General features: G+C 45.6%; 1 long non-coding RNA gene across 1 annotated transcript; it reads left to right on the plus strand.

Moving 5' to 3' along the window:
- Positions 1 to 548: 548 nt before the first annotated feature.
- On the plus strand, positions 549 to 56,171 carry LOC134947833 (uncharacterized). Its single transcript, XR_010182806.1, has 3 exons — positions 549 to 653; positions 52,458 to 52,528; positions 56,001 to 56,171. It is a non-coding gene; the product is annotated as an uncharacterized LOC134947833 (long non-coding RNA).
- Positions 56,172 to 72,089: the final 15,918 nt, after the last annotated feature.

The following is a 72,089-nucleotide window of genomic DNA, read 5'->3' on the forward strand; positions in this document are numbered from 1 at the left end:
TCCCTTCTCTGTAACAGAACCCTCACCATTATCTTTAGTAGAAGCCCTTGATATCAGCATACCTCCCAGCATGATCACCTCCAGGAGGGACAGAATGCTCTGCTCCTGGACTTCCCTCTTAATTTATGATTGCCATCACCTGTGCTAAAACACCTTTCTTATTCATTTACCTGTTCAAAACAGGTGATGGCAATCATAAATTAAAAGCAAGTTCTGGAGCAGAGCATTTTGTCCCTCCTGGAGAGGGTCATGTTGGGAGGTATGTATCATTTAGGTGACCTGCGCGTGTGCACTGGCCCGAAAATCAGGAAAATGCGATTGCATGGCAAGTGCAATCAATACTGAATAAAGTCCAAAGTCCAATGTCACATAAGTGCCTAGTTGTAGCGGTGGGATATGCATATGACAGTTTAGCCATGGTTAACAATGGAGTTTAATTGACAGTATACTGTGTGGGGGCTTAGCCTATGAGATGTGGGTGGGTGGGATCAAGGATTGATTGTAGAAGGCTGATCCCTCTTTCCGTTTTGATGTTCCTGCAGGTTTACATCATTCTGCTGCGACTGTCTTTCCCTCCTTGCCAGCTTCTCCATATGACGTATCTTATACTGAGGAGAAGGTGGAACAGTCTTGAGATTGGACATTGTTACACAGTAAGTATGACCCTGCTATGCCTCATTATTGTGGTTCAGGCTCACCGCATAGCGCCAGTAGCAGCTTGTTGGGTTCTCCAGCTCACTGGCGCAAGCTGAATCATTACTTTGCCCAGCATTGGAATGGATAAGGTGGGGTCTCCCAATTACAACGCCTGGCTTGGCAGCATGTTGGTATTTGCAGCTCACTAATTATAGACCTGATAGCAAAGTCTGTGGCGCTGTAACTGGGGATTCAGGATAGGCATATGTGGTCATATCTGTAGCTGGCCCAGGCTCTCTAGTACAGGGACTGCATATAGACTATGTACTGCCATGCTGTTTTTTTAATTATCCTTACTAATACTAGCAATGCTTCTCATGGTAAGGGCGCAGCTCTATGTTCTATTAATGTTTTAAATAATGAATTCATAAGTGTAACATGCAGAGCCGGCCCTAGCTATAGGCAGTCTAGGCAATTGCCTAGGGCATCTGCCTTCACCTAGGGGCTGGCTCAGGTACATTGGGGTTCCATGGGGGGCACCCATTGTTCGGCGGTGGCTCTGCTCTTGCATATCTGAGCAGAGCCATTTGCGGTAGTGCCGGAGTGGGTATAGAGAGTGGACGGGTATGGCTTTGTGGTGCCGTCGCTGCCGAGGGGCAGTCTGGGACTTCCAGCAACATCGGCTGTCCCTAACAAAAATGGCTGCCGCTCTGGGAGGAGGGCAGCTGCACATGCCCGGCAGCAGCAGCTCCTCCTCCCATGGTCCTTTGCGAAGTCAGTTAGACTCCGGGCACTGCGCCACCACTGTCGGAGCTCTGAGCCACCTTCTACCCTGCACCGCAAAGCAGCAGCAGCATTACTGGGGCGGACAAGGTTAGTTCCAAAACCAAGTTGGAGAAGGGATCTCTGACGTCACCAGGGGGAGGAGCCATGTCACCAGGGGGAGGAGCCATTCCCAAACAGGGTACCCAAAATGTACCCTCGCGGGCTCGCTTCGCTTGCCACGCTTCTGACTCGGCTTCGCTCGCTACCGGGTTACTAAAGGTAGCAGTTGGTGGCATGGATAGTAGAACTATCCCGCTGGCCTAGCTCCTCCCTCTTGTGTCATGGCTCCTCCCCCTGACATGAGAGGTCCTTTCTCCAACTTGATTCTAGCATCTACTGGGCGGACAAGGCCAGCACTATTTTTATTTAAAACCAGTAAGGCACTTATTCATTAATTTTTCTGCTGCGGGGTACACTGGGCTCCACAAGGATAGACATTGGGGTGTAGAGTAGGATCTTGATCCGAGGCACCTACAGGCTCAAAGCTTTGACTGTTCCCAGAATGCACAGCGCCGCCTCCTCTATAACCCCGCCTCCCTGCACAGGAGCTCAGTTTTGTAGTTGATGTTGCAGTAAGCAGGCACATAACAGAGGGGTTGCTCCAGGCAGCCCTAAGAAGAGCTTTTTTTGAAGAAAAAAGTGAAGACTATAAGGGCAGCAGCGGTGGTAAATGTCAGAAGACATTCACTGCTGCAGCTCCAGCTCTCCCCAGCGGCGCTGTACACTCCCGAGCCCTGGTTGCTGGGTAACTACAGCAGGAGGCTCCGGTTTTCTTCACAGTCAGGCACACACGACGGGGGCTCTCCGGGATCGCGTGGCCGCGCTTCGGGAGGTGGTGAGTGGGTCCCGCTTGCGGGACCCGGTCTTTATCGTGATCCGGCGCGGTCAGTGGGAGGCGGGCCGCGCGCGCTGGTGGTGGACACTGTGGCAGTACAGGCGATCCCACTAGATCACCAGGGCATGGGTGCAGATCAGGTTTTCTCTCTAAACCATTTTCAGTAGCCCACAGTACCCGGTGGTTTTGCCAGCAGGGTATAAGGCTTAGACCTGAAGCCCCTCCCCCAGCCCCAGGGCGCCATTTCCCGCAAATGTTCCCGCCCTGGAGCTGCATATCTGTCTCTCCCTCACTCCCTGTCAGTGTCTGGGCGCCATTATCTCTCAGCTTCACTGTTCCTGGGACTGCTTGGGCAAATCCTCCTGTGTAAAGCCGCCTGGTTGTCAGTGCTGTGACTTTACATGACACTTAAGTATTCTACCTTCCTTTTTAGACAGTGCTAGTTAAGAAAGAGTGCATTTAGTCAGGGTTTTCTAGTACAATTACCCTGTGATATACATCCAGTTCTTACTGTGCAGTGTTATATCTATTGACTACATAGCTGTATATATAAGCTAGTCCAGTGCAGTATTATTGTTAGTAATAATCTCTGCATTGTACAAACTGTGATTATCTGTGTGTGCAATAGATAGCTGAGTGGTGTCCATTTCGTGTCTTTCACTCAACTTGCTATCCCTGTATTCTATAACCTGAGGGGGCTTGGTGCGTCAGGTTTTATATTGATATAGGATTTACACAAAGATATACTTTAATACGTATTTTTCTCTGTGATTTAGTCACCATATCTCTCCTTTATCTCTGCTAGTGCTGACTACACTGCGCAGGGGTTTGGGTAAGAGGTATTGTGCTGCTGCCAATTGTACTGTGTTACCTGATACTGCAAGTTATATCATGTCTGCTTCTGAGGGTAACGGTTCTGGGGCTGAACACACTACAGGTGTTGCTGAAGCCACAGACCCCTATGAGTAAAATATAGCAGCTGGGGGCTCTGGTTCTGGGGGCTCCTTGCCCCCCAGTGGGACTGTGGCAATGGGGGTACATAATGACCCACCATGGGCCGCTTTTTCCACGCTTCTACATACGCTAGTTAATAAACTAACACCCCCTATGGGACCCCCTATGCCGGTACAGCCGTATGTGGTCCCTGCAGCTAACCCGCCGTGGGCGGACGATTTATCTGCTCAATTGAGGAAGTTGAACCAGTCCCTGACTACTAAAAAGTCTGACCATCGCTCGCCTAAGCCCAAGGGGTCCTCTAAGCAAGCTCTTTTCTTCTCACAATCCACTGCTGTCACTGACACCTCGTCTGATGAAGACGGCACTTACACTGACCCCACAGGTTCTGACTCGGATACGGCTGATGGGGAGGGTAGTTCACATGTGGATGTTCCTGATCTTTTGGAGGCTATTAAGTTGATTCTGCAGATTACGGATGATCCCGAGCCATCCGTCCCTCCTAAGAAACCAGATAGGTTCAAGCGTCAGAAGGTGGTTAAACAAGTTTTACCTCACTCTGACCACCTAGTGGATATACGTCAGGAACCCTGGGAAAACCCGGGTACGAAGTTTGTGCCTGAAAAGAAGATGCTGGCTCGCTATCCCCTCGCACCAGAGCTGTCTAAGAACTGGGAAACGCCTCCTCCAGTAGACTCACATGTGGCTAGGATGGTGGTTTCCTCAGCTCTACCTGTCACTACCGTCACATGTCTAAAAGAGCCTACGGATAAATGTGTGGAGGGTTGACTGAAAGCGATTTACACCCTCACGGGTGCTGCACAAAGGGCCACTATTGCAGCAACATGGGCTGCAGAGGTTATTGAAGCATGGGCCTTGGAGTGAGAAGCTGAAATCTCTTCTGACCATGCTAGACAATGCTTGTCATATATTGTCACAGCTTCTCGCTATATTAAACAGGCGGCTTCTGATGCCGGTATCCTAGCAACCAAGGCCTCTACTACGTCAGTCCTGGCTCCCCGGATATTGTGGCTGAGATCCTGGTCTGTGGATCTGCACTCTAGAAAAACCCTGGAGGTACTCCCTTTCAAGGGAGATATTCTGTTTGGGGAGGACTTAAATAAGATTGTGGCTGACTTGGCTACTGCCAAAACTGCCTGTCTGCCAAGTACCGCTCCTTCTGTGTCGAAGGCTAAAGGTACTTCCTTTCGCCCCTTTCATCCTTCAGGTAAAGCAAAAGGTCAGGCGTACAACAAGCAGGCCCGCACTTCCAAAGCCCAAAAGAGCCTGGGCGGCCCGTCAGCCAGCTTCCAAGACCGATAAGCCTGCCACATGATGGGGCGGGCCTCCCCCTGGGGGATCCCAGGGTGCGGGGCCGGCTTCTAGGGTATTCCCAGGAATGGTTGAAGACCACTTCAGATGCCTGGGTACGGGAAGTCGTCACTCGAGGTTACGCCATAGCCTTCAAAAACCGACCCCCTCATCGATTTTGTCGAACAGACGTCCCATTGGACCAGACAAAGGCAAACACTCTACATTCAGTGGTACAGACCCTCCTGGATACAGGACAGGTGCCTGTACAGGTGCCTCTTGCGCAGAGGGGCCGGGGGTACTATTCTCCGCTGTTTCTAGTCCCGAAACCGAATGGGTCCTCCCGGCCCATTCTCAACCTCAAGGCATTGAACAAATTTGTGAAGGTTTCCAAGTTCCGTATGGAAACCCTTCGCTCTATAGTTCTGGCCTTGGAACCTGGGGACTACATGGTCTCTCTGGACATACAGGATGCTTACCTGCATATTCCTATAGCAGAGTCGCATCAGCAATACCTCAGGTTTGGCAACCTCCATTACCAGTTTTGGGCGTTACCTTTTGGTTTAACTACGGCTCCGCGAGTCTTCACCAAAGTCATGGCGGTGATGACGGTGGTACTCCGCCGTCAAGGGGTCAGGATACTGCCGTATCTGGACGACTTGTTAATCCTGGCAAATTCCCCAGAAATTCTCCTGCATCATCTGGATATGACTGTCCGGTTTCTACAAGCCCTACGGGTGGCTCATCAACTGGAAGAAATCCTCCCTGGTAACTGCTCAGAGCATGGTGCACCTGGGAGCGCTATTGGACACTCACAACCAGCGGTTGTTCTTGTCTCAGGAGAAAGTCCTGAAGCTTCAGGACAGGATTCGTTGCTTCCTTTCTCGTCCGCAAGTGTCGATACATTCGGCGATGCAGGTGCTGGGCCGCATGGTATCAGCATTCGACATGGTGGAGTATGCTCAATTCCATTCTCGCCCCCTCCAGAAACTGATTCTAGCCAAGTGGGACGGCCTGCCTCACCGGATCAGGTCTCACATGATCTCATTGACTCCGGAGGTCCGTCTGTCGCTGCTCTGGTGGCTCCAGGACCGACAATAGTGCAGGGGCCGTCCATTCTGGATATCCAACTGGGTCCTGTTGACGACAGATGCCAGTCTAAGAGGTTGGGGTGCGGTGCTGGAGCAACACTCCCCTCAGGGTCGGTGGACCAAGGAGGAATCCCTCCTCTCGATCAACATTCTGGAATTGCAGGCAGTCTTCAATGCGTTGAACCTGGCCCAGCATTTAATTCAGAACCATCCTGTTCAAGTACAGTCGGACAATGCCGCCACAGTGGCTTACATAAATCATCAAGGCGGTACTCGAAGCCGTTTGGCAATGAAGGAAGTCTCACGGATTCTACATTGGGCGGAACGCCATCTACCGGCCATATCGGCAATATTCATTCCAACTATGTTGCGGGCCCGGAAACCGGCTTCGGCTCGGATTTACTATAGGGTCTGGCATTCTTACTTTGTTTGGTGCGCATCTAACGATTATGACGCTTCCAAGTTTAGTATAGCCAAGTTGTTGGCTTTTCTTCAGCAGCGCCTGGACTTAGGCCTGCGTCTGGCCTCCCTCGAGGTTCAAATATCTGCCTTGTCGGTGTGGTTTCAGAGAAAAATTGCGACCTTACCTGATGTGCATACCTTTACTCAGGGTGTGTTGCGTATCCAACCTTCATATGTCCCGCCTGTGGGTCCTTGGGACTTGGCAGTTTTGGAGGCGTTACAAGAGTCTCCGTTTGAACCTCTTGGTTCAGCTGATCTTAAGTGGCTTTCCCTTAAGGTGGTGTTTCTGCTGGCTATTGCCTCAGCTAGAAGAGTGTCGGATTTGGGTGCCTTGTCCTGTAGTTCCCCATATCTGATATTTCACCGTGATCGGGCGGTTCTTAGGACTCGTCCCGGATACTTACCTAAGGTGGTTTCTTCGTTCCACCTTAACCAGGAGATTGTAGTTCCGGCACTTGTTTCTCCTGATCTGTCTTCCAAAGAGAGGTCTTTGGATATGGTACGGGCTCTCCGTATCTATGTGAAGAGAACAGTTTCTGTTAGGAAATCTGATTCTCTCTTTGTGCTGTTTGGATTTCACAAACGGGGCTGGCCTTCTCACAAGCAAACTTTGGCCAGATGGATTAGAATGGTGATTGCACATGCTTATGTGAGGGCTGGCCTCTCGGCTCCTTCTCACATTACGCGCCATTCTACTCAGTCTATGGGACCTTCTTGGGCGGCCCGCCGTGGTGCGACCCTTGAACAATTGTGCAAGGCGACTACGTGGTCATCTGTGAACACGTTCATAAGGTTCTATGCCTTCGATACTGCCGCTTCCCAGGATGCTTCCTTTGGACGTAGGGTTCTTGTGCCCGCTGCAGTGCCCCCTATGGGACCTTCTTGGGCGGCCCGCCGTGGTGCGACCCTTGAACAATTGTGCAAGGCGACTACGTGGTCATCTGTGAACACGTTCATAAGGTTCTATGCCTTCGATACTGCCGCTTCCCAGGATGCTTCCTTTGGACGTAGGGTTCTTGTGCCCGCTGCAGTGCCCCCTTGATGAAGTTTGACGGACGAAACGCGTTGGATGTACCTCTAACTGACCCTCCATTTTTAAGATAAGCACCATTCTCTTATTTTATTAGATTATTGCTCTGTATTTACATGTTTTGTACTTTTTATACTTTTTAGCCTTATCTTGATATTTTATTATTATAATATATTATTATTTTAATAATATCCCATGCTTTTGAGATCTTAACCCCCTTTTTTATAAATAAATGTAATTTTATCTTTTTATCTGAACGTATCTTGCCACTTCTTCATACTTATTTTAAATCCATTTGACACTGTTGGTCGCTGGCGCCCCCACCCCCCCTGTTTTTATATATATACATATACATATACATATATATATATATATATATATATATGTAATGTGTATTCGGCACTCCTCAGGGATATTGCGATCTGCTTGGTTTCTTCTTAGGCTGACAGTTGCTGTATATACATATGCCTGCAGGGGCGGATGCACTGACTGCTAACAAGCAAAAGTATGTTTTATAAAAAAAAGCAACTAGCATTACTAATGTGAGGCATATGTGTAAGGTGCATTACTGTGTGGAATTATGTGTATTATGGGCATTACTAGTGAGGGGCATATGTGTAAGGTGCATTACTGTGTGGAATTATGTGTATTATGGGCATTACTAGTGAGGAGCATATGTGTAAGGTGCATTACTGTGTGGCATTATGTGTATTCTGTGCATTATTAATGTGGGGCATATGTGTAAGGTGCATTATGTCAGGCTCTGGAGCCTTACCTCCGGTGGGTGCTTCCGCGGGATACCGTCCCGCTGGTTGGTGCGGCTACGGCGGCAGGGAACTGCTGGCGGCGGGTCCTCCTGGACGGATGTGCGGCTGCCAAGGGCCGAGGGTCTGGAGAGCCGGGTGCTGCGGCGGAGATCGCTGCGGTAAGGTACTCTGGTGGTGACACAGTATAGTGTGTCAGAGACAGAAGCTGGCTAAAGCTGTGTGCTAACAGCTAAGTATTTCTCCTGTGCTGGGGGCAGCCATGTTGGAGACCAGAGCATTACCAATGAAGTTCCCAATCTGTGTCCAGCCAATCCTGCGTGTTCTCCCCTTACAAAAGGGGGCTGGCTCAGAGGGAGAGTGCCAGTGCTTCAGGTTACCTCCTTGTGAAAGGTTCTCCAGCTCTGTGCTCCCAGGTTACTTCTGGTTCCCTGATCCTGGTTGCTCTCATCCATCGGTTACCTAAACGTTGCTGCAGTCCTGCTGTCTAAGTCCGTTGTCACTCTTGGAAGCGCTCACGGGGTCCCCCGTCGTAGAGGAGCTCCAGGTGCTAACGGCGGTTCCCGCAGACGTCTTCATTTCTTCAAAGTCCAAGTTCTTCAGCCTCGTCTTTCAATCACAAACCACAGTCTTCATTTCTTCAAAGTCCAAGTTCTTCAGCCTCGACTTTCAATCACAAACAACAGTCTTTATTTCTTCAAAGTCCAAGTTCTTCAGCCTCGACTTTCAATCACAAACCACGTCTTCATTTCTTCAAAGTCCAAGTACTTCAGCCTCGTCTTTTAATCATAAAACACAGTCTTCAGTCCTTCTTTACCGGAGTTCTTCAGCTTCACTCTTCAAGTCATATAAGCATAGACTCTAATTCTTCCAGTTTCTTCAATTTCTCCAATATTCGTGTACAGCCTGATTATTCATTAAAACTGCAGTTATCTTCCTACGAAGTCCTCCTTTTCTTTACATCCTCCGGCCAACGTTAACACTTAGTTTAGCTTCCACCCCATGAGGAGGAATTACATTCAGCCACCTGGTTTACTCTCCTCACAGGTAGCTGTCTCTTCAGCCAAAACTCGGTTGTCGGAACCCCAACCTACGCCGAGCGTGACACATTACTGTGTGGCATTATGTGTATTATGGGCATTACTAATGTGGGGCATATGTGTAAGGTGCATTACTGTGTGGAATTATGTGTATTATGGGCATTACTAGTGAGGGGCATATGTGTAAGGTGCATTACTATGTGGAATTATGTGTATTATGGGCATTACTAATGAGGGCCATATGTGTAAGGTGCATTACTGTGTGGCATTATGCAGGGTTGGACTGGCTCACAGGGGCACAAACCATTGTCTGAGGTTTGCTGGGTTAGATGCAGAACTAGCAGCGGTGCTAGGGGGATCCAGTCAAAATCTTGCCTAGGGTATCAAATGGGCTGGGGCCGGCTCTGGTAACATGGCTGTAAATATAATGCTGTTATTGACCAAATGTCTGTCTTTCTTGCACAGATATGAGAATTTGGAACGGAGCGCTGTCAGTTTTCATCATATCGACAGCATTGCTTGCCGTAGTTGTTGTTTACAGGAGGTTGTTACTAACAACCTACATATGGTGTAACTGATTACTATTACATTATTAATAGTAACAGATGTTCTGGGTGGCAGATACGTGTATATTTGTATATATGTACAGCCTTCTCCATGGGCAGATTTAGCCTTACATATAGACCTGTGCCCTATTGCCAGCTGAGGAGGACAGCGTCACCACAACCCTGTGATTACAGTAAAACCTGAATCACTATGGAACAGTTTGAGTGATGTCAATTATTCCATGGAGAAGTCGTATACATGATAGTAATAGTAGGAGATGTACGTCTATAGTATACCTCCCAACTGTCCTGATTTTAGCGGGATTTTCCCATTTTTTGGGACTGTCCCACTGGCCTACCTGTGGGCCGCAGTGTCCAGCGGTGGTGGTGGGGGGGCATTTAGGCCCCCTGTCACTCAGCAGTGAATAGATACTGTGCACACTGCGTCTAATTAAGGGAGAAAGAGAGCCTGTGGGCATTGCCACAGAGGCGTGGCTCGTGATTGCAGCATTCCAGTGAAGCCATGCCCCCTTTTATATAGGCCATGCCCCCTTTTTGGGCACACACGCTGCTTCTGCTCTTTATAATGTTGGGAGGTATGCTGTAGTACTGTATATAAGAATCAATACATGCAGCACCAGTCCAGTTGCTTTAATACAATCTCCTTTTATTAAGTGCAGACAGTCTTACAAAGATAAAGAGAAAAGCAGTTAAAGAGAAACATAATATCATCACAGAGAGAAAAGACAATATATTACACTGCTCCTCACCTCTATAGGGGGAATACAAGTGTTTTGCACACCGGCAGCCACTAGATGGCGCCCGACAGAGCATATCCCATTCGGGAGTGCACAGCTGCCGCTGCTGACATTACTGTTATGTTGTTCCATCATTCTGATGAGCTGGTAATTAGTATATGATATATTGGAATCAGTACGAGATCCCGCCGGACGGGATCCCGGTGGTCAGAATACCGACACCGGGATCCCGAGCGCCACAATCCCGACAGGGGGGGCGAGCGCAACCCAGCCCCTTGCAGGCACGGTGCCTCGCTATGCTTGGCACACTAATTTATTCTCCCTCTATGGGTGTCGTGGACACCCACAGAGGGAGAATATGTCGTGATTCTGCTGGTTGGGATCCCGGTGTCGGTATTTCAACCGCCGGGATCCCACCCGGCTGGATCTTGACTGCATCCTGATATATTAGGTGGGCTAAATAAGTGACAGGTGCACAAATAAAACCCTGCTTGAAGCCACGCCCCTTGGGGGCGGGAGGCAATCAAGCAAACATGATGGTAGGCTTCATGGGAGCCGAAATAGCCAAAGTAGGGGCGTCCAGTAATGTGTGTGTGAGGCTCTGTGCCCACTCCCAGCAGTATTAACACACTGATACACTGCCTATCTCCAGTACAAAGGCTGGCTGGGACTTGTAGTTCAGTGGCATCTGAGAATCCTAGTTTCCCTGTGTAACATCTGACTCCACATTGGGGAAATAAGCCATAATGCCCTTCTTAACATAGTTGCCTGTCACCTGCTGTCGTGTGCTGGTTCGGTGTGACCGGTCACTGGGTGAGGGCTGTGAGATTATACTGGGACCTATGGTGCAGAGGCATAGCATACTTGGGGAGACAAGCAGGAGAGCACAAATTCAAGTAAGCTAAAGAACCTTGCCCTGCCCCTCCCCTTACCCTAACCATTACCCCCCCACACACACACAGCCTAACCCTAACTGTTCCACCACTTGCAGCATAACCCTACTCTTCCACTGCTCTCGCGGAGCGATGGGGGGGCCCTTTCAAAATCTGGCTATGGGGCCTACAAATGTCTAGTTACACCCCTGGCTTAGGATATAATTAATGAGGGACAGTATTGTTTAAACTTAGCCCCGCAGTGATGGAATATCTCAACAACAAGGCCAGTTGGGGGCTAATGTATGTCAACAATATTTGCTGCTCTGCAATGCAGTAAAGCATGAGTATCAATCCACAGGCAGTAAAAAAGTTGATGAAAGAGAATAGTATGGGCTAGAGTTGGTCCAAGGCTTATTATTATGTGCTCGCCACACACACAGAATTGGCTGGCCATGCCTCATTCAAACATTCAGAAACCCCCTTCTAGAATGCTTGTGTTAGCCTTTGCTGTTAGGACATACTTGTAGTGTACCTTGTAATTCATTTCTCCACCAAAGAACAACATGGACGTTGGAGGAAATGTTTGGTCATAGGAGTCTCGCAAGAGATAATATCAGGGTTGGGGCCGTTATAAGTATTATTATTATTATTATTATAATTATTATTAAATTTTTAGGTTTTCATGCACCAAAGGGTTCATGACTGACTGGCAATGCTGTAAGTTGCTAGTTACTACTCCCAGTCAGTATCACAGAGAAACTGAACATGGTGTCCCACAGACTGTGGGGATATAGAAACATCCTTCTCAAAGATCAAGGCTAAGCAGGAGAACCCCAGGAATTATTTTCACCAGAGTTCCAAAAAAGGGTTTAACTAAAACTTTTTGGGCCTCAAATGTTTATAGAAAAAAAAAATCTGTATGTGGCACTGAACACAGTCTTGTCACTGTTTGTCCATGCTACTATTGATCATCAGCCACTAATCTCAGTTAGGGGGAAAAGGCACAGGCCCTCATTCCGAGTTGTTCGCTCGTTGCCGAGTTTTGCTATATTGCGATTAGTCGCTTACTGCGCATGCGCAAGGTTCGCAGAGCGCATGCGGTTAGTTATTTTACTCAAAAGTTAGGTATTTTACTCACGGCATAACGAGGATTTTTCATCATTCTGGTGATCGGAGTGTGATTGACAGGAAGTGGGTGTTTCTGGGCGGAAACTGGCCGTTTTATGGGTGTGTTCGGAAAAACGCTGCCGTTTCTGGGAAAAACGCGGGAGTGGCTGGAGAAACGGGGGAGTGTCTGGGCGAACGCTGGGTGTGTTTGTGACGTCAAACCAGGAACGAAACTGACTGAACTGATCGCAGTGGCAGAGTAAGTCCCGAGCTACTCAGAGACTGCAAATAAATTTCTATTCGCAATTATGCAAATCTTTCGTTCGCAAATTCTGCAAAACTAAGATTCACTCCAAGTAGGCGGCGGCTTAGCGTGTGCAATGCTGCTAAAAGCAGCTAGCGAGCGAACAACTCGGAATGAGGGCCACTGTTGGCAGAGCCGTAACTGGGTATGTGCGCTGTGTTTGTTTTTTTTTTTTCCATGTCTGAGCCGGCCCGGCCCCAGTAGGCTGTCAGCGTGCTATCAGCGCACGCTGATTGGACAGCTGCCGCTGGTACCCGTGCCAGCTCACGCCCACAGGTCAGCCCCTTCCTCCTCTCCTTCATGTGACCCGCCGCCGACGAGCACCGCAGCGGCAACACAGATACCGGGAGAGACCAGAGAGGAGAGGTCACCGTGCACCGTGGCTGAATGGAGGGAGAAGAGTGTGACTCACTGGCACTGGCAGAAGCTGCTCGGTGAGTATCGCGGCTGCGGCCGTGCTGCCTTTAAAGTTTTTGCGGCAGGGGGGCACGGAGGAGCTCTGGGGGAAGCTAAGGGGGCGATGATCGATCCTCAGTTACTCACCCTTCCTGGTTGATGGGAGCCGGGGGTGTGCCTGCCAGTGGGGGGCGCAATCGGCCAGGAGGTGAGACAGTGTGCATAATGTGTAAAAAGGGGACGCTGTCTGCTGTAATGTGTAATAAGGGGACGCTGTCTGCTGTAATGTTTAAAAAGGGGACGCTGTCTGCCGTAATGTGTAAAAAGGAGGCGCTGTCTGCCGTAATGTGTAAAAAGGGGACGCTGTCTGCTGTAATGTGTAAAAAGGGGGACGCTGTCTGCCGTAATGTGTAAAAAGGGGACGCTGTCTGCCGTAATGTGTAAAAAGGGGACGCTGTCTGCCGTAATTTGTAAAAAGGGGATGCTGTCTGCCGTAATGTGTAAAAAGGAGGCGCTGTCTGCCATAATCTGTAAAAAGGAGACGCTGTCTGCCGTAATGTGTAAAAAGGAGACGCTGTCTGCCGTAATGTGTAAAAAGGGGACGCTGTCTGCCGTAATGTGTAAAAAGGAGGCGCTGTCTGCCGTAATGTGTAAAAAGGGGATGCTGTCTGCCGTAATTTGTAAAAAGGGGATGCTGTCTGCCGTAATGTGCAAAAAGGAGGACGCTGTCTGCCGTAATGTGTATAAAGCAGGCGCTGTCTGCCGTAATCTGTAAAAAGGGGACGCTGTCTGCCGTAATGTGTAAAAAGGGGACGCTGTCTGCCGTAATGTGTAAAATGGAGGCGCTGTCTGCCGTAATGTGTAAAAAGGAGGCGCTGTCTGCCGTAATCTATAAAAAGGGGACTCTGTCTGCCGTAATCTGTAGAAAGGGGACTCTGTCTGCCCTAATGTGTAAAAAGGGGGACGCTGTCTGCCATAATGTGTAAAAAGGGACACTACTGAGGAGGAAAAGGATTTAGGAGTCACTATTTCAAGTGACTTAAAGGCAGGAAAGCAATACAACAAAGCAACGAGAAAGGCAAGTCAGATGCTTGGTTGCATAGGGAGAGGAATCAGTAGCAGGAAAAGAGAAGTAATAATGCCACTGTATAGGTCATTGGTGCGGCCTCATCTGGAATACTGTGTCCAGTTCTGGAGACCATATCTCCAGAAGGATATAAATACATTAGAGAGTGTACAAAGAAGGGCAACTAAAATGGTGCATGGCCTACATCACAAAACTTACCCGGAAAGGCTAAAAGATCTTAACATGTATAGTATGGAGGAGAGAAGTGAAAGGGGAGACATGATAGAAACTTTCAAATATACCAAAGGTTTTAACAAAGTTCAGGAGGGAAACATTCTTCAAAGGAAGAGAAGTATTAGATCTCGAGGACATACACTGAAACTGGAGGGAGGCAGGTTCAGGGGAAATTTAAGGAAAAATTATTTCACAGAAAGGGTAGTGGATAAGTGGAATAGCCTCCCATCAGAGGTGGTAGAGGCTAAGACTGTAGAGCAATTTAAACATGCTTGGGATAGGCATATGAATATCCTTGCAAAGAATTAAGGTTCAAAAAGGGTTGCGATTACCTAAAGGATAAAAAAATGGGCAGACTAGATGGGCCAAGTGGTTCTTATCTGCCGTCAAATTCTATGTTTCTATGTTTTTAAAGGGGACTCTGTCTGCCGTAATGTGTAAAAAGGGGGACTGGCTGCTGTAATGTAGAAAAAGGGGGACTGTCTGCCGTAATGTGTAAAAGGGGCTCTACCTGGTGTAATGGCGCTACTGTGCAGCGTAATTTGAATAATGGAGACTACTGTGCACCGTAGTATGAATTGGTATTATTTTGTGGTCACGCCCCTCCCCATGAAGCCACGCCCCTATATAATTTTCACGCGCCTACGGTGCGCACTGCCCCTATCTTGCATGGGGGGGCGCCAATGCCGTTTCTTGCACACAGATCTAAAATGCCTAGTTACGGCACTGACTGTTGGGATGGCGGTGAGGAAGAAAAGATGAGGAGGGGGTTAGAGGCACACTAGGGGAGGGTTGTTCAGAGCAACACATGGGGAGGTAAGTCAGTGGCACACATGCAGACATAGGTCAGTGGCACATATGGAAAGGGGGGTCAGCGGCACACATGGGGAGTGGGGTTAACAACACACATGGCTAGGGAGGTCAGTGGCACATATGGTAATAGGATATACTATGAAAGGGGAAAAGGAATTGGATTCAATTGGGTGCACTCCGTCCCTTAAATTTAATTGCTGTTAAAATTAATTTTATTAATTTAAAAACAGGTATCAACAAGATAATCAGTTCAACAGCCTGTATGGCCTATGATTTATATCTGTTCTGTATTTATTATATCTTTAGCCTATAGTAAGCTGATTGAGCGAAGTAAAAAATATTAGAAAAGAAAAAAGTGAAAGAAATATATAGAAATGTGAATAAAGATTTTAAAATTATACCACGTGTCATGTCTCTTATTTAACTTTTTATATATAACATTCCTGTGTGTATGCTACCAGTGAGTTGTATATAGAAGACCAGTATTTGTAATATATTATATACTTGAAACTTCTGGTGTTTAATCCACAAACATGTTAATATAGTATCTCATTTGTAGTATTATAACCCTGAGTGGTTACACTCTATGTGATACTTAGGGGTATATTCAATTAGGGTCGAAAACTGCCGTCTGTTGAAAAGACGGCAGTTTTCGACTTTTTAAGGTCGAATTGTGATTCGACCTATTCAATCCCAGCTGTTTTTTTTCCGACAAGTCTGGGAATTCGACTTGTCGAATAGTATGTGAATCGGCGGTATAGCTGCCGATTCACGTACTTTTGAGTGAAACGGGGCCAAATTAGACAGGATTTGGCCCCGTTTCCGACCATCTCAGTCCGACATAAAAAAATGTCAGACTGTGATGTGGGACCCAGAGGAGGAGACGGGGGACAGCCGCGGGCATAAATGGGAGATCAGCGCTACAGCAGAGCGCTGCAGCAGGATGTCACACAGCCGCGCCGCTCACGGCAGCTTCCACCTGGCTCCAGCAAGTGAGGTCACGCTTCCTGGAGCCGGGTGGACACTGCCGTGAGGTCGGGCGGCTGTGTGACATCCTCCTGCAGCGCTACTGTAGCGCTGCTCTCCTCCGTCTGCCCATGGCTGTCCCCGCTGGTCTCCTCACGGCTCCCTCCACCCCCTCCTCCTCTTGGTCCCTCATCTCATGCTAAATACCGGGATGCTGTCAGGATTCCACCTGTTGGGATGCCGGCAGTCAGATTACCGACGCCAGAATCCCAACAATATTCAGAATGCTGACACCGGCATCCCTAATAGGTAGACATCCCGGCGTCGGGATATGGAATGTCCTGACACCGCACTTCTGAAGAGCCAAGCCACACGGGGGGGGGGGGGGGACTATTAGGTTTAGGCTGTAGAGGAAGGGTTAGGGTTAGGCTGTACCATGGGAGGGTTAGGGTGTGGGGAGGGGGGTTAGGGTTAGGCACCCCCTCCGATGGTTAGGGCTAGGCTGCGTGCCAGGATGGTTAGGTTTAGGCAGCGGGGACGGGAGGTTAGGCACTTAGGTTAGGATTAGGCAGCGGGTAGGGAGGGTTAGGGGATAGGGGAGAGAGTAGTGATGAGCGCCTGAAATTTTTCGGGTTTTGTGTTTTGGTTTTGGGTTCGGTTCCGCGGCCGTGTTTTGGGTTCGACCGCGTTTTGGCAAAACCTCACCGAATTTTTTTTGTCGGATTCGGGTGTGTTTTGGATTCGGGTGTTTTTTTCAAAAAAACCTAAAAAACAGCTTAAATCATAGAATTTGGGGGTCATTTTGATCCCATATTATTATTAACCTCAAAAACCATAATTTCCACTCATTTTCAGTCTATTCTGAATACCTCACACCTCACAATATTATTTTTAGTCCTAAAATTTGCACCGAGGTCGCTGGATGACTAAGCTAAGCGACCCTAGTGGCCGACACAAACACCTGGCCCATCTAGGAGTGGCACTGCAGTGTCACGCAGGATGTCCCTTCCAAAAAACCCTCCCCAAACAGCACATGACGCAAAGAAAAAAAGAGGCGCAATGAGGTAGCTGTGTGAGTAAGATTAGCGACCCTAGTGGCCGACACAAACACCGGGCCCATTTAGGAGTGGCACTGCAGTGTCACGCAGGATGTCCCTTCCAAAAAACCCTCCCCAAACAGCACATGACGCAAAGAAAAAAAGAGGCGCAATGAGGTAGCTGTGTGAGTAAGATTAGCGACCCTAGTGGCCGACACAAACACCGGGCCCATCTAGGAGTGGCACTGCAGTGTCACGTAGGATGTCCCTTCCAAAAAACCCTCCCCAAACAGCACATGACGCAAAGAAAAAAAGAGGCGCAATGAGGTAGCTGTGTGAGTAAGATTAGCGACCGTAGTGGCCGACACAAACACCGGGCCCATTTAGGAGTGGCACTGCAGTGTCACGCAGGATGTCCCTTCCAAAAAACCCTCCCCAAACAGCACATGACGCAAAGAAAAAAAGAGGCGCAATGAGGTAGCTGTGTGAGTAAGATTAGCGACCCTAGTGGCCGACACAAACACCGGGCCCATCTAGGAGTGGCACTGCAGTGTCACGCAGGATGTCCCTTCCAAAAAACCCTCCCCAAACAGCACATGACGCAAAGAAAAAAAGAGGCGCAATGAGTAGCTGTGTGAGTAAGATTAGCGACCGTAGTGGCCGACACAAACACCGGGCCCATTTAGGAGTGGCACTGCAGTGTCACGCAGGATGTCCCTTCCAAAAAACCCTCCCCAAACAGCACATGACGCAAAGAAAAAAAGAGGCGCAATGAGGTAGCTGTGTGAGTAAGATTAGCGACCCTAGTGGCCGACACAAACACCGGGCCCATCTAGGAGTGGCACTGCAGTGTCACGCAGGATGGCCCTTCCAAAAAACCCTCCCCAAACAGCACATGACGCAAAGAAAAAAAGAGGCGCAATGAGGTAGCTGACTGTGTGAGTAAGATAAGCGACCCTAGTGGCCGACACAAACACCGGGCCCATTTAGGAGTGGCACTGCAGTGTCACGCAGGATGTCCCTTCCAAAAAACCCTCCCCAAACAGCACATGACGCAAAGAAAAAGAAAAGAAAAAAGAGGTGCAAGATGGAATTGTCCTTGGGCCCTCCCACCCACCCTTATGTTGTATAAACAAAACAGGACATGCACACTTTAACCAACCCATCATTTCAGTGACAGGGTCTGCCACACGACTGTGACTGATATGACGGGTTGGTTTGGACCCCCCCCAAAAAAGAAGCAATTAATCTCTCCTTGCACAAACTGGCTCTACAGAGGCAAGATGTCCACCTCATCATCATCCTCCGATATATCACCGTGTACATCCCCCTCCTCACAGATTATCAATTCGTCCCCACTGGAATCCACCATCTCAGCTCCCTGTGTACTTTGTGGAGGCAATTGCTGCTGGTCAATGTCTCCGCGGAGGAATTGATTATAATTCATTTTAATGAACATCATCTTCTCCACATTTTCTGGATGTAACCTCGTACGCCGATTGCTGACAAGGTGAGCGGCGGCACTAAACACTCTTTCGGAGTACACACTTGTGGGAGGGCAACTTAGGTAGAATAAAGCCAGTTTGTGCAAGGGCCTCCAAATTGCCTCTTTTTCCTGCCAGTATAAGTATGGACTGTGTGACGTGCCTACTTGGATGCGGTCACTCATATAATCCTCCACCATTCTTTCAATGGTGAGAGAATCATATGCAGTGACAGTAGACGACATGTCCGTAATCGTTGTCAGGTCCTTCAGTCCGGACCAGATGTCAGCATCAGCAGTCGCTCCAGACTGCCCTGCATCACCGCCAGCGGGTGGGCTCGGAATTCTGAGCCTTTTCCTCGCACCCCCAGTTGCGGGAGAATGTGAAGGAGGAGATGTTGACAGGTCGCGTTCCGCTTGACTTGACAATTTTCTCACCAGCAGGTCTTTCAACCCCAGCAGACTTGTGTCTGCTGGAAAGAGAGATCCAAGGTAGGCTTTAAATCTAGGATCGAGCATGGTGGCCAAAATGTAGTGCTCTGATTTCAACAGATTGACCACCCGTGAATCCTTGTTAAGCGAATTAAGGGCTCCATCCACAAGTCCCACATGCCTAGCGGAATCGCTCCGTGTTAGCTCCTCCTTCAATGTCTCCAGCTTCTTCTGCAAAAGCCTGATGAGGGGAATGACCTGACTCAGGCTGGCAGTGTCTGAACTGACTTCACGTGTGGCAAGTTCAAAGGGCAGCAGAACCTTGCACAACGTTGAAATCATTCTCCACTGCGCTTGAGACAGGTGCATTCCACCTCCTATATCGTGCTCAATTGTATAGGCTTGAATGGCCTTTTGCTGCTCCTCCAACCTCTGAAGCATATAGAGGGTTGAATTCCACCTCGTTACCACTTCTTGCTTCAGATGATGGCAGGGCAGGTTCAGTAGTTTTTGGTGGTGCTCCAGTCTTCTGTACGTGGTGCCTGTACGCCGAAAGTGTCCCGCAATTCTTCTGGCCACCGACAGCATCTCTTGCACGCCCCTGTCGTTTTTTAAATAATTCTGCACCACCAAATTCAAGGTATGTGCAAAACATGGGACGTGCTGGAATTTGCCCATATTTAATGCACACACAATATTGCTGGCGTTGTCCGATGCCACAAATCCACAGGAGAGTCCAATTGGGGTAAGCCATTCCGCGATGATCTTCCTCAGTTGCCGTAAGAGGTTTTCAGCTGTGTGCGTATTCTGGAAAGCGGTGATACAAAGCGTAGCCTGCCTAGGAAAGAGTTGGCGTTTGCGAGATGCTGCTACTGGTGCCGCCGCTGCTGTTCTTGCGGCGGGAGTCCATACATCTACCCAGTGGGCTGTCACAGTCATATAGTCCTGACCCTGCCCTGCTCCACTTGTCCACATGTCCGTGGTTAAGTGGACATTGGGTACAGCTGCATTTTTTAGGACACTGGTGACTCTTTTTCTGAGGTCTGTGTACATTTTCGGTATCGCCTGCCTAGAGAAATGGAACCTAGATGGTATTTGGTACCGGGGACACAGTACCTCCAACAAGTCTCTAGTTGGCTCTGCAGTAATGATGGATACCGGAACCACGTTTCTCACCACCCAGGATGCCAAGGCCTCAGTTATCCGCTTTGCAGTAGGATGACTGCTGTGATATTTCATCTTCCTCGCAAAGGACTGTTGGACAGTCAATTGCGTGGTGGAAGTAGTAAAAGTGGTCTTACGACTTCCCCTCTGGGATGACCATCGACTCCCAGCAGCAACAACAGCAGCGCCAGCAGCAGTAGGCGTTACACGCAAGGATGCATCGGAGGAATCCCAGGCAGGAGAGGAATCATCAGAATTGCCAGTGACATGGCCTGCAGGACTATTGGCATTCCTGGGGAAGGAGGAAATTGACACTGAGGGAGTTGGTGGGGTGGTTTGCGTGAGCTTGGTTACAAGAGGAAGGGATTTACTGGTCAGTGTACTGCTTCCGCTGTCACCCAAAGTTTTTGAACTTGTCACTGACTTATTATGAATGCGCTGCAGGTGACGTATAAGGGAGGATGTTCCGAGGTGGTTAACGTCCTTACCCCTACTTATTACAGCTTGACAAAGGGAACACACGGCTTGACACCTGTTGTCCGCATTTCTGTTGAAATACCTCCACACCGAAGAGCTGATTTTTTTGGTATTTTCACCAGGCATGTCAACAGCCATATTCCTCCCACGGACAACAGGTGTCTCCCCGGGTGCCTGACTTAAACAAACCACCTCACCATCAGAATCCTCCTGGTCAATTTCCTCCCCAGCGCCAGCAACACCCATATCCTCCTCATCCTGGTGTACTTCAACACTGACATCTTCAATCTGACTATCAGGAACTGGACTGCGGGTGCTCCTTCCAGCACTTGCAGGGGGCGTGCAAATGGTGGAAGGCGCATGCTCTTCACGTCCAGTGTTGGGAAGGTCAGGCATCGCAACCGACACAATTGGACTCTCCTTGTTGATTTGGGATTTCGAAGAACGCACAGTTCTTTGCGGTGCTACTGCTTTTGCCAGCTTGAGTCTTTTCATTTTTCTAGCGAGAGGCTGAGTGCCTCCATCCTCATGTGAAGCTGAACCACTAGCCATGAACATAGGCCAGGGCCTCAGCCGTTCCTTGCCACTCCGTGTGGTAAATGGCATATTGGCAAGTTTACGCTTCTCCTCCGACAATTTTATTTTAGGTTTTGGAGTCCTTTTTTTACTGATATTTGGTGTTTTGGATTTGACATGCTCTGTACTATGACATTGGGCATCGGCCTTGGCAGACGACGTTGCTGGCATTTCATCGTCTCGGCCATGACTAGTGGCAGCAGCTTCAGCACGAGGTGGAAGTGGATCTTGATCTTTCCCTAATTTTGGAACCTCAACATTTTTGTTCTCCATATTTTAATAGGCACAACTAAAAGGCACCTCAGGTAAACAATGGAGATGGATGGATACTAGTATACAATTATGGACGGACTGCCGAGTGCCGACACAGAGGTAGCTACAGCCGTGGACTACCGTACTGTACTGTGTCTGCTGCTAATATAGACTGGTTGATAAAGAGATGTAGTAGTATGTATGTATAAAGAAGAAAGAAAAAAAAACCACGGGTAGGTGGTATACAATTATGGACGGACTGCCGAGTGCCGACACAGAGGTAGCTACAGCCGTGAACTACCGTACTGTACTGTGTCTGCTGCTAATATAGACTGGTTGATAAAGAGATGTAGTAGTATGTATGTATAAAGAAGAAAGAAAAAAAAAACACGGGTAGGTGGTATACAATTATGGACGGACTGCCGAGTGCCGACACAGAGGTAGCTACAGCCGTGGACTACCGTACTGTACTGTGTCTGCTGCTAATATAGACTGGTTGATAAAGAGATGTAGTAGTATGTATGTATAAAGAAGAAAGAAAAAAAAAACACGGGTAGGTGGTATACAATTATGGACGGACTGCCGAGTGCCGACACAGAGGTAGCTGCAGCCGTGAACTACCGTACTGTACTGTGTCTGCTGCTAATATAGACTGGTTGATAAAGAGATGTAGTAGTATGTATGTATAAAGAAGAAAGAAAAAAAAACCACGGGTAGGTGGTATACAATTATGGACGGACTGCCGAGTGCCGACACAGAGGTAGCTACAGCCGTGGACTACCGTACTGTACTGTGTCTGCTGCTAATATAGACTGGTTGATAAAGAGATGTAGTAGTATGTATGTATAAAGAAGAAAGAAAAAAAAACCTCGGGTAGGTGGTATACAATTATGGACGGACTGCCGAGTGCCGACACAGAGGTAGCTACAGCCGTGAACTACCGTACTGTACTGTGTCTGCTGCTAATATAGACTGGTTGATAAAGAGATGTAGTAGTATGTATGTATAAAGAAGAAAGAAAAAAAAACCACGGGTAGGTGGTATACAATTATGGACGGACTGCCGAGTGCCGACACAGAGGTAGCTACAGCCGTGGACTACCGTACTGTACTGTGTCTGCTGCTAATATAGACTGGTTGATAAAGAGATGTAGTAGTATGTATGTATAAAGAAGAAAGAAAAAAAAACCACGGGTAGGTGGTATACAATTATGGACGGACTGCCGAGTGCCGACACAGAGGTAGCTACAGCCGTGAACTACCGTACTGTACTGTGTCTGCTGCTAATATAGACTGGTTGATAAAGAGATGTAGTAGTATGTATGTATAAAGAAGAAAGAAAAAAAAACCACGGGTAGGTGGTATACAATTATGGACGGACTGCCGAGTGCCGACACAGAGGTAGCTACAGCCGTGGACTACTGTACTGTACTGTGTCTGCTGCTAATATAGACTGGTTGATAAAGAGATGTAGTAGTATGTATGTATAAAGAAGAAAGAAAAAAAAACCACGGGTAGGTGGTATACAATTATGGATGGACTGCCGAGTGCCGACACAGAGGTAGCTACAGCCGTGAACTACCGTACTGTGTCTGCTGCGACTGGATGATAAATAATGATATAAAAAATATATATATATCACTACTGCAGCCGGACAGGTATATATTATATAATGACGGACCTGCTGGACACTGTCTGTCAGCAGAATGAGTTTTTTATAGAATAAAAAAAAAAACACCACACAAGTGAAGTCACACGACGAGTGTTTAACTTTTTCAGGCAATCACAATATAGTATACTACTAACTATACTGGTGGTCAGTGTGGTCAGGTCACTGGTCAGTCACACTGGCAGTGGCACTCCTGCAGCAAAAGTGTGCACTGTTTAATTTTAATATAATATGTACTCCTGGCTCCTGCTATAACCTATAACTGGCACTGCAGTGCTCCCCAGTCTCCCCCACAATTATAAGCTGTGTGAGCTGAGCACAGTCAGATATATATACATAGATGATGCAGCACACTGGGCTGAGCAGTGCACACAGATATGGTATGTGACTGAGTCACTGTGTGTATCGTTTTTTTCAGGCAGAGAACGGATATATTAAATAAAACTGCACTGTCTGGTGGTCACTGTGGTCAGTCACTAGTAAACTCTGCACTCTCTACACTTCTACAGTACTCCTAAGCTCCAGTAAATCAGGTCAATCTCTCTCTCTCTCTCTCTCTTCTAATCTAAATGGAGAGGACCCAGCCACGTCCTCTCCCTATCAATCTTAATGCAGGTGTGAAAATGGCGGCGACGCGCGGCTCCTTATATAGAATCCGAGTCTCGCGAGAATCCGACAGCGTCATGATGACGTTCGGGCGCGCTCGGGTTAACCGAGCAAGGCGGGAGGATCCGAGTCTGCTCGGACCCGTGAAAAAAACCATGAAGTTCGGGCGGGTTCGGATTCAGAGAAACCGAACCCGCTCATCTCTAGGAGAGGGTATAGCACCCCTTACTCACCCCTGTCGGTTTCTTCGCAATCGGGATCCCGACGTTGGTATTTTGAACATCAGGATCCTGGCCGCCGGCTTTCCATACTGATCCCTAGACATCATGCAAAACCGGGAGTATACAGAGACTTGCAGTAACTAAATTTTCTGCACATGTATAAAGATCTGTTGTTATTGTAGCAGTGTTACTTACTATATGTCCTGTGTGTTGTGTGAATGTGACTCCATCACAGAGCCAGTGACTGCATTCTACTAAATAATTTCTGTCTCTTCAAAGGTGTGAGCCTCTGAGTCTTCTCACCTCATCCCTGGAAAATGAAACAAGTTTAGTCATGTGAATAATGATCATATCTCTCTGTATATATAATGTGCATGCAGCCAGCGCTGCCTTCCCATAACGCTGCATGAGATTCATCCCCATTGTGCAATCCTAGACTCATGCCTTGCTGTTTTCATTGCCAGGACCATGTAGCGAGGTAAGTACCGTGGCACTTTCAGGGGAGGCGGATTGTGTCTCATATGAAATACATTGCAGTGCTCACCCTGTGCTGACTAGCACAGGCCTTACAGAGCTGACTATACAGGGAGCTAGATGCATCTTCTCTTGGAGAGTGATAAATGACCAGCCTATAAGCTCCTAACTGTCATTTTTCAAACATGGCCTGTGACACGGCAGTTAGAAACTGATTGGCTGTTACTTTTTCTCTCTCCATTTTATCACTTTCCAAGCGATAATACATCTATCCCTGTATCTACTTCCTGTGACAAAACGATGATAAACCTACAAAGAACATGGGCACTGCCTGGACCTGTGACCTTCTGCTTCATAGGACCAATTAACTCTAAGGAGCCTGTTTATTAATTAGCAGGTTACTTATCACTGCTTATCTTGGCAATAAAAAGTGATGTAGCCAATTTCCGACGGCTCGGAACTACAAATCGTTCATAATAGTGCAGCTCAATCAGTCACTCTGGGGCAGATGCATTAACCTGGAGAAGGCATAAAGAAGTGATAAATCAGTGATAAGTGCAAGGCGATAAATGCCCCAATCAGCTCCAATATGTAGGTGATTGGCTGGTGCGTTTATCACCTTGCACATATCACTGGTTTATCACTTCCTTATGCCTTCTCCAGGTTAGTACATCTGCCCACAGTGTCTGTGAACGATAATGATGACAATGCACGGTCTCACTGGTCGTTGGTCAGAGCTTCTGATCTTCCCTGCTGCAGGAAAGATCTGAAGCTATCATCAACAACAGCATGCTCCTGGATGTAGCCACTTCCAGATGTTAAGATATATCTTTAAGATATATCATGTGTATTGTACTATATGGTTTGCCCAGGACTGCCGGCATGGGCTGGTTGGCAACTTTTAGCCTGGGGGACAAGTTCAGAGCACTGGCCCATAAGTAATGGCGCCATCTTAAATGGAGGTTTTTTTGTTTAAAAAATATTTATTAATAAAAAAAAATTAGGCCTGGTATAAATTATCCCAAAGATACTTTATTATAAATTTGTCAGTGTGGCCGTGGCTTCAGCAGAGCTGTGTAGTGGAGGGGTGGCCAACCAGTCAGTGGCAAAGAGCCAGAAAAGATCTGTAGTCAAGGATAAGAGCCATATAATGCGCATGCCGAAGGCACGCGAGCAAAAATGGGGGCATGGCATAGTTGTCACAAAGCCACACCCCATTTTTATGTGCACACCTTTTGGTTTGACGTTTTTAGGAGTATGTCCTTGTGCCATAACCCCATTCTTAGTCATGTTGTACAGTGCCACATGCAAATAAAGCCCCTGTACAGTGCCAGGCGCATTGATTCTCTCTAATTAGGCGCCGGTCCGTGAGCCAATCAGAGTTCGCGGACCGGCAGCTAAGACTCCTAATTGGCTGCCGGTCCGCGATCTCTGATTGGGTCACGGGCCGGCGCGGGCACTGCAGACTAGGGCAGCGGGAGGCACCGTGGGAACTTACGAGCTGCATGCAGAGATAGAAAGAGCCGCATGCGTCTCGAGAGCCGCGGGTTGGCCACCGCTGGTGTAGTGGAAGGTGGCGGCCAGCCCATGACCCTTGGCAGTAGCGTGGCCCGGGGGGCAATGGCACCCTGCCCCCCAGGCCAGCCCACCTCTGACTGCCGAGGGATTTCAAGGGAAATTGTTAATGAGAAATCATCATTTACAGGTTGTCTAGTGTATAGTGTATGGGCACCTTTAATCTGGCCCTGCATATATCCAGGGGGTGCTCACATTTTGCGGCTTTCCTACTAAAGTAGTTTTAATATGCCCTAAGTGATGGTTTTTCTGTCCATTTCAAAATTGATGTACTGCGGTTTTGGAAGGTCAAATTGTCTGGATGTTTGGCTCAAATTGTCAGATGAAAAGCCAGATATGGTCCTGGCTGGTGAGATTGATCGGACTGCATGCAATTTAAACTATCTGGCCATTCAGAACTTCAAAAAGTGGCACACAAAACATATGTACGGTAATATGATAATAATATATTATTATTTGTTAATTAAAGTGGTCAATGAACAAGTACTTATTGAATGTATTATGTGGAAAATTTGTGACTTACTGATTTTCATATGATGGGGGTGTTATGTTGGTACAAAAAGTTGATACAGAGGCAGCTGTGATTACTATGGAGCATATGTACCACAATCCTTATTTTTAATGTAGAAGATGTGATTAAAAAAAATATATGCAAATCTGCTAAATAAAAATTCATCTTTTTACACAAATGTAATATGTTTCTTTTGCCGGGAGATAAGATCCCATCCTGGAAAGAGCTGGCAGCAGTGGGATAGCGTAACACTGTCACATTTCTTCTGTGTTTGGGTCCCTGGCAGCCGTTGCTCATACACAGCCGTTGTCCAGGTGCATGCGACACCGGGATGCAACGAAAAGGAAGCCCATAGGCTACTATAGGATAAGGGCCTATCAGGGACAAGCTTTGGAACACTACTCATTACAGAACTTAGTATTTCCTATAGCTTCATACAATAGCTCCCTTGAAAGCCTATGGGGCTGCTGCTCCTGTCGGAAATGGAGGGACCACAGCAGATAATGGTCGTTTTGGGGGAAATACTGTGCAAATATTTAATGATAAATAGGCCCCTTAAACAGGTAGTAGTTTATTCAAAATTGACACAGTCACAGTATTGCATCTGTATATTAGGCACATGGGATAGGCATAGTAATGTTTTGTATATAGTCACAGTCTTGAACAATAGGCAGGAATTGATAACTGCTGGTATAAACATAAAAACAGATGATAACTAGATGCAGAAGGTAAATGCTGGCAATATATTAATTCTATAGATACTGTACACTGAATAAATAGCTTGAAAGATAATGGCACAAACGGCGAAAGCATTGGGTTGGATACAGCATGCCGTCAGTCAGAATCCCCGCAGCAGAATCCCCGCAGCAGATGATTTTGGTAAATACTTTAACCCTTATCCTTACCTTAACCCTATCCATCCCTTCCTGCAGCCTAACTTTAATGGTCTCCTCCTGCAGCCAAACTGTAACAGTCCCCTCTTGAAGCCTATCCCTAACCCTCACCCTAGTGCCTATCCCTAACCCTCACCCTAGTGGCTAACCCAATAGTGCACGCAGGGGGGGTTTCTGAGTACCCAGAAACCCCCCCTGACCATCCAAATTCTTTTATTCTGAGACGGAGACAGCTGTGTCTCCGTCTCAGTACAAACCGCGATCACAGCGATCACAGAAGCTGCTGCTGGCCTGCTGCTGCACGGAGCTCTCTCGTCCACAGAAGGACAGAAGAGCATAGTAAGTGCTGCTCCCTCTAAGAGCATAGTAAGTGCTGCTCCCTCTCCTCCTCACATTCTGCCCTGGGTATGCGTGTCTGTGTGTATGTTTGCATGTATGTGTGTCACATGTAAATTACTAAATATATATTTTTATAGACACTAAATAAATATATATATACATATACATATACTCTACATCACTACATCTACATTGGTGGTCAAGTCGTGCCACACACTATATATATATATATATATATATATATATATAGCAGTAGAAAAAAGAGGCGGCACTCGGAGACTGTGTAATCAAAGTGTATTAAACAAAAGTGGCATCAACGTTTCGGGGACCAATTCCCCTTCTTCAGGATAAAGTGACAGTGCATAAAACAGTGCTTAAATACCATTTCCCTTTACTCACCCCCCTTCACGTGCATGCAATCTTCTCAGCGTTTCCAGCTGGCCGCTCGTCGGAGCCTCCGCCCGGCGCTTCCGCTCGCGTCAGCGTAACCAGGAAGTGACGTCGCGGGAACCCTCCGATGCGACCATGGAAACACTGTAAACAAAAAATACAGATTGTAAGTACGTACAGTGCTTAACAAAACATACCTCAGTGTACGCTGACCACTTGGCCAGTAAAGTTTTGTGCAATGCCATTGCACAGAAATATATATATATATATATATATATATCTATCAGTGACGTGCGGTGGGGTACAACACAAATGTCCCGGCACTCCACATAAATACCTTGGCTTGGTTTGGTGCCCTCATGGAGATTCAAATAGAAACAAATGCTGATGCGGTACTCATAACCGATTGTCACAGAATGAAGTCACACAAAGGATGCTTTCAATGTTTCAATCTGTAATAAGATTGTCTTCAGGAAATATATGAGCAAACAGTGATACTTACCTTTTATCCCTTCACAAATCACCCAGACAAACAGAGATTGGCTGCGTTCCCAGGCACGGGAGTCCCGGCCCGAGATTCTGACGCAGATGTATGACGTCATTGCGCACTCCCGCGATGCACTTCAATGTTGTTTACAAGTATCCAGGCAACCAAATGCTGAAGCCGATCCATGTAAAAAAGAGTAGCAATAACTAATTACTCAAGACCAGAGGCTAATAGGCACATCATAGCAACACCCTAGCAACAATGGTATAACCAATCACATCAATACACTCTTATATTTACTGTATATAGCTCACGCACTGGTGCATGAGTACTTATATAAATCTCATGAGAGCATAGTGTCATCAAAATGCAACATTAAGGTAGCTGGAACCAAAGATAAATACAATGTGTCTAAATATAGATACCAGACAGATAATGAACATTGGGGGTAATTCCAAGTTGATCGCAGTATGAAATTTTTTAGCAGGTGGGCAAAACCATGTGCACTGCAGGGGGGGGGCGGCAGATATAACATTTGCAGAGAGAGTTAGATTTGGGTGGGTTATTTTGTTTCTGTGCAGGGGAAATACTGGGTGCTTTATTTTTACACTGCAATTTAGATTGCAGATTGAACACATCCCACCCAAATCTATCTCTCTCTGCACATGTTATATCTGCCTCCCCTGCAATGCACATGGGGGGTCATTCCGAGTTGATCGCAGCAGGAAATTTTTTAGCAGTTGGGCAAAACCATGTGCACTGCAGGGGGGGCAGATGTAACATGTGCAGATAGAGTTAGATTTGGGTGGGTTATTTTATTTCTGTGCAGGGTAAATACTGGCTGCTTTATTTTTACACTGCAAAGTAGATTGCAGATTGAACACACCACACCCAAATCTAACTCTCTCTGCACAGGTTATATCTGCCTCCCCTGCAGTGCACATGGTTTTGCCCAATTGCTAACAGAATTCCTGCTGCGATCAACTTGGAATTACCCCCATGGTTTTGCCCAATTGCTAACAAGCTTGAAGCTGCGATCAACTCAGAATTACCCCCATTATACCATAAATGTTATGAGCCACGGCTGTGGCTCATTTCCATTTTGCATTTTGGTTATGTATTTTATGTTATACTTCTGTTTATGTTCCCCGTGGGTGTCATGGGGTGCTCGGATCTCACCCTTAAGGAGAGGATACTGTTATGAATCACAGGTAGTGGTTCATTCCTATTTTATGTTTATAAGTTGTCTTGCAGGCCAGGATTTCCCGTTGCTCTGTTTAAGAATACTCTTGTTGCTGCCGGTGGTGAGTCTGTGTAATTGCAGCTTGTTCCCATGTGTTCAGCCTCACCTGGCTGCTAATTGCATCTTGTCAGTTTGGAGTCATGCAACAGGGCAGCTGCATGACATTATTAATTAGGCCTCTCTGTTATATGCTGGCTGAGTGCAATTCACAGATGCTGGTGATATTTCTAGGTTTCCAGTCTGCTTGAGTTCTGAGCTTGTTCCTGCCAGTTCCTGAGCTCCTGTGTAGCAGTGTCTGTCGAGCTGCTTCCTGTGTCGATTCCTGTGTCAGTCCCTGTGTCGATTCCTGTGTCTGATCCCGTGTCCTGCCGTGAAGCGTTCCTGTCCAGAAGTCCTGTGGCTTTGCCTATGCCTGGTCGAGTTTCTGGCTTCTTGGTGTCCACCGGTCTGTCGTTTGGGATTCTGCCTGTCCTCCAGTTCTGAGAGTCTGTGTCGGCAGCATTGGGGGTTCCTGTCCGTTTGCCAGTATTCGTACCGGTTCCGTGAGTAGCGGCTCTGCCGCGTCCGTCGGCCTAGGCCGCTGTATTCCGTTATTATTTCTGTCACTGGTGTTTTGCAGAGGGTTCTGCTTACGCTGTCACCGCCGGTACACAAAAGTATTGTGTCGGCGTGTGGTCAGCATTTCCTTTGTTGTTCTTTTTCCTTTGGCGGCAAACCGCACATACTTTGGTTTTAGGGTTGTTAGTAGCCCCTGGCCTTGTTGTTTAGTTAGAGGGCCCCTTGTTATCACCCTGTCTCGGTTCACTCTTTGTCTCTCATTAAGACCTGAGGGGGCATCGAAGTTGGGCAGACGTAATCCGCCCTTCAAACGCGGCTGCCATGGGCTCAAGCAACCATAGTCTCGCAAGAGTGTACTGACAGCACGGGCGAGACAACGGAGATAGGGCGCCAGGGGCTATTCCCTTTCCATTCCCTTTTCCCAGCATTACGTCCTGGTGCTCTGGACTCACTTCATAACATCTCCCTTGTTCTGAGCACCAGGAACCTAACAATATAATGATGTTTGCCCCAAAGGAGCATTAAATCATGAGGACAGATGATCAACTGCAGATTCTGCTAGTTGGAGACCCTTACCTAATATATTAAAGAAAACTAGCAAATGAATTAAGATCGTTAAGACCCCGAGGACTAATAACGTCCAGTCTATGGATCCATTCTGCTTCCTTTCTTAATAATAATAAATTGCGGTCCCCACCTCTCTTATTAATTGGAACGGGATCTATCATCCTATATCTGAGGCTATTTAAGGGGTGTCTGGCTAAGATAAAGTGGCGGGCCACAGGTTGGTCACTGACCCCACTCGCAAGAGCTAGCCTTATTGAGGAACGATGTACAGTCATACGTTCCTTGAATTTACGTTGTGTTTTACCAATATAAGAAAGGCTGCATGGGCAGATAAGCTGGTAAATTACATGTGTGCTCTCACATGCCAAGTGATGGTTGATTTTAAATCTGGTCCCTAAATGCGGGTGACAGGAAGTGTCTCCAGTTAACAAAAAACTGCACGTTGTGCATGAGCATTTGAAACAGCCTTTACGGACTGTAGACATAAAATGCTGTTTAGTAGTCGTATCAGTATTGGAAATATGAGCTTTTAGTAGCAAATCTCTAAGGTTTTCAGACCGTCAGTAACATGGCATGAGTGCTTGACCTAGAATGCCAATTTCCAGATCTGAAGAGATGACCGGCCATAGTTTTTTTGAAGTGGCATTTATCATAGGTGAAGATGTGTTGTATTTATTGACCCAATTAAATTTATTTTTCCTTTGTTTTCACACAGGTTTTTTCATATGGGTTGGATGACAACTTTGGTAATGAAGAAGTGTGTTCCTATCTATACTTTTAGTATACAGTGTCGTAACAAAGCTATCCTGGTTTCTAATGATTTTAACATCCAAAAATTTAATAATCTGTTGATCCATCTCAAAGGTCAATTAAACCGGAGAATTAGACAAATGATGCTTAGAGATAAGATCAATAAAACTTGATTGAGATCCTAACCAAATCAACAATAAATCGTCAATGAACCTGGTGTAAAAAAAGATGTTAGCTGAAATAATTGGATCATCAAAAAACAATGCTTGTTCAACCTTAAACATGTAGGAATTCGCATAGCTTTGGGCCACTGAGGACCCCACAGCACAACCAGTAGACTGTAAATAAATCTTATTGTCAAAAAGAAAAAAATTACACGTCAGAAGTACTTCAAGCATGTTAAGCAGAATCTCACCATGGGAGGCATCATAGTCACCACATTCTAACAGCAAGTCTTTCACTGCTCTCATGCCTTCACCATGTGGGATTACCGTATAAAGACTTGAGACGTCAGCTGTGATAAGCCACGCCTCCTTTGGTACAGGGCCTAATGCTGATAATTTATTTAATAAGGCCGTGGTGTCTATTAAAAAGTTCTTATGTTTTTGTACCAGTGGCTGCAAAATTGAGTCTAAAAAGATGGAAGTAGGCTGTAGTGAAGATCCACGTGCAGAGACAATAGGGCGACCAGGTGGCGGAGAGATGCCCTTATGTATTTTAGGTAATGTATATAGGACTGGCATGATAGGGAATTTTGGTACTAGAATGGAATAGATATTGTCGTAAATCATCTTGGCATCCATAGCGAATTGAAGTACTTTGCGTAATTTCTTGGTGAAATTGGAGGGTGGGGTCACCACTTAGTTGTTGATATACTGCAGTGTCGCTGAACTGATGCATTATTTCATCCCTATAATTGCATAAGTCTTGAAGAACAATGCCTCCACCCTTGTCTGCGGGGCGGATCACCAACTGTTTATTTTGTGACAATGATTTAATAGCGTCTCTTTCAAGGTTCGTCAGATTTGGATGTTTATGCTCCCTTGACTTACTCTTGCAAATAACCTCTGCCCTCTAGTAGTGCCACCAGCGACATAGAAAAAACTAACACCCCCCGCAGAAATAAGGCATTCATCCCTTTAGCGGCGGAAACCCGGAACCATATCAGACAAGATCGAGACGACCCAACCGATGCGGTGGCCAGAACCGGAGACATAAATATGGCCAAAAAACCTCCGGCACATGCAAAGAAGAAATAGTTTTCAACTTGTCCTCTCATGAATTAAGTGCAAGTGAAAAGAGTTTACTCGCGAAAGGTTTATCATTTATTCCCAGCTCTCACTTTAACGATCTTCAATGGCAAATTGAGAAACACTGTCTTCACTGACAATTGAAGATTAAAGAATTTTTCACCAAGAAGGGACCGGTGGATATAAAAGCGGTGGGGACCGCAATTTATTATTATTAAGAAAGGAAGCAGAATGGATCCATAGACTGGACGTTATTAGTCCTCGGGGTCTTAACGATCTTAATTAATTTGCTAGTTTTCTTTAATTTATTAGGTAAGGGTCTCCAACTAGCAGAATCTGCAGTTGATCATCTGTCCTCATGATTTAATGCTCCTTTGGGGCAAACATCATTATATGGTATAATGTTCATTATCTGTCTGGTATCTATATTTATCTTTGGTTCCAGCTATCTTAATGTTGCATTTTGATGAGTAATTAGTTATTGCTACTCTTTTTTACATGGATCGGCTTCAGCATTTGGTTGCCTGGATACTTGTAAACAACATTGAAGTGCATCGCGGGAGTGCTCGATGACGTCATCCATCTGCGCCAGAATCTCGGGCCGGGACTCCCGCGCCCGGGAACGCAGCCAAACTCTGTTTGTCTGGGTGATTTGTGGAGGGATAAAATGTAAGAATCACTGTTTGTTCATATATTTCCTGAAGACAATCTTATTACAGATTGAAACGTTGAAAGCATCCTTTGTGTGACTTCATTCTTTGACAATCGGTTATGAGTGCCGCATCAGCATCTGTTTCTATATATGTATATATGTATTTATAATATATATATATATATATATATATATATAAAATCTACTATATATATATATATATATATATATATACACATTCTATATCTACTCTATATCTATAGAGATATATGTACAGGTCGATTATCCCTTATCCGGAATGCTTGGGACCAGGAGCATTCCAGATATGGGATTTTTCAAGACAACAGAACAACAGAATACCTGTTATCTGGACGGGTCCTGGAGGTCCGCGGTGGGTCTGTCGCATTGGTGTGTGTGTCTGTGGGGGGGGAATCCCTGGGGTCAGCAGCACGTCGGCTCACATGTCTGTGATTGGCCACAGACTCCAGTGATGTCATGACGCCGGCACACATCATTACATTACTACAGAGCTGAAATATTCAGTTTTTCTGAATATTTTGGTTAATGGGTATCCATATATATACTAATATGGAAACCCCTCTCAGTAAATCCTGCATTTGCAACCTGTAACCCTAACCCCAATATATACCCTCGGGATCCACTGCGATTTTGAGCTTCGGTATTCTGGTGCTGGAATTCTGACCATCTGCATGCTGAGCATTGGGATATTGGCTACAGCCCAAAGAATGAATGGTTAATGATAAATATAATATATGGAAATAGCGAGGTGACAGTATGCTTCAGATAGGGCTAAAATCCACACGGAACTCTCTTCTTTTGCATTATCCCCCATCTTATTTTATTTCACTTATTTATAATACTAAGACCGGGATGTAATGGGAGCCAAGTTTTGCGTCCAGGAATAAGTCGGACAAACTTGGACATTATAATGTGCAACTTTTTCCCAGAGCTCAGCCAATGTAATGGTGCGCATCTCTTGCACAAACAATGCAAGTCGGATCCAACTTCTGATGGCTTTTTTAGACCGGAAAGTGTTCGATTTTTTCAGACAACCAGAGAATGTATTTTAACAGTTGCACAGTGATAGAAAGTCACCCATTGGCACCCAAAAGTCCCATGATTAAAGCAACACACACCCTAAATAAACCCCAATCCTCCAGGATGCACAAGCAGCAATGCTGATTTAAATGATATGTGGCCTATATTCTGTGTGTAATTACGATTGTATCAACATACAAAATAATGGGCAGGATGTACTAAAGAAAAAATGCGGTAAAACCCCTGTTTTCTGGAGTTTTACTGCATTTTCAAATGTACTAACCCTCGACTGCCCGCTTTACGATGCGGAGGGTATCACCATCTTTTAATGGCGATACCTTATAAAAGCCTATGGGCTTCTTTCCGCATCCCACCTGCGCATCCTGCCGCCCTCCGCCACTCACGCCGACCCCCCCAAGCATCCCTGTGTGCAGGTAGCCCATGGTCCCAGAACTCAAACTCCTCCTCCCCAAGCAACACAGCCGGAGGTCCTTCTTGCTGCATGGAGGAGGAGGAGGAGCCTGGGACTGACTGCTGATGTCACCTCCCGGGGCTGGGAGGTGACAGAGACCCCTGGGAAGTGATGGAGACCCCCTGCACACCTTCTGGCAGGTCTTGCGGGGGTCCTTTGTTACTGCATTGCGATGTTAATCGCATGTGTTAGTACATATGCGATTAGCATCACTGCGGTGGGCGGCGAGGGGTGGCAATGTATTTTAATACATCCCGCCCAGGGGGAGCTGTACTAAGCAGAGAAAAGGGTGGAGAAGTGATCCAGTGGAGAAGTTGCCTATGGCAACCAATCAGCATTGTAGTAACATTTGTCATTTGCATACTATAAAATTATACAGAGCAGTTGATTGGTTGCCATGGGAACCTTCGCCATTGCATCCACTCTTTTCACTTCTTAGTACATCTTTGTTACAGTGTTTTGTTGGCAGATACAGTTCCTATTACACACAGAATATTACCATAACGCAAAACATTTTAAACGGGAGTAGCTGCTTGTGCGTCCTACAGTACAGTATTTGTGTCATTTTGTGTTTTCCAAGGGAAAATGTGCAAAAATGACATGTACAGAACACAGACTATTTTGAGAGATAAAAGGTTTTTTTTTCTTTCAGGCTAGTAACCATTTAAAAAATGTTTATTTGTTGTAAATGTGCTGCAATTGTGTACTTGTAATTGATTCTTAACATTGTCAAATACAACTTGCCCCCCCCCCCCCCCCCCCCCGAAAAAAACAGGTCTATTTATGTCCGACTTTGTAGAGGTGTTTTGTGTGAGATTTCCAATCTCGTACGCCATTACATCGGCTGAGTTGTATGTTTAACATGCGCAAAACATCTGGATCCGACTTTTGGCCGGCCGCTCTCTTTAAGAGTAAAAAACATCCAACTTTGCATGTACTCAGACGTTATTACATTGGCCCGGTATGCAAAATGTCTGACATTTTACAAACTCGGCTCCCATTACATCCCAGCATATGTGTATACTTGTAATTACAGATATGCTTATATTACAATTTATTGGTGGTATGTCATAAATAAATGCTAATAATAATAATAATAATAATAATAATAATAATAATCATTGTGCACAGATGCTCATATCCCTCTAGCCAGGCCAGTATCTAAGACTCGCTAGGCTACTGTGTCCCTGTACATACTGGGGCCTAGTATGGTGCCCATTGCTACTCTGTTGCATCAACTCTTTTCGTTGTTTAAGGAGAAAAATAGATGGTGCCTAAAATGCATATAGCATGAAAAATGAAGAGGAAATTAGTAACTCAATTAGTCTAAAATTAATTTTCATTGTGCCATTTAAATTGTGCAGCAATACGTAATTGTCTTGTTTTCCTATATGGTAATCAGTGGCGTATCCTGAGTTACTGTGCAGCGCTGCTAAATCTGGCATGGTGTGCTGGCTATGTAGATTGAATTTTTCTATAGCAGCAATCTGGTTAAAACCACTTAACTGGCATGGTCAGATTTCATGCCACTGCGCCGTCCCACCCTGTCCCCCCGTTTTTGACGTGGAGATCCGTTCTGCAGATGTGCATAATATAATGTTTAAATATTTTTAAAAATACTTTTTCAACTTTATTAAATAAAATACATTTTAAAAAACAATGTTGTTAACGCTTTTGAAGGGAAAAATCGTCAGTTAACTGCTTAATCACATGGTGGCTCTAATGCATGTGTTTCTAACGGGTGGTCTTCAGTATGCCGACTGTCGGGATCTCGGTGCACAGTATACCAGCGCCGGAATCCCGACAGCCGGCATACCGACACTTTTTCTCCCTTATCGGGGTCCACGACCCCCCTGGAGGGAGAATAAAATAGCGCGCCACCGTGCCCGCAAGGGGCTCATTTGCACTCTCCACGCTGTCGGTATGCCGGCGGTCGGGCTCCCGGCGCCGGTATGCTGGTCGCCGGGAGCCCGGCCGCCGGCATACCATACTACACCCTTTCTAACAATGTGGCAGTATTAGTATGTAAAAAACAGAGATGTGTACAGTAGGTCTCTTTTTAAACGTCAAGCAGCGGGAAGGCCAGAATGACTTCTGTGTACATCTGTACTTCCCTACATCACGGTGTAGCACTGTGTTATTTGTTTGAAGAAAGATACCCAACACGAGGGATGGAAAGAGAGACAAGGAAACAAGTTTATTTCCTCGCATGCTGAGCAGGGACAGCAATGAGGCTGCAGCCTGGCAGTAAGGATCAGGTAACTGTTATTATCATTTAGGCAACAGACAGGAATCACGCTCATTCCTTATACATTATGTCCAGTTGCATTTTTACGGGAAACGAATTAGGTGTCACATATCACATTGTTATATATTATTCTGAAAGGATTGAATACATTTACCGGTTTTGCAACTTTATGGCTCATGAACTTGGGAAAAGGACAATTTATAGCTACGGATAATTTATCAACAGCACGTGACACTAGCAGCCAGGCTTCATCTGTTCCATAAGATTTTACTGCAGCCTTTGTATCCGGACTCCCAGGAGATATTCCCATGATGCATTGGGTACGATATGCCGGCGGTCAGAAGACAGACCATGGCATCCTGATGCTTAGAATCCCAACAGGGGCTAAGTAAGAATACTTACCCTCCCCTACCGTGTGCCATCATCCAAGCTTCATCCATTTCTTCAAGTATCACAAGTTCACCTGTTCACAAGTACCGTGTGCCATCGGTCAAGCTTCATCCATTTCTTCAATTATCACAAGTTCACCTGTCTGCAAGTACCATGTGCCATCGGTCAAGCTTCATTTGTTTCTTCAAGCATCCCAAATTCACCTGTTTGCAAGTACCGTGTACTATCGGTCAAGTATCATTCATCTCTTCAATTGTCTCAAGTTCATCCAGTTACAAGTACTGTGTGCTACCAGTCAAGTATCATTCGTGTCCTAAGTCCACCTATTCTCAAGTATCGTTTGCCTTTTCAAAACATTTCAAGTTCATCAACTCTCAAGCACTGAGTATTCTCGGTTGGCCTTAATAGTTACCTATAGTGTAATTTCTAGTACTTCACTTTCAAGTGTGGTGTGCTTCAACCTCTCCAGAGTCTCTCTCACTGTTCAGTCTGCCACTATTCAACATTTTTAAGATTCCTCAGCTATTTCCGAGTACCTGTCCAGGGGGCCGCGACCTGCCTTCTGGAAGCAGCAAAACCCAAATCCCTTTCGGAGGGGGTCACTGGTGAAAACCTTCCGGAGGGTTAGACTCCGCACCTCTGGGCAGGTCTCGCCAACACTCGGTATAGCAACACATGAGGAAGTGGCACAATTAGTGGACTGAACAGTGGAGGGGGGAGGGCTCTGTGATTACTCGATTACTGGTCCCCCCCACACATTCCACCAAGACCTTCCATTAGAGAGGGTTGAAGACCACAAGCCCATAAGTGCCTGTGCAGGTGGACATCGGAATCGGAGTGAGAGCATTGCTTTTTTTTGTTAAATGCTCCTTTAATGTTCTCAAGCCTAAGCAAACTACAGTATTTTACTAAAAATGCAATTCTGAGCCAACAATATATGCATACTGTAGAACAAACTCGAGTGAGCACAAGAGGGGAAGGAACAAGGGACAGAGCATTTACAAAAGCGCTATTCATAAATAGCTGTAAGGTAAAATATTAAGACTGGGAGGCTGCTATGTCTCTTTTCAATGGAAAAAAAATTAAACTGTTGCCTTAAAATAATACACCTTGAGGTTACAAAATGCTCCTATGCGTCTTATTTAAAAAGGAATTCTTATTACTGCTGCATTTTATTTGGACTAGTAATAGTGTTATCAGAACCTGGGAACAAATATAGGCTGAAAAATCAATTTATTGCTAGGCCAAGAGCTTAGCAACGGAGACCAAACCCCCTCTTCTATCCACATCCCACATTATCTCCATCCCTTCTTCCCTGATCCAGCTCTTGTATGTTGATCTTCAGCTCTGGAGTCTAGTAAATCAATCTTGTTATCGTACAAGTTTAGTTTTCATGGAAACTAACAGAGCCCAAGGTGAGAGAGAGGCAGCCAGCGTGATAAAACAGGCATGGAGCACGGCTGATAATGAAACACAGGCTGAACTGGGTCAGGCAGACAGGCAGAAAACAGGCGGCACACACAATGCTTAAAAGCAAATTGAAAAATATGTTTTATTTTGTTAATACACAGACAATAGCACATGCAATACATAAACTAACATACACATGCAGAAACAGAATCGCAGCTGCGCTCCCCTGGTACTTCCAGATAAACTTTGGATTAAGCATGCTATATAAATACTAATTATCCTAATGAACAAGGGTAATTGCAACCTTTACGACTGATAGCACAGCTGCAAGTACAATTCATGTTAAGCTAGAGAGCTGCCCTATAAGATTAACCTTCAGCAGGTTGTCCCACCTATTTGCTCATCTGCCTACCCTGATAAGAGCATTATATCATCCATGGGAGTATAATGACAAGTGGAGTAATATAAAGTATGTGTTTAGCATAAAAAAAAAAAAAACGTAACTGCATCTGATTACAGTAAATACTTTATTTTCTATATGACACTGCAGGTTAGCAATCCCTTCTGTGAGGAGCTCACTTTTTGTGTAATACCATAATTGTGCAAATACTGGGAGCCATACAATTTGGGGGTCAATGGGCACTCATGCACATTACACCAGGTGCAGCCGCTTACAAACATTACACCAGGTACAGCCCATTATACACATTATGCCAGGTGCAGCCCATTATACACATTACGCCAGATACAGCCCGTTATACACATTACACCAGGGCCCTCATTCCGAGTTGATCGGTCGCAAGGCGAATTTAGCAGAGTTACACACGCTAAGCCGCCGCCTACTGGGAGTGAATCTTAGCTTCTTAAAATTGCGACCGATGTATTCGCAATATTGCGATTACTAACTACTTAGCAGTTTCAGAGTAGCTTCAGACTTACTCTGCCTGTGCGATCATTTCAGTGCTTGTCGTTCCTGGTTGACGTCACAAACACACCCAGCGTTCGCCCAGGCACTCCCACCGTTTCCCCGGCCACTCCTGCGTTTTTTCCGGAAACGGTAGCGTTTTCAGCCACACGCCCCTGAAACGCCGTGTTTCCGCCCAGTAACACCCATTTCCTGTCAATCACATTACGATCGCCGGAGCGATGAAAAAGCCGTGAGTAAAATTACTTTCTTCATAGTAAAGTTACTTGGCGCAGTCGCAGTGCGAACATTGCGCATGCGTACTAAGCGGATTTTCACTGCGATGCGATGAAAAATACCGAGCGAACAACTCGGAATGAGGGCCCAGATACAGCCCATTATACACATTACACCAGGTGCAGCCCATTATACATATTACGCCAGGTGCAGCCCATTATACATATTACACCAGGTGCAGCCCATTATATATATTACACCAGGTGCAGCCCATTATACACATTACGCCAGGTGCAGCCTATTATACACATTACGCCAGGAGCAGCCCATTATACACATTACGCCAGGTGCAATTGCTTACACACATTACGCCAGGTACAGCCCATTATACAAATTATGCAAGGGGCAGCCCATTATATACATTACGCCAGATACAGACCATTATACACATTATGCTAGGTGCAGTCGCTTACAAACATTAGGCCAGGTACAGCCCATTATACACAATACGCCAGGTATAGTCCATTATACACATTACGCCAGGTACAGCCCATTATACACATTACGCCAGGTACAGCCGTTTGCACACATTGCACCAGGTACAGCACATTATGCACATTATGTCAGGTGCAGCACATTATACACATTACACCAGGTGCAGCCCATTATACACATTACGCCAGGTGCAGCCCCAGAGGCGGAACTACTGCCAGTGCAACCAGTGCGTTGCACTGGGGCCCGCCTCTGTCCAGGGGCCCAAAGCATGTAATGAGTCAAACTGACTCATTACATGCCGCTGTGTGCTGCGGGCAACCGCTGCCCGCAGCACACAGCCGCCCGGAGAGGAGAGGAGCGCAGCGGCACGGGGGTAAGGAGGAGGAGGGAGGTGGAGGAGGGAGCCGCAGCAGTGCTTTGTTACTGGTGGAGGCGCTGCTGCTGCCCCTCTGCTTCACTATAGGCTGTCTTCCGAGAACAGCCTATAGTGAAGCAGAGGGGCAGCAGCGCCTCCACCAATAACACAGCGCTGCTGTGGCTCCCTCCTCCACCTCCCTCCTCCTCCTTCTCTCCTGCCCGGGAATCGTCAGAAGCTGCACTGAGGAGCCTGAGCCAGCGGAGAGGGTAAGTATAATTCTTCTTTCTTTCTCTTTCTTTCTTTCTTTCTTTCTTTCTTTCTTTCTTTCTTGGGACTGCCTGCCGCAATGTGTAAAAATGGGGAATCTGCCTGCCGCAATGTATAAAAAGGGGGAATCTGCCTGCCGCAATGTGTAAAAAGGGGGAATCTGCCTGCCGCAATGTGTAAAAAGGGGGAATCTGCCTGCCGCCATGTGTAAAAATGGGGAATCTGCCTGCCGCCATGTGTAAAAATGGGGAATCTGCCTGCCGCCATGTGTAAAAATGGGGAATCTGCCTGCCGCCATGTGTAAAAATGGGGAATCTGCCTGCCGCCATGTGTAAAAATGGGGAATCTGCCTGCCGCCATGTGTAAAAATGGGGAATCTGCCTGCCGCCATGTGTAAAAATGGGGAATCTGCCTGCCGCCATGTGTAAAAATGGGGAATCTGCCTGCCGCCATGTGTACACATGGAAAATTTGCCTGCCGTAATGTGTAAAAAGGGGGACGCTGTCTGCCGTAATGTGTAAAAAGGGGGACGCTGTCTGCCGTAATGTGTAAAAAGGGGACGCTGTCTGCCGTTACGTGTAAAAAGTGCACGCTGTCTGTCGTAATGTGTAAAAAGGGGGACGCTGTCTGCCATAATGTGTAAAAAGGGGACGCTGTCTGCCGTAATGTGTAAAAAGAGGAATCTGTCCGCCGTAAGGTGTAAAAGGGTCTCTTCCTGGTGTAGTGGTGCTACTGTGCGGCGTAATTTGAATAATGGAGACTACTGTGCACCGTTTTATGAATTGGTATTATTTTGTGGCCACAACCCTTCCCCACGAAGCCACGCCACTATGTATTTTTGCGCGCGCCTGCGGCGCGCACTGCCCCTGTTTTGCATGCAGGGGTGGCGCTCCGATGCCGTTTCTTGCACACAGTGCTAAAATGTCTAGTTACGGCACTGTTGCTAGATATCCATTTCTCTGGCCCTGAGCAGGTCCCCCTCACCAGATCCTCTCCAGGGGTGAGGGGGTGGACTTGGATGGGATGGGGGGGGGGGAGCCCAAAGCATTTAGTCGAACCTGGGCCCACCGCTTGCTAGTTCCGCCACTGTGCAGCCCATTATACACATTATGCCAGGTGCAACCCATTATGCACATTACACCAGGGCAGGCGCGTGTGGATGTGCTTCTGCTCCACCATCTGTGCACTCCATCCCCACCTCCCTGGCAGCCACCTTCTGGTGCCCACACATGGTACCACCCATACCCCTCCTCCCTCAGTCCCCCACACACTGATGGTGGAGCTCCATTGGCAGCAGCACTCAGGCAGGCACCTCACTTCCCATGTACCCCCACCCCATCCGAACACATAATTGATTGTGGACAGATAAAGACACAGGCACTCACTGTCTGCAATCTGTCCCCTTCACAGTCCTCTCACAGTCCCGCCGCTCATCTAGGTTGGCGCCACAGCAAAGCAAACAGGGCGGACAGGGAGAAGAAGAGGAGAGGACGCTGCTCAGCTCTGCGCAGTCTGTGTATTTGGGGAGTGGCGGAGGTGTGGCTTGGACTTCTGTACTAAAGTCAGTATCGCATGCGATTCGCTACACAGCGTGCGATTTGAACTAGACGCGATGCGATGTAGTACAAAAATACGTGACTGCACATACAATTTTGCCTTGCGATGTTGACTGCGCGGGAGCGCTCATCGCATCACAAGGGAAAATAAACACGGTGCAATTTGAACTAGACTCAAGGCGATTTGAACTAAAAAGATTAAATTGCATGTGATAATCGCACCCTCAGAACTTGTATTATTGCAGCCAGAGAGGGACAAATCCTTTTTTTTACCCAAATGTAATACTCGTACTAGTTTCACACATTGAACCATAAAGAGGTGAATTCAATTAGCCGCAGTACTTTACATTTAGCTCACCTGGTCCGTACTTGGAAATAAAATGCTAGCAGTAGATATCATTATGCTTATAACCCTTCGCTGGGAAAGCGCTGTCTTGCAAACTCTTCCCCGGGCACATCATCAGGGCCGTCTTTTCATATGGGCTCAATGGGCTCTTGCCCAAGGGCCCCAAGAGAATAAGGGCCCTAGGCTGATAGCTGAGGGTCCCCTCTTTCCAGGGGTACCAGATTTTTGAAAATCGGCCCTGGGGAACCAGAGATATCTGACTTGAAAGCAGTGGTCCCCATACAAGCCTGCTAATTGCTCTTCCCAGCCAGATATTTTGGGTTCTGTCTGACTTTGAGTATTTCTAAGGGTATAAGCCAAAAGCCGGGACTCTCCACTTTTAGTGGACACTGGCAGCTTGTTTCTACAATGCCCAGAACCAGAGATATCAGCCTTCAAGCAGCTGGTCCCTGCTCCAGCTCCACATGCCTAATATGCAGTTTTAGATTTTCGTTGGTGAATTGCTCTGGCTCCTGAACTCTAATCCCCAAGTCCCCAGAACCTTCTGAAAGGTGGAACTCTCTAGTATTTTATTCCATTCAAAGCTAAGAAATATATTTTCAGGAACTTGAGATATCTGCAGTCAAGCAAGCTGCCCTCCCACCGTAAAATGATATTAAGCCCACTCCACTAGCCACACCCCTCCCCTACGTATTAAACACCCCCTACCACCCTAGAAGTCATGTACCAGGGCTTCTTCATTCAGCACAATGACCCCTTCTACAGTTTAGCCCATCTGTGCAGTAAAGGAGTAATTAGCAGAAATCACTGCTTCTGGTCCTACATGCTGAGTAGAAGATAGAACACCCCCTACTGCCCGCGGGACATCAAAGCTGCTGCTGATAGCTCCTCCCACCCCTACCGCTGGAGCATGGGTAGGGGGCCCAGTGCATTGCTGTGCCCAGGGGCCCACACTGCTGTTAAGACGGCTCTGCACATCATTACTGGTAAATGCAAGCAAAAATATTTATTTTCACATGTGAGCTGGGGAAAAATCATCACATCACAAGGACTGTGATAAATATGCCCCATTGTGTACAACTAGACTATTCCGATAAAAGTTGTCCTTTGCTATGCGCATTCCCTGGCCTTTGGATTTATGACCCAGGAGTTCGTCTGCGCATGCATATCCTATCCATACAGTTGTTCATATAATGTGAGTCCAGATCTATGGTTATAAATCCTATATGTCTCTGCCTCTGACGCTTTTATCTCCTTCTCTGTTAGGTTTTGTTTTATCAACACACGCATATACAGTAAAATTGGGATGGTCTTTAGGTCAATACATACAAAAGGTTTCTATGGTAACTTGAGACTATGGGGCTCATTCCGACCCGTTCCCACGCAGCGGTGTGAACGGGTCTGGAATGCGCATGCGCGGCGGCCGTAGTGCGCGTGTGCGATGTTGCCCGGCGACAGGGGTCGCGGGGTTACGTCGCATCTAACGAAGGAAGCGGTAGCAAAGCCGACTGCAAAGAAGATTGACAGGAAGAAGGCGTTCCTGGGCGGATCCGGACCGTTGGCTGCCGTTTTCGGGGAGTGGTAAGGAAAACGCAGGCATGCCCAGGAGAACGGAGGGCGGATGTCTGACATCAAAGTCGGCTCCAGCATCGCAGGGATCGTCGCACAGGGTGATTATGTCCAGGCCTAGTCTTCTTTTGCTTGAAATTTTTGTAGCTTAGCAGGGCTGCACAAGCGATCGCAGCCCTGCTAAGCTAAAATACACTCCCCCATAGGCGTGTTCTAGTTGATCGCAGCAGCAGCAAAAAGTTGCTGGCTGCGATCAACTCGGAATGACCACCTATATACATGTCACTATACTTTGACCAAAGTCTGATCACATGACTAAACTGGCCATGATAAACAAAGAAATCTATTTAATATTTTGAAATTTATTTTTGATGTCCAACTGTTATATAATTGATCCGCATCCGTCTTGACCAATTTATATAGGTTTAATAGATTTTTGTAGTGATATCACTCTATCACACTATACCCTAAATAACTGCAGGTAAAAATTAGCTTGAGTTAATAAACTACTAATCGCTTCCCTATGATGAAGCTGACATACTCAGTGAAGTTTAGATATATGCACTGAGAACTTTACAGACTGCTATTACCAATTTAGGGATGCCAGAAACAGGTTCACACAAAGTCAGGGATTTTGTAGGATTATAGTCAAGTGTATGATTAACCAGTCATATTAAACAGATGATAATGATCATCATTTTCATGTAGGTTGAAACACAGTCATTAATTGAAACAGAAACAGCTGTGTAGGAGGCTTAAAAATGGGCGAGGAACAGCCAAACTCTGCTGCAAAGGTGAGGTTGTGGAAGATGGTTTCATGGCACATGTCATACACTATGGCAAGACTGAGCACAGCAACAAGACAAAAGATAGTTATACTGCATCACCAAGGTCTCAAGATTTCAAAGCAGACTGGGGTTTCAAGATATTGTATGCTGTTCAAGCTCTTTTGAAGAAACACAAAGAAACGAGTAACGTTGAGGACCATAGACTCAGTGGTCCGCCAAGAAAACTTAGAGCACCAGATGAAAGACACATGATGCTAAATTCCCTTTAAAATCAGAAGATGTCCAGCAGTGCCATCAGCTCAGAACTGGAAGAAACCAGTGGAACTCAGGTACACCAATCTATTGTTCGGAGACGTCTGGCCAGAAGTGGTCATCATGCAAGAATTGCAGCAACAAAGTCATACCTTTAACATGGAAACAAGGCCAAGCAACTCAACTATGCATTAAAACATAGCAACTGGGGTGCAGAAAAATGGCAGCAGGTGCTCTGGACTGATGAGTCAAAATTGTAAATATTTGGCTGTAACAGAAGGCAGTTTGATCGCCGAAGGTCTGGATAGCTGTGCAATAATAGTATCTGCAGGCAAAAGTAGAGCATGGGTGAGGTTCCTTGCACGGTTGGCACTGCATTTCAGCAAATGGATTTGGGGATTTGGTCAGAATGAATTGCGTCCTCAGAGATTAGAAATACAGACAGGTACTTATCCATCATGCAATACCATCAGGGAGGCATCTGATTGGCTCCAAATTTATTCTGCAGCAGGACAATGACCCCAAACATAAAGCCAATGTCATTAAGAACTAACGTCAGCATAAAGAAGAACAAGGAGTTCTGGAAGTGATGATATGGCCCCAGGGCCGGTGCAAGGTTTCTCGGCACCGTATGCAAAACTTTAGCCTACTGCCCACAACAACCACCAATACCCACTTCCCAGCCCTTCAGATAAAAGTTTGATTTATAAGTTCCACATCCACCACTTGCATTACTGTAGGTACAACAAGGATGTTTCTTTCAGAGACAGCCTTAATTTTGTGATAGGCAGTCTCAGTGGCACTGTGCCAGATACCAGCACCCTAGGCAGCTGCCTAATGCTAGAGCCTGCCCTGTATCGCCCATCATCAAGCCTGTCTGGGATTACATGAGGAGACAGAAGGATTTGAGCAAGCCTACATACACAGAAGATCTGTGGTTACTTTTCCAAGATGTTTGGATCAAGCTCTCTACTGAGTTCCTTCAATAGCTGTGTCCAAGTGTACGTAGAAGAATTGATGCTGTTTTGAAGGCAAAGGGTGGTCACACCAAAAAATTATTTGATTTAGATTAGATTTTGTGTTAATTTATTTTGCATATTGTTAATTGATCAAAAAATAAACTATGAAGAACACATTTATTTTTGAAAGCTCTCTTACTTTGCAGCATTTTTTTCCACACCTGCCTAAAACTTTTGCACAGTGACAGTACTGTATATATATATACATATATATATATATATATATATATATATATACTTTTTACTTTACTGTCATAAACAGCTCACAAATTCATAGACCATTAACAAAAAATATACAAGTACAAATAACAGAAACGAGTCTTTCCACTTCATTAGTGGGATTTCTTTTACTCTATCGGTGACCTAATTTGACTCAGAAACTCAGGGCAGTGGAATGCCTGGCTGGGCCCAGGTACTTTTCTTGGGATGTGGCCTAATCACGGTAGGTGTGGCCATGTCCCCTTAGAATTTTTTTAAAAAACAAGTACAACGTCACGCTGGAAAGGGCAGCGCATTGAGCCGCTCAGCCAGGAGCAAATCCAGGAGAGGAGGCAGATGAGTGTTGGGCTGGGGACAGTTACGGGGGGATGGGGGAACGTTGGTGTGGCTTCCATCATGCCCAGGTATGGGTAATTAGTAACCGCCCCTCTCCGCCCCTTCTCGATGCCACTGTCAAAACTACAACCCCTCCATTAGACCACTACAAGAATTCTTGTAGTTTAATACCTGTCCTTTTTTAGTACATTATTATTTAAGGGTTTTTACATTATATGAATAGTGGCAACTTTGTGTGCATTGATAGAGAATTATCTGTCATTTCATGTAGCCTTTCAGATGTCTATCTTCCAAGTTTTTCTACCAATTGCAGTAGAAAATTCTTTTTTGTAATCATCTTTTTCCAGTCAGTCAAATACTGCCATAGGTCAGATTATTGTAATAGATATTATATCAATCACTGTCGCACATCATGTCTCCTACTGTATAAACGCTTTTTATACAGAAAAACAAACCCAACAACAAGATAATCTCATGAGTGGAGAATACTTTATACCAATTGCAACCGAAATGTGTCTCTCTAATGAATGCTGTTTGCAAGTCAAATAAATCCTGCAATAGGTGGTTCAATTTACTGTAATGTATATAAAGCATCTGTGCGGGGCATTTCCTGAGAGGAGGAGGCCTGTGTGCAGGATCCGTCTGAGCTCCCTCCTTTCTAGCCGGCAACGCTGTTACTCTAGGCACTAGGGTCCCTAGGGGACCCTACAGGGGCGTATCTAGAGAGGAGGGGACCCGTGTGCAGTCCCCATGTGTGGTCCCCCTCCTCTCCCGTAGCCGGCAGAATCGCTGTTAAGCGCTCTGAGCACTAGAGACTCTGGCACAGTACCAGAGTCTAAAGCGCATGTGCAGGTCTCCGGAAAAATGGCGGGGTGGTGCTCAGCAGAGCCGGCCTTAGCTATAGGCAGGCTAGGCATTTGCCTAGGGCATCCACGCATGTCCCTGCAGTATCTCATGCTGGGAGGGACAGTCTGCAAACTAACTGTTACTTTCCAAATGTATTCAATCAGTACTTGTATACACTGCTGTTTATATTTGTCAAATAAAATGCACACTGTACCTTAAACTCTCTCCGACATGCTTGAATGCCCCTGACTTGTGAGACCTCAGACAGACAGCAGAAGCCCAGTAACTTCAATTCCTGGACCTGTCACAGTTTCACTGTCTATATAAGGTTATTACTGGATGGCGCCTTATGATACCACATGTGTATTTACTGTAGGAAGTCTGCTTCACATAAATCTGACATCACCTATACTGCTTGTGCCCTGCCATCCTGTGTGTCCCTTATCCCTGTGCAAACACCAGATGTCTGCAGGGACATAACATGGGCAGTGTTCTCCCCACACTTTATTTCCTAGTCAGTCCATGCCGTAAAATTCCCTTGCCATCCAGCACTGTAACGTGGTCAGTAAGTTGCATTGCGCTATTTCTATATGAAACATCAGTGCAGCGTGACTTTCGGACACATCATACTGGAGGGCAGAGCATATCGCTCCCACAGTATAAAATAAAGGGCATGCAGTTGCCGGGAGTAACAGACACCAGCAAAGACACTAAACAGTGAAGAGAATGAACAGTTGCTACATGTTTGATACTGGTCTTTTTGTATAACCAGCAAGTGTGGCAGTATCTGGACATTGCTGCCATCTGTTTCCAATGAGCAAGTGAAAATAAAGGAGTGAGGCTTGCAAAGGACGGCATACCCTTGTACAGGTGCCTCTTTAACGGGTGCGGGCGCAAGCACTCACCCACCCATCCATCCTGCCGCCCCATCTCACAAATCGCAGTCATGGATCCATGGGCGCACACACTGACTGCAAGCACGCCAGCAAGTAAAAGTAAGTGTTATTAAAAAAAGCTACTAGCATTACTAATGTGGGGTATATGTGTCAGGTGCATTACTGTGTGGCATTATGTGTATTATGTGCATTATTAATGTGAGGCATATGTGTCAGGTGCATTACTGTGTGGAATTATGTGTATTATGGGCATTTCTAATGTGGGGCATATGTGTAAGGTGCATTACTGTGTGGCATTATGTGTATTATGGGCATTACTAATGTGGGGCATATGTGTAAGGTGCATTACTGTGTGGAATTATGTGTATTATGGGCATTACTAATGTGGGGAATATGTGTAAGGTACATTACTGTGTGGAATTATGTGTATTATGGGCATTACTAATGTGAGGCATATGTGTAAGGTGCATTACTGTGTGGCATTATGTGTATTATGGGTATTACTAATGTGGGGCATATGTGTAAGGTGCATTACTGTGTGGCATTATGTGTATTATGGGCATTGCTAATGTGGGGCATATGTGTCAGGTGCATTGCTGTGTGGAATTATGTGTATTATGGGCATTACTAGTGAGGGGCATATGTGTAAGGTGCATTACTGTCTGGAATTATGTGTATTATGGGTATTACTAATGTGGGGCATATGTGTCAGGTGCATTACTGTGTGGAATTATGTGTATTATGGGTATTACTAATGTGGGGCATATGTGTAAGGTGCATTACTGTGTGGAATTATGTGTATTATGGGTATTACTAATGTGGGGCATATGTGTAAGGTGCATTACTGTGTGGCATTATGTGTATTATGGGCATTGCTAATGTGGGGCATATGTGTCAGGTGCATTGCTGTGTGGAATTATGTGTATTATGGGCATTACTAGTGAGGGGCATATGTGTAAGGTGCATTACTGTCTGGAATTATGTGTATTATGGGTATTACTAATGTGGGGCATATGTGTCAGGTGCATTACTGTGTGGAATTATGTGTATTATGGGTTAATGTGGGGCATATGTGTAAGGTGCATTACTGTGTGGAATTATGTGTATTATGGGCATTACTAGTGAGGGGCATATGTGTAAGGTGCATTACTGTGTGGAATTATGTGTATTATGGGTATTACTAATGTGGGGCATATGTGTCAGGTGCATTACTGTGTGGAATTACGTGTATTATGGGCATTACTGTGTGGAATTATGTGTATTATGGGTATTACTAATGTGAGGCATATGTGTCAGGTGCATTACTGTGTGGCATTATGTGTATTATGTGCATTATTAATGTGAGGCATATGTGTCAGGTGCATTACTGTGTGGAATTATGTGTATTATGGGCATTTCTAATGTGGGGCATATGTGTAAGGTGCATTACTGTGTGGCATTATGTGTATTATGGGCATTACTAATGTGGGGCATATGTGTAAGGTGCATTACTGTGTGGAATTATGTGTATTATGGGCATTACTAATGTGGGGAATATGTGTAAGGTACATTACTGTGTGGAATTATGTGTATTATGGGCATTACTAATGTGAGGCATATGTGTAAGGTGCATTACTGTGTGGCATTATGTGTATTATGGGTATTACTAATGTGGGGCATATGTGTAAGGTGCATTACTGTGTGGAATTATGTGTATTATGGGCATTGCTAATGTGGGGCATATGTGTAAGGTACATTACTGTGTGGAATTATGTGTATTATGGGCATTACTAATGTGAGGCATATGTGTAAGGTGCATTACTGTGTGGCATTATGTGTATTATGGGCATTACTAATGTGAGGCATATGTGTAAGGTGCATTACTGTGTGGCATTATGTGTATTATGGGCATTACTAATGTGAGGCATATGTGTAAGGTGCATTACTGTGTGGCATTATGTGTATTATGGGCATTACTAATGTGGGGTATATGTGTCAGGTGCATTACTGTGTGGCATTATGTGTATTATGGGCATTACTAATGAGGGGCACATGTGTAAGGTGCATTACTGTGTGGAATTATGTGTATTATGGGCATTACTAATGTGGGGCATATGTGTAAGGTGCATTATTGTGTGGCATTATGTGTATTATGGGCATTACTAATGTGGGGCATATGTGTAAGGTGCATTACTGTGTGGAATTATGTGTATTATGGGTATTACTAATGTGGGGCATATGTGTCAGGTGCATTACTGTGTGGAATTATGTGTATTATGGGCATTACTGTGTGCCATTATGCAGGGTTGAACTGGCCCACAGTGTAACCCCCTGGTGGGGCCCACTGCTTGAGTGTTGCTGGGTCAGATGCAGAACTAGCGGCAGTGCTGCGGGGCACCAAATAAAATTTTGCCTAGGGCATCAAATTGGCTAGGGTCGGCTCTGGTGCTCAGAGCGCTAACAGCGGCGCTGCTGGTTATGGGAGAGGAGGGGGCCCCTACACGGACACCAGACAGGTAAGATTAGAAAAAATGGGTGCAGTGTGTGCGGTGTGGGCCCCCTCTGAACCCAGGGGCCTGTGTGCACCGCACACACTGCATCCATTGTAGATACGCTACTGGGTCCCAGAGTCTAGAGCACAGTAATTTCTGCAGCGCTGCTGCTGCGCCTCGGGGAACTCCGGAAGGTATGTATGAAAAATAATGGGTGGCCCGTGTGCACCACACGCACTGCACCCATTATAAATTCGTCAGTGCAACTGTGACTGTAAATTCTCTTTTCTCCATTTCTTTAAAGCACTCTTTTTTGTCAAATTGCCTAATTGGTGGTTTATAGTAATATACTTATCATTCTATTTAGGTTGATTTTAATGTAACGCCCCCCTTCCGCAGCTAGAGGAACTGTGGGGGTCCCTGACTGGGACTAGCTTAGGGTGATACTTTGCGGTATGGATTATTAGATCTACACTAAAAAAGTCTACAGTCAATAGGTAGACCATTAATTGTTAACTATACCTATATATATATATATATATATATATTCCTTAAATATAATAGTGTGGCTGATAAAAGTAATAATTCAACATTTATAAAAAAAAAAAAAAAAAAAAAAAAAAAAGCAGTGAAATGTTCTGCATGAGTAATGCAATAAAAATAAAATTACTGGAGTCCAAGTTTTTGCTCTCTTCCCCTAAGGTGATTTATGTTGCTACTCCTTATACGTGCCATGAGGCAAGCATTTATATCTGAGGACGCTCCTGAGCCAGGTATGAAGGTTTCATAATAACTCACGGAGTGATATCATGACAGTAACATGTAGAGAAATATTCCAAATCATCACAGTGTCTATGTGCAGCTCAGTCTGTTCTATTGGACAAGCCACACATCCCCATTCTGCATGCAAGAACATCACCTCCAAGTGACAGGTCCACTGGATGTACAGTATATGACAGACACTGGCCTATGATTTATGCTGGATAATTGATTCAGCTGTGCTATACCTTGCAGACTTAATGGCTCACTTTGAGTTGAATACATACATATGCAAGGAGAAGATGCACATAGAAATAATCATATTTGTATGCATATGTTCAGTCGGACACTTCAAAGAAAACGCATGAAGGACACGTCACAAAATGACTCAAGGTCAAACTCAATAGTTTTTGCACCAGGTGTACGTTAGCAATAGCCAGTATGTATACTTAGGCCACACTATAGCATAGAGATGTGGGCTGACAGTGTAAAGCTGGGTACACACCTGACAATACGCTCCATGGGCCTAATTCAGATCTGATCGTAGATGTGCTAAATTTAGCACATCTGCGATCAGTCACACAGACATGCGGGGGACGCCCAGCACAGGGCTAGTCCGCCCCGCATGTCAGGCCGCCCCCCCCCCCCCCCCACACACACACGTACAAAAGCATTGCACAGCGGCGATGCTTTTGTACTGTAGGAGTAGCTCCCAGCCAGCGCAGCTCCTGCACGCTGGTAGGAAGCTACTCGTTGCTGTGAGGGTTGCAGCGGCTGCGTGTGATGTCACGCAGCCACTACGGCCCGCCCCTCCCCCAACAGTCCGGGAAAGTCTGCGTTGCCCAAACCACGCCCCCTAAACGGCGCCCAAACGCAGCCGGCCAGCCCCCTCCCGCCCAGCGACCGTCTCTGCCTGTCATTCAGGCAGAGGCGATCGCAGGGCTGAGACAGCCATCAGCTGTCTGGCATGCGCCGACGCACTGCGGCCCAGGCGCATGCGCAGTTCAGACCTGATCAGCTGCTGTGCAAAAACGCACAGCAGCGATCAGGTCTGAATTAGGCCCCATGAGTGATTTCACCTAGTGTTTCCCCCAACCTCCCGGCTGCTGATATAGTGCATACACGCTGTATGATCATTAACTATATAGTTCAGTGGCGCCACGCCGCTGCCGGCCGTGCATGCAGTTTTGGACAATAAGTCCGAATTGAGCTGCATGTACAGGCTACAGGGTATCCGGTCAGATGGTCGACAATGTTAAGGTCGACACTCATTAGGTCGAACACTATAGGTCGACATTGACAAATGGTCGACACATGAAAATGGTCGACACATGAAAGGTTGACACATGAAAAGGTCGACATGAGTTTTTCACATTTTTTTTCTTTTTTGGAACTTTTTCATACTTTACGATCCACGTGGACTACGATTGGGAATGGTAACCTGTGCCGAGCGCAGCGGTAACAAAGCGAGGCACCTTCCACGAAACATGGCGAGCGAAGCTTTACTTTACGCAGAAAATTACACCCAAAAAAGTTAAAAAAATCATGTCGACCTTTTCATGTGTCGAACATTTTCATGTGTCGACCATTAGTCCATGTCGGCCATGTCAATGTCGACCAATAGTGGTCAACTTAATGAGTGTCGACCTTAACATTGTCGACCATTCATACCGGAACCAGGCTACAGAGGGGGTTGATAAAGACCTGCGGGAGCATTCATCGTTTGTAGCGTACGCACTGGGCGATATTACAAACGATATCACTCAGAAGGGTGAAAATGAGCGATATTGTTTAAAACCTAGTCCGTATGCACCTTTAGTAGTAAATGCTAAATTACCATTACCCTATTTGTACATAATAACAATAATAATAATAATAATAATAATAATAATTAAATTAAGTGTCATACACAAAGGCCTGAGCTACCATTAGGCAGCTGTTTCGCACTATGGGACATTGGGGCACAGCTGAAGCCGCCTAACACTAACATTAAGGCTGTATCTGATATGAACTGAAAATGAATGTAGACTGCAGAGAAATCATGTGGATTACTACTACTACTACAAATAATAATCTACTACTACTACTACTACTAATAATAATAATATACTACTACTACTACTACTACTACTACTACTAATAATAATAATAATCTACTACTACTACTACTACTACTACTACTACTACTACTACTACTACTACTACTAATAATCTACTACTACTACTACTACTACTACTACTACTACTACTACTACTAATAATAATAATAATAATAATAATCTACTACTACTACTACTACTACTATTACTGCTACTACTACTACTACTAATAATAATAATACTAATCTACTACCACTACTACTAATAATAATACTAATCTACTACTACTACTACTACTACTACTACTACTACTACTAATAATAATAATAATAATAATCATCTACTACTACTTCTACTACTACTACTACTACTACTACTACTACTACTACTAATCTACTACTACTACCACTACTACTACTAATAATAATAATAATAATAATAATAATAATAATCTACTACTACTACTACTACTACTACTACTACTACTACTACTACTACTACTACTAATAATAATAATCTACTACTACTACTCTACTACTACTACTACTACTACTACTAATCTACTCAGTAACGGATCTTGCTACGGGCAAGCAGGATTTTTGCATTGGGCGCCGCCTTCCGTAGGGTGCCGCTGCCGTCCGGAGGGTACTGCCGCTGTGGCAAGATCCACTACTGGTGCCGCCCGGTGCTGTTTAGATGCCCGGTGCTATGCTGTGCGCGATGAAGTCATCGCGCACCACACTGCATTGTGGGAGTAGCACATAGAGGCTAGAGGTCATTATTGATCTCTAGTGTCTATGCGGTGCTATGGGAGAGACGTTATGACGTCTCTCCCATAGATCCGAGGAGCGACGCCGGCGGCCAGAGACGGAGGGCAGCAGCGGTCGGGAAGCAGGAGAGGGGAATGTAAGTATTATTTTTTTTATTTTTTTTATTTTCTACTCTACAGGGGGCACAGTACTGGGGGCAATACTACTGTGGGCACAGCTACAGGTGGCATAACTGACCACGCCCCTTCTCCATGAAGCCACAGTCCTATTTTTTCGCTCGGGGTGCCGCAAGGTCTAGATCCGGCACTACTACTACTACTAATATACTACTACTACTAATCTTCTACTACTACTGCTACTACTAATATACTACTACTACTACTACTACTAATAATGATAATCTAATAATGTACTACTATTACTACTACTACTACTACTACTACTACTACTACTAATAATCTACTAATAAGCTATTACTACTACTACTACTACTACTACTACTTAAGCATTTATTTATTTAGAATAAATTAATAAGGTAAATAAACGTACTAATAAGTTATTATTACTTTCTTCTGCAAAAAAAAAAAGGAAATCTGTATATTTTTTTCTATAATCAGGTTTCCATTGTATCTGCACTTGCAATACCAAGGCCAGGACACGCATGCACTGAAGGGTCCACGACTGACTGGCTGACAATACAGTAAGTTGCAGCCCTGCATACACACAGGAAAGAAAAGTGCCTTGATAGTTACTAATACTTGGAAGTCAAATTTTCTAAATAAATTGTAGTTAACTAATAAGTACAAATACAAAATACAAATTAAACGAAATGGAATGAAATATGAACACCTTTTTCCCCATTAAAAATCTAATAGCAGTCTTCCGAGTAGTCCAAGTGGAAATGCCAACTAATTAATGTGACTAGATGGACACATACACATAATATAGCAGCGACACCAACTAATTAAGTACTTACAGCTGGATGGGTCAATACTCAATCAGTCAATCTGAGGCAGATAGCTGTTAGACATCATTATCATTACATCACAAGAGACATGCCACCTAAAGAGTGTGTCTGTTGATGTATTATCCACATTTAGTTGTGCCCCAATAATGTCAACACTCCCATTCCATACTTGGCCTATACTTGCCAGCCACCGGCTTTCCTATCCAGGCATGTGGGGGCACAAGAAACTATATAGTAGCTCATTTACCAACATATAAAATGCAGCTGTGGTAACAAAATTCTCCCCAACTCTCAATGCGGTCATGAAATTACTGCTTACATTTACAAAGGTTGGGGCACTGAGACAGAACTATTTATTTATTTCTTTGCTTCTGAATTCAACACTGTCATGCGTCAGTGGGGCAGCCAGAGAGGGAACTGGAGGATTCCTCCCTGCTAAATTATGTGAAAATGTAGCCAATAGGGGCACAATTAGGTAGGCCAATCTTGGGCTGTTTTTTCAATCTCGGGGGTTTCGGGATTGGAAAACGATCAATCATGGAATACAGCTAAAAAAAAATATATTATTTAATGCCCCCTGTCTCTGGGTGGCCGGGCAGGCTGTAAGGTCGGCAGGCTGCGGGGTTTGTGGAGGGATGCAGATTTCTAGCAAAATAGCTTTAATAAATATGCCGCTAAATAATATGCACTGTAAGAAAGGGTATAGCACATGCAACAAAAGGTTGTACATCCAACCCTAAATAAGACCCTAATTATTTACTTTTTAGAGCAGTTGTTTGGTAAATAAGTACTTTTTTAACTGCACTCCCAGCATTTTTGACTGAAGGACTGAACAGTATGTGCCTGGAACATTGAATTTGCTGTAAGGGTCTCTCACTGTGTTGTGTACCTTCATTCCAGTTTCTCTGACGTACTAGTGGATGCTGGGAACTCCGTAAGGTCCATGGGGGATAGCGGCTCCGCAGGAGACTGGGCACAACTAAGAAAGATTTAGGACTACCTGGTGTGCACTGGCTCCTCCCTCTATGCCCCTCCTCCAGACCTCAGTTAGAATTTTGTGCCCGGCCGAGCTGGATGCACACTAGGGGCTCTCCTGAGCTCCTAGAAAAGAAAGTATAATTTAGGTTTTTTATTTTCAGTGAGATCTGCTGGCAACAGACATTACATTACATTACAACAGACATTACAGCATTCCTAGTTTGGAAATTGGGATAGTTTAATATTTTTGGGTGCCAGATCTGTAACTGGACATTTTGGTGCCCGGGGCAAGAGGGAACAATGGAGCCCTCTCAACCGCCTCTCATTTTGGTCTGTGCTATAGTAGGTCCAACGGGCAGGGGCAGAAGTCATACCATCCTACTTACAGCTCTACAGTTTGGCTATAAACTGCGCTTATATACAGTACAGAATTAATACAAATATTGTTAAAGGACATAGGGGGTCATTCAGACCTGATCGCTCACTAGCAGTTTTTTGCAGCGCTGCGATCAGATAGTCACCGTGCAGCCGAGCAGTACAAAAAGATCTTGTGCAGTTTCTGAGTAGCCCAGGACTTACTCAGGCGCTGCGATCACTTCAGCCTGTCCGGGACCAGAATTGACGTCAGGAACCCGCCCTGCAAACGCTTGGACACGCCTGCGTTTTTCCAACCACTCCCAGAAAACGGTCAGTTGACACCCACAAATGCTTTCTTTCTGTCAATCTTCTTGCGATCGGCTGTGCGAATGGATTCTTTGTGAAACCCATTGCACAGCAACGATCCGCTTTGTAACCGAGCGACGCGCCTGCGCATTGCGGTGCATACACATGCGCAGTTCTGACCTGATCGCAGTACAGCGAAAAAACCTAGCGTGCGATCAGGTCTGAATGACCCCCAAAGTCTTTGAATAATATATGTCTGATAACAGTTTCCAGGCTTTTGTGCTAAGCAGTTATATATATATCATGTGGCACATTCCAACTTATGTAGGTAAAGGTAGAGTTATTTGGACAATAGAAATTATATTCTTAACTTTTTATTGCATATTAAATATGCATATCTTCTAAATGTCAACTACTCTAGTTCATAGAATAATACAGAAACTTATAATTGACAGAAGATCAAAATATTATTTCAAACTAAACTCTTCTGCTTAAAAATTGTCAGGTGGTAACTCCATCAGTGAAAAATGACACACAGTACAAAGAAATAAAATGTGATGCATTGACTGTACACTGCTCTAATAAACCCTACTCCTTTCTACCGGAGAACATACATTAATTTAGGGGGGATAAGGTATATACTTGAGTTTGGTGTATAGGAAGGGGAACCTTGCAACTTTGATTACCTGCTTCTGCTTCTCCTATTTTAAGCTCAGTTGCTGTTTGGCTGGATGATAGGGTAGCAGTCATGTTTGGAAGAGAGTTAGGTACTGTTAACTTCCTGGATTCCTGTTACAGACGCGGCGTGCGGCTCCCAGTATCCAGTCGTCGATAGGCGATCGGAGTGCTCACCGAACTTGTGGTCCACGCCCACCGGCTCCATGGCAACCTGGACGCTGAGATATCACACAAGGGGATGGTGGACCTGCATCAGCGCAGCTGCTGGGAATTTGTCATTAAGGGAGGCTGGTTGTGTTGATGCTCATTGGTCCAGTCTTCCTTTATATTCTATCTTTGTCCTTCACTCCTTGCTGGTCATAGTTCCAGGTTGCTGCGGGAGCCCCTTTCGCTGGATTCTAAGTCTCAGTTTATAGACCTCATCTCCTGTTTGTTTGTACCATCTTTGATCAGTGTTCCTGCGTTTAGTCTCTATTTAGCACCAGTATCTCCCTGCAACTTTTGTATATAGCTTTCGTTATAATTTTTTCTTGTTTGCCTGTTTAAAGCCGTTTAATTGAAGTTATTGCTCCTTCCAGTCCGGAGGCAGCATCCCAGTTAGGGATTCTTTTGTTAATATCGTCTCAGACTCTACCTCCTCCCTGTCTGTCACATTCCCCCCTCTTCTTGTACCTCAGTCTCAGCCCTGTCTCCATTGTTTGCCTTCCCTTCACCCCACTCTTTCGAACTCTTATCTTGCATTCGTACTCTTTCTCTTGCTGGCATTGATTCAGGACACTCTGGGGCTGAGCTTCTACTACCGTCAGTGGTGTAAGTCCCGGTGGGCATCCCAGTACGGTAGTAACATAAAGCTTTATGGGAAAAGCGGCTCTTATAGGCTAGAAGACCTGCTGGCACATTCTATGGGACTCAACCCCGGGGAGTCAGGAGTCACTCAGAGTTCTCAGATTGAACTAAAGGAAAACCCTCCTGTTGTAACAATTCCCAAGCAATAAGTAAACACTCGAGGCCTTCCTTTCCCCAAACTAGTCCTAACATTAAGTCAATAGCACACAATTGTAACAACTAGGTCTCCCATCCTCGTCAGCCTCGACAGTAAATAAATATCATCCAGGTTTAATGAACAGGCCTTCTTCCTTGTATACCTTTGGTTATTGATTAACTGGACAAAATCTAGTAATTTCCCCTTCATGGCTCCCTCCCCACCCAATTACTGATGAGGAGTGGGTACAGATTGCAGGCTGTATCAGGGATACTTCTTTGTGCATTATATATCAACAGGTACATTATTATGTGCTGCATAGGGCCTATTGTACTCCTCTCTGTCACTTTGAAATGGATCATTACGGCATTGCTGATTATACATACGTAATGCGGATCTCCCGGTAGTGACTTTTGCCATTCGCTCTGGGTTTGTCCTGAGTGTATGAGTTTTGGATGACATTTGAGGTAATATTAAGACTACTGCTCCCATGATTCCGCTCATGGACCCTAGGTTGTGTTTATTTGGACTCTACCTCGAAGAAACCATTAAAAAAGTTATGAAATATGTCCTTTGTCTATCCACACTTGCCATGGTTATAATTGCTAGTACATGGTTTGCATCGCACTGTCCCATTCTTTATAAATGGAGAAAATGATGTCAATGATACAGCTGACCAGGAAAGATACCTCTACAGTAGTAGAAAGTCGCTCCATACTATAAATAGTACAAGGTCTGTGAACGGTGGCATCACTCTAGATTTGGCCTCTGCCGGGACACTGGCCAGTCCCCTTAGTGGTTGGGAACTGACCACCCTGCATGTTTGGTCCTGCACATTTCTCTCCTTGCGTTTACACAGATGCTATTCTCTATCCCCTTAGCTGTATTGTTAGACTGTTTGTTCTGTTATGTGATTCTGTTTGTAGTGATGTGATCTGTAGCTTTGACAGCTCTGTCTCCTAGTATTTACGCGGTAGTGTATCTGTGTTTTGTCTCATCTTAAAATCAATAAAAATTACATGATAAAATAATTCCTCATTTCGCCCAACAAGCCCTAAAATTAAATACTGTAGAACTCCCCCATCCCCAAACTAACTACAACAAAATCAGCTTTAATAATCAGGCCATCTTCTTTTTGACCATTCCAGACATTAAATGAATAACAATAACACGCAATAAATACCGCCCATGGATCAGCCCCTCACTGAATTAATATGCTTTGTTGGCTTGTTGTCCTCCCCAACAAAGCCCCACATTTAATAAATAGCCCCCAAATCAGCACTGCATTAACTAAGAGACCCACCTTAAAATAATACACAAGCCATTAAATAGCCCCAATACTCCCCACCCTCAGCCCACCTCATCCAAGTACACACTCCTATTACATTAAAAGTCCATCAAGACTTATCTTTTTCCATTGTGATATTCATGCTGAAGGAGTCCACTGCCTACTGCCTCCCTTACTGTCCTTGTTATCTGCACATGAGTGGCTATCCAGTCTATAATGTACTAGATCACCTATAATGTACTAGATCACCTATAATGTACTAGACCACCTAGAGAGCAGTCCTAGCCTCTGATATAGAAGCCAGCAGGGAGGTAGGAGATGGAAAAGGGGCAGGGGAACAGATGGCAGACCAACCCCCAGCTCAGGTCTTGCTAGCTCAGCTCTATGGGTGGTCATTCAGGTGCGGTTGCTCCTGCAATCATTGGAGCAAAGTACCGATTTGGCATGCACAAACAGATCCTGTATTGGACACAGTCTGGCATCGTACTGTCTTTGATTGACAGTCTGATGCCATTTCGGGGGGCAGGGAGTGGGAGGCAACAGCCTCCGTTTGTGAAAACAGTGGTGTGTCACCACCGTTTTGGGGGTGCGAAGAGGACAGGGATCTCTATCGTAGGACGGAAATTTCCTGGCCTTTGCAACGGGCAGCTTGAACGGCACCATGGGTGCCATCAGCCGCCCGATGGTGGGTGGTTTGATCTGATGCTGCTCAGATCACTAGTGCATACCTCCGAACATGACCCTCTCCAGGAGGGACAAATGCTCTGTTCCTGGACTTTTCTCTTCATTTATGATTGCCATCACCTGTTTTGAACAGGTTAATGGATAAGAAAGGTGTTTTAGCACAGGTGATGGCAATCATAAATTAAGAGGGAAGTCCGGGAGCAGAACATTCTGTCCCTCCTGGAGAGGGTCATGTTGGGAGGTATGCTAGTGCAGCAGGAGGTGTCTGCATGTAATCGATGCCTCCTGTTGCATCTACATACAGCGCTACGACTGCTGTTTCCAAGGAATAGCTAAATCAACCGTACCGGAATGACCACCTGGGAGCTAAGCCAGTAGTCTAGCTGTATCAGATACTAGATACTATAAAGTCATATATGGAGGCTGATACAGGCCAGACCAGCTACTAATAGGGCTGCATAGCAAGTGATGTCCTTATAAACTAGGACAGGCACATTTAAATAATAATAATAATAATAATAATAATAAAAAAAAAAAAAAAAAAAATCCAAATTCCACATCCTAGCTGGCGCCTAACATCTTGTGACCAGGCAGGTGGTTCTGGTAGCACCACCCCAGTTACAGCTGTGTCAGCAGCCCAAGTTTACCACAAAATGGCCTAGCAAAGTCACACCTTTACATTAAGAACTGAAATCGAGCAGTTCATTTAATCATCACTATTCTACTGCTACAGTAATCCTAAATTCACTTTACTGTATATCAGTGGTTCTCAGGTCCCCAGATAGGTCGTGTTTTCTATGTCACCCAGCAGGTGCTCAGGTGTATTCATTACTCACTGACACATTTTAGAAGATCCACAGGTGGAGCTAATTATTTCAATTGTCATTCTGTGAGGAGACCTGTTTGGGGTCCTGAGGATCGAGTTTGGTAACCACTGTTTTATGTCAACTCACATTTTTCTACAATGGGGCTAATTCAGGCAAATAGTGTTCCAACCGGAATTTGTACGATTGCCCCGCGGGAGCATGCACAGGGCACATCCTGCGCATGCGCCTTCATTTAGGCCCTCATTCCGAGTTGATCGCTAGCTGCCATTGTTCGCAGCGCAGCGATCAGGCTAAAAATCGGCTGTTCTGCGCATGCGTATGGGCCGCAGTGTGCACGTGCGACGTACTTTCACACAAAACTATGCAGTTTCACACAAGGTCTAGCAACGCTTTTCAGTCGCACTGTTGATCGGTGAGTGATTGACAGGAAGTGGGTGTTTCTGGGTGGTAACTGACCGTTTTCCGGGAGTGTGCTAAAAAACGCAGGCGTCAGGCAAAAACGCAGGCGTGCCTGGGGAAACAGGGGAGTGGCTGGCCGAACGCAGGGCGTGTTTGTGATGTCAAACCAGGAACTAAACAGTCTGAAGTGATCGAAAGGAAGGAGTAGGTCTGCAGCTACTCTGAAACTGCTTGAAAAAATGTCAGCACTATTCTGCTAACCTTTCGTTTGCACTTCTGCTAAGCTAAGATACACTCCCAGAGGGCGGCGGCTTAGCGTTTGCACTGCTGCTAAAAGCAGCTAGCGAGCGATCAACTCGGAATGAGGGCCTGACTGCGGGCGCCCCGCAGAAAATGCGTATGTCTCTGCCTGTCAATTAGGCAGAGGCGGGCGAGGGGCGGTGGCAACGCTCCATTTCCTAGGCGGAGATGGAGCGTTGTGGGGGTGCGGCTTAAAAACAGGGGCGGCGGTAGTCAAATGGGGTGTGGCATAACCGTGATCGGGGTGGCTGCGTGACATCACACGCAGCTGCTGCAATCACAAAAATGGCGGTGGGTTTCCTGCGATGCAACCGCAATTTCAGCGTGGTCAAGGAATGGTGGCAGCGGTTATCTGGGTGGCCTTGCCCTGTGACGGGCAGCCCCCAGCATGCAATCAGAAGGATTGCACATGCTGCTACTTTGCAGAATTTGCTATCCGAACTGATTCGGGTCCTATGTGCACTGCTGTGCTCCACAACCAGACAACATGCATATAAACAACATCTCATTATTAAATCCAGAAACCAGACTGTAATTAAATTTTTTGGAAGAGCAGGAAAAGCAAATATTAGTTTGGAGGGGAGGTGTCAAGAGAACAGAATAAACATGGGCAAGATATATTTTTAGCAGAGCGCAATCCACCATTTGTTTATCTCTTTGCTGCTTTTATGGCCTCTGCTACTTTAAAGATTATTCATGAACAAGAAAATATGCAGACCTGCAAAACCATTTTTCTTTTGGGATGTCATGTACCTAGGAGTGAAGAGAAAGATGGTTTACATACATCTCCAATGCTTTCAGCACTGTGCGTGTGCAGGTCCTGCATTGTAGGATGCTGTGCCCCCTAATCTGCAGCATGACTGACAGGCTGTGGCAGTTTGGGGGTGGAGATGGGAAACGTAGGCATGCCACCTCTGTTTTGTGGGAGTGCCAAAGCCAGTGTCTACCTCTGCAGTGTGAATTCCCTGGCCGTCCTGAGGAACCTGAGGTTTTCCCAGATAGTGATGTTCACGGACGGTGATCCAGTGCTGCATTTTCATATACGCAGCAGCAGATCACACAAGCATGCAAGAGGCTTCTAGTAACACACAAATAGCATATTTTCACGCAGCTGCTGTTCTTACTGCGTCCATCCCTGAATAAGACCCAATGGTGATCATTCCGAGTTGATCGCAGCCAGCAACTTTTTGCTGCTGCTGCGATCAATAGTACACGCCTATGGGGGAGTGTATTTTAGCTTAGCAGGGGTGCGATCGCTTGTGCAGCCCTGCTAAACTAAAAAAATTTCAAGCAGAAGAAGACCAGCCCTATACCTACTTACCGACGCTGGAGCCGGCTTTAACGTCAGACATCCGCCCTCCGTTCTGCTGGACACGCCTGCGTTTTCCTTACCACTCCCCGAACACGGCCTCCAACGGTCCGGATCCGCCCAGGTACGCCTTCTTCTTGTCAATCTTCTTTGCTGTCATCTCTGCGACCGCTTCCATCGTAGGACGCGACGTAACCCGGTGACCCCTGTCGCCGGGCAACGTTGCGCACAAGCATTGCGGCCGTCGCACATGCGTGTTCCAGACCCGTTTGCACCGCAGCGATAAACCGTGCGAGTGCAACAAGCCCCTTGCGAGCTCGGTAACAGGTTCCCACGAGTATTAATAGTCCCTGCTAGTTGACATGCCGACTGTCGGGATTTTCAGCGGTCGGGATGTAGTGGGAGGTATTGTGGCCGCCGGTCACATAACGGCATCCCAGGTTAACAATAGGTGAAAAGGCCGTGCACAACTAAGGATATTATTATTGTGTGAGAAGAGAGCAAAGGTAAATGGTGGGTAGACAAGTTGAATCTTGGCGAACATGACGTGAAACCCTATCCTGTAAACTTGCAAAAATACACAGAAACAGCCAACTCTGAATTAGATTTGGATGATCAAATTCTTATGTTAACCAACTGTTACAGTATCTGTCACTAGGGGGCGCTGGAGAGCAGACAGAATTCCCTCACAGGTCCCATAGCAGAGTTAGACTGGGTACACACTGAGCGATGTATCGGCAGTTCAATCGAATGGCCGATATATCGCAAGTGGGTCAGCGGGTGTGTCTGTGAATAATGTCCCCTTCTGAGACCCAGAGTCATATTCATAAAAACAAAGGACCTAGATATGGTGGCTGTTATGGGGCCCCCGTCCTCACTTCCCAAACTTCACATTGTTTCACCAATGCCCCAGACATGAAATTGCAATCCTATTCATGTTATCCCAGCTGCTGCCTGGAGGCCAAATCCATCCCAATGCTGGTTTCCATTCCTTGAGTGACACTAAAGGGCCCCACACACTAGGACGATAATGCCCGATTTCATCCAATTTCGGGCATTCGTGCCGATATATCGGATGAAATCAGGCATTTTTTTTGGAGGTGTTTCCGATCCGATACGCGTTCCCGTGAGCATAGGATCGGATCCTCCAGATTGAATGTGCTGCACATTCAATCATGTCCGACCCCGCAGGCATGGCTGGGATCGCCCAGGATCACCCAAGATACATTGTATGCAAAAGGACAGCATACGATGTATCTTGGGCGATACTGCCCCCCGGGAGGCTGCTGGCGTGATCGCCTGCGACATATCAGATGGACATGCTGCGTAAGTGTATGGGGCCCTTAATGCTTACAGAATTATTTTAGTGTTAAATTACTGCATCAAAACAAAATAATAATCAAAGAACCCCTCTACCCTCCTGAAAAGGTCTGCCTGAATGTTATCCTGCGTTACTGCTGCCCAAAGGCAGAGCGTGACACCTGCACCTGGCTGCGAGAGTTCCAGATCTGCAGCAGACAAACACTGAAAGATGTTTTGAAATCTGTGACTGCTGGAAGTATCCAATTATCTTCTCTTTGTTACATCCATAACATTTTTTAGAAAGGAAAGGTAGAAGAATGCTGTAAGATATTTGTGGGGAGGGTGTTTGCTGGGCATCAGATTTGTCAAGGAGACACAATTCTGCTGTGATCGGAGAGAGACTTTCTTAAAGATTAAAGGAATTGTGCAGCTTCAGGCTCACAGTGTTTGTAGTTTTCTATTTTTCTGTTCCATTTGTGTTTTATGTCAATAAAACGCTTTCTTATATAGCTTTATATTACCCGAGATTCAGTTTGGGTCGTGGTTATCCCCTGCTGTGTATAAAGGATATTTACCAGTTCAGGTTATCTAGTTAACCCCTTGTATTGTACAAAATGACTCAACTACAGTATCACTATATAGAATGTTGAAGCCCTGCGGTTCTGCCCACAACTTACAATGGCTATACAGAACATACTTATTCTGACACACAAAATACCTTGCCACCCCTTCCATCTTACTGGCCCCCCCACCTGCATCGGTGTGAGATGCCACCTCTACTCCCAGGACAGGTGATTTATCTGCAGATGAAGCTGTTTGGCTCCTGGCACAGGGAATGTGATAATGAATACTGAGTTTTGTCTCCTCCGGAGAGGGGTACAGAGCGTTTTGTCTTTATCGGATTTTCCGTGCATTATCTCTGTGTCAGTCCAACCTCTCCACTGAGATGGAAGACTGACTCCAGGCAGGCATTGCACTTTATTACAGGCAGCAATACTTTTATCTTCTGGCCTGGCGGGGGGAATTATCTTCTTGATCTTCCAAAATTAAACCCTGAAGAAATGCAAAATTTCTTATTGAAATTAACAGAACTAATACATGCACACAAATACAACATAACAATCTCTCTCGTTGATTAGCATAAACAAAGCACTTAAACTCTTCTCACCCGCACACCACTGAGATCGGCAATGGAACAGTGTGTCTAGCAGACTGATATTAAAGACAAAGTCATGCTAATTAAATATATTTGGTTGTTTACAATTGTGTTGGAAGTAACAGCACCATATGTTCATTTATATAAATAAATAAATATGTATTGGGCAACAGTCTACCTGTACATTACAGTGTAAAATAATTATATAATCATTAAGTCACATTGGGGCAGATGTATTAACCTGGAGAAGACATAAGGAAGTGATAAACCAGTGATAAATGCAAGGTGATAAACGCACCAACCAATCAGCTCCCAACTGTTTATTTACATATTGGAGGTGATTGGCTGGTGCATTTATCACCTTGCATTTATCACTGGTTTATCACTTCCTTATGCCTTCTCCAGGTTAATACATCTGCCCCAATGTTAGAATACAGCTGCGTCATAGTATTCTGCTCATTAACTGAATTAAGCACAGGTGATGAGAATCAGCGCATGTCTATACATGGCCCAGGGAACCACAAAGGATGCTGTAGGGCCTAGTGGAATATGAAAGGAGCCACATTCCCACCAAGTCATTGGAGCTGTTTGTGCCATTAAACAGAAGGAGGGGTGGGTCCACGATGGCAAGATTCATGGGAATTTAGGGATAGCCATCGACAATCCGTAGTTGCCAAACATTGATGGCTAACTACCTATGGCCGATTGTTTTGCCATTGATGCCAGAGAGCCAGTGGTTCTCTGCTATGGGTGGCTGAGAGGAACCAATTTTTTTTGCCCCCACAAGGAGCTCAGCCCTGTTCCCGGCTACCCACTAAGCCCCGCTCCTGGTTTTTATTGGCCCGCAGCCTGGCCAGCGGTGGCCATCGCGTGATGCAAACCATCAATGGTTCACCATAGACGGTTTATGTGCCATCGATGGAGGCAACTGTACTTTCCCTGAAGAGAGCTCCCCAAAATGATTGTGTCTCACATTCCAGGAGAGTTAGGAAGTACTGTATGTCTCTAGGCATACAAAAACAATGTGGATTGCCCAAAGATGTGCGCAAATAAAAGCAGCTTTAACAAGAGCAATTTCCTACCCGGGTATCACCACACCCACAGAAAACAAACGTTGTACACAGAATTTTAGGAAAAAAACTTGTATAAGTGCTATTAGTTATAAAATGAAGAAAAATTATACATTCCTCATGTGTCCTTAGAGTCCAGTTTCCTCTAGCCTTCTTTTTCACTGGGAATAATTCACCGCCAGGTAAGTGGTTAAATTCGATGAAACATGTGAAAAAAAGTTACATAGAACAATGGCCAATATTTACTAAGAATTCGAGTTTGTCCGATTTGTGTTTTTTTTTCTAAGTACCAATCCGGGAATTCTCTAAGCACCAATCTCGGCAGTGTTTGGACTATTCGTAATGGTTTGATTTGCAAAGTTCTGAAATACGAATGAATAGACCATCGGTCAAACATGGCTGTTATTTCATACAATACGGGCATTCACTATTCATTCGTATTTGGGTGTTAGTTTCTGAGTGCTCAAGTGCGGGTCTGGTTTTTTTCGATTCGTTAAAAAAAGCAGCAAAAAAATAGACCTGCTTTTTCCAGTCGAGTTTGGATATCAGTGAGATCTGTGCATGGTTATCTATGGGAAAGGGTCTGTTTAGTGTAAAGACTGAAAAAAAAATTGCGCGGGGTCCCCCCTCCTAAGCATAACCAGCCTCGGGCTCTTTGAGCCGGTCCTGGTTGAAAAAATATGGGGAAAAAAATGACAGGGGTTCCCCCATATTTAATCAACCAGCACCGGGCTCTGCGCCTGGTCTTGGGTCAAAAAAATATGGGGGACAAAAAGCGTAGGGGTCCCCCGTATTTTTGAAACCAGCACCGGGCTCCACTAGCCAGGTACATAATGCCACAGCCGGGGGACACTTTTATACTGGTCCCTGCGGCCCTGGCATTACATACCCAACTAGTCACCCCTGGCCGGGGTACCCTGGAGGAGTGGGAACCCCTTAAATCAAGGAGTCCCCCCCCTCCAGCCACCCAAGGGCCAGGGGTGAAGCTCGAGGCTGTCCCCCCCATCCAAGGGCGGCGGATGGGGGGCTGATAGCCTTTTGAAAAAATTTAAATATTGTTTTTAGTAGCAGTACTACAAGTCCCAGCAAGCCTCCCCTGCAAGCTGGTACTTGGAGAACCACAAGTACCAGCATGTGGTGGAAAACCGGGCCCGCTGGTACCTGTAGTACTACTACTAAAAAAATACCCCAAAAAAAACAGGACACACACACCGTGAAAGTATAAGTTTATTACATACATCCACACCTCCATACACACATACTTACCTATGTTCCCACGAGGCTCGGTCCTCTTCTCCATGTAGAATCCTTGGGGTACCTGTGAAAAAAATTATACTCACATAATCCAGTGTAGAATCAGACCTTTGTATAATCCACGTACTTGGCAAAATAATAAAACGGAAACCCGACCACGCACTGAAAGGGGTCTCATGTTTACACATGGGACCACGCACTGAAAGGGGTCTCATGTTTACACATGGGACCCCTTTCCCCGACTGCCAGGACACCCCTGACTCCTGTCAAAGAGGGTCCCTTCAGCCAATCAGGGAGCGCCACGTCGTGGCACTCTCCTGATTGGCTGTGTGCTCCTGTAGTGTCTGTCAGGCAGCACACGGCACAGATACAATGTAGCGCATATGCGCTGCATTGTAGCCAATGGTGGGAACTTTGCGGTCAGCGGTGAGGTTACTTTCGGTCAACCGCTGACCGCAAAGTTCCCACCATTGGCTACAATGGAGGGCATAGGCGCTACATTGTATCTGTGCCGTGTGCTGCCTGACAGACACTACAGGAGCACACAGCCAATCAGGAGAGTGCCACGATGTGGCGCTCCCTGATTGGCTGAAGGGACCCTCTTTGACAGAAGTCAGGGGGGGTCCTGGCACCCCTTTCAGTGCGTGGTCGGGTTTCCGTTTTATTATTTTGCCAAGTACGTGGATTATAAAAAGGTCTGATTCTACACTGGATTATGTGAGTATAATTTTTTTCACAGGTACCCCAAGGATTCTACATGGAGAAGAGGACCGAGCCTCGTGGGAACATAGGTAAGTATGTGTGTATGGAGGTGTGGATGTATGTAATAAACTTATACTTTCACGGTGTGTGTGTGTCCTGTTTTTTTGGGGGTATTTTTTTAGTAGTAGTACTACAGGTACCTTGTGGTTTACCTTTTCTGGAGTTTTGGACTTTCCCCTTCTTTCGGAATCACGTGAAAGGGATTGTTTGATAAAGTGGAAAAGAATCCCAGATAGGAGTTGCATCACGATTTCTTCAGTACACTTATCAACTATGAAATAACCTATAGACAAAGATACCTTTAAGTGTTTACATACCTCCTGAGTTTAAGTGAGTGGGGTACGCATCTTATACACCTCGGTTATAGATATATGGGATGTTAAAGAGCATTTAAAGAAACCTTGATGTGCTTAGTCCACAACTTTTTCGTGTGAGTTGGGGTACGCTGTTGATCATCTCCCGTATTAATACTGGTGGATTCTAAGGGTTGGATAAAGACTACCTGATTTTCTCTGACAATTCTATACATTGTTCTATGTAACTTTTTTTCACATGTTTCATCGAATTTAACCACTTACCTGGCGGTGAATTATTCCCAGTGAAAAAGAAGGATAGAGGAAGCTGGACTCTAAGGACACATGAGGAATGTATAATTTTTCTTCATGTCTCTAGGCATGTTTTGCCCTTTCTTACAGTTGTACATTCTAATATAACCATATTCAAAGCATGTTGACAGCTGCAGAATATGTGCTAAGAACAAAACACCCCACTGCCATCTCCTTCTTCCATCTACGTCTCTTTATGCCGTGGTTCTGCGATGATATGCTAATGATGCAGCTTCTGGAATTTGTACAGAGACGCCCAGCTACTGCATCTGTAACACGCCATCAGTGCACATCCTATGGCTGCTCAGAGTATCCATCAGAACTAAGCTGCTGGAGTTAGATGAACAGTGTACAAAGATGGAGTAACTGGCTGCGGCATGCCCACAAAATGATTGTGAGACACCCGCATTTAACTAGCCACCCTCATTACCTCCCATAAATGCAGACTGTCACTCACTCTGCATCCAAATTGTGACCGCCGTTGGTAGTCAATCGCTACGCATGTGCAGTGCTACTTAGACAAATGCACAGTACACAAAATACTGCTCAGCTGCGCAAAGCAGCTTGACAACAAACAAATTGTCTCACCCTTTTCCTCCGCCTTCATCTCACATCATTTACTGTTATAAGTAGCGTTTGCTTTCTGCTTCACTCGTGTGGATGTCTGTAATTGCTCAGTGGAACTAAGTTTATAAAGGCAGTAGTGACATTTAATATTATGATGTATATTTTATATTGTACACGTAGATCACAATATTTCTTTGTAAACAATATTTGCAGTTTTTGCTTCAGGGATTAACACAAAAAGATGCTTAGGGCTACTAACTCATGAGCAAGCCAAGCAAAGCTGACCATTGGAGAACCAGCTGGTCCTGAGAGCTACGTGTGCACCCTGATTGTTTGCCCCTGCAATTTGTTGATCACCAGAGCAAAGCAGATGCTTACAGGAAACTGCAGGCACTTGAATTGAGAAGGAAAATTGACAGGGGTAAGAGGTATATGTTGTACAAACACAATCTCAAATGAATGCCCCCCCAAAAGAGTCTTCTTTTCTTTCCTGTAACTACATATGCTATTTCTGACTCTGGGGAGCACCACCAACCCTGGAATCTTTGATTTTCTATTCTAAAATATTGAGGTAGTTGGTCATTTTTTGAATCTTTATTCTCCTGCTGAGATTTACCTCCCCTCTTTAGGAGGACTCTCTAGAGACAGGAGAGATTGAGTGCGGGTTTGTCTTACAACCTTTTTATCCTTTTATAAACACAATATCACCTGCGCCACACTTCATTAGAATCTCTGCCTCAATTAGGTTTCTATGCAGAGCAGTCACTTTAAGTTGGGTTCTGTTGCATAATTTAGGCAAAGTTCCGCAGAAGCATGATCAGAACAATATCTTTCAGTGCACCAGATGTCAAGCGTCTGTTTTTTTCTTTATTGCTCCTCAAGATCATACATACCTCAGTTTCTTTAAAGGTCACT

The sequence above is a fragment of the Pseudophryne corroboree genome, chromosome 8 (assembly GCF_028390025.1).
Source record: "Pseudophryne corroboree isolate aPseCor3 chromosome 8, aPseCor3.hap2, whole genome shotgun sequence".
Taxonomy (NCBI): Eukaryota; Metazoa; Chordata; class Amphibia; order Anura; family Myobatrachidae; genus Pseudophryne; species Pseudophryne corroboree.